The 72,089-nt window shown below is 38.0% G+C and overlaps 2 protein-coding genes and 1 long non-coding RNA gene across 3 annotated transcripts; 1 reads left to right on the forward strand and 2 right to left on the reverse strand.

Annotated features, from left to right (window-relative positions):
• Positions 1 to 17,910: 17,910 nt before the first annotated feature.
• Positions 17,911 to 20,631, reverse strand: LOC149162667 (uncharacterized). The gene has a single exon (XM_089435261.1). It carries the CDS (start codon positions 20,629 to 20,631, stop codon positions 17,911 to 17,913), a length of 2,721 nt encoding a protein of 906 aa, XP_089291387.1.
• A 25,618-nt stretch (positions 20,632 to 46,249) lies between these two features.
• On the forward strand, positions 46,250 to 47,129 carry LOC149162668 (uncharacterized). The gene is made up of 3 exons (XR_016261575.1): positions 46,250 to 46,375; positions 46,597 to 46,715; positions 46,960 to 47,129. It is a non-coding gene; the product is annotated as an uncharacterized LOC149162668 (long non-coding RNA).
• Positions 47,130 to 63,743: 16,614 nt separating this feature from the next.
• Positions 63,744 to 64,598, reverse strand: LOC149162669 (lipase-like PAD4). The gene has a single exon (XM_089435262.1). It carries the CDS (start codon positions 64,596 to 64,598, stop codon positions 63,744 to 63,746), a length of 855 nt encoding a protein of 284 aa, XP_089291388.1.
• Between the last annotated feature and the right edge of the window lie 7,491 nt (positions 64,599 to 72,089).

Raw genomic sequence — 72,089 nt, forward strand, 5'->3', positions numbered from 1 at the left:
AGCCATGAAGTGTTCACTTGAGAGGGAGCCACACTTGCATGCAGATGAGGAGCTATTAGTTCCTAAGGATGAGCTTCAGGATGTGGATCAGCCACAAGATGAAGTTCATGGAGTGGAAGAGACCACTCATGCAGCACCAACCATCAAAGGGTGAAAGCGCACTACAGAAGTTGAGCAACTGGCTCAAGATGCAGAGAAGGTTGTAGGACCACCTACAACACAACGCAGACAGAGACAATCACCTGATCGGTAAATTGGATACATGGCTCTTGTGAGCAAATGTGTTATGACTGAGCCATCCTCTTTCGAGGAAGCTGTGGAGGATCCCGCATGGGTAGATGCCATGGTGGAAGAGTATGATTCGATTGTCAGAAACAGTGCATGGGAGATTATCCCAAGACCAGAGAGGAAATCAGTGGTGGGTTCGAGATGGATCTACAAAGTGAAGCAGGCAGCTGACGGGAGTGTGGAGAACTACAAGGTAAGATTTGTTGCCTGAGGCTTCTCAAAGATAGAGGGGATCGATTATGAGGATACCTTTGCACCTGTCACAAGGTATTCTTCCATACGGACGATTCTTGCTCTCTCAGCGCAGATGGGGTGGCACATCCATTAGATGGATGTGAAGACTGCATTCCTCAACGGAGTCATTGAGGAGGAGGTGTACATAGAGCAGCCCGAAGGTTTCGAGATTTTCAGCAGCGAGTCGCATGTGTGCAGGCTGAAGAGAGCATTGTATGGGTTGAAACAAGCACCTCATGCTTGGTACACACGGATAGACAGTTATTTCACTGGACTTGGATTCTCCAAGAGTGAGGCGGATCCTAACCTATACCAGATTGTGATGGAGGGTAAGTTGCTGATCATTGTACTTTATGTATATGATTTGATTTTGACGGGAGATGAGCTTTTGATACTTTCATGCAAGGAGGATCTTGCTAGAGGGTTTGAGATGAAGGACTTGGGCCTCCTTCATTATTTCCTGGGATTGGAAATTTGGCAGCGTAGTGATGGACTATTTGTTTCTCAGGGTAAGTATGCCCGGGAGATACTGGAGAAGTTCAACATGCATGGCTGCAAGCCTGTTGATACTCCTCTTCTTGGAGGTTGGAGGAAGGGGGATGCTACTTCAGTGGAGGTAGTGGATGCCACTGTTTATCGACAGTTGGTGGGGTCGCTTATGTATATCGTCAATACACGACCCGATATTTGCTATGCTGTTAACCAACTTTCACAAGCTATGGTTAAGCCAACCAAGCTCTTCTGGAAGGCAGGCAAGCATGTAGTGCGTTATCTCAGAGGCACATCGGGATATGGATTGTGGTACAGACAGGAGGATGAGGTGAAGCTATGTGGCTTCACGGATGCAGATTGGGTAGGGAGCCCAACGGATAAAAAGAGAACATCTGGAGGGATCTTCAGTATCAGGTCGACAACAATTTCTTGGTACAGCATGAAGCAGAGATCCATGGCACTCAGTTCAGCAAAGGCTGAGTATATGGCAGCAAGTTTGGCTGCATGCGAGGCTATATGGATGAGGAAGATCCTGGTCGGGTTGTTCAGGTCACACTTGGAGCCTACTGTGATTTATTATGATAACCAGAGTTGCATTAAACTCTTGGCTAATCCAGTATTTCATGATATATCCAAGCACATCGACATCAGGTACCATCATATCAGAGATTGTATGCAGCGGAGAATCATGTTACTTTCATACATTCCCACGGAGGATCAGGATGCTGATATCTTGATAAAGGCGCTCACCAGGAGAAAATTTGAATACCATAGAGGCAGGATAGGGGTTGCAGATAATCCATATCTTGTTGAGAGGGAGTTTTGAAAATGCAACAAGATAATGGAGCTTAGTGAAAAGAAGTCGCCTTCACTAAGTGGGCCCGCAGGCTATTTTTGGCGCAAATTCTATTTTTAGACATATGGATCATGGTCTATGAGTTGCAGGATTCTATTTATGGATGATTGGTCATGTTGGTAAAAATAGATGGACCTCTATTTTTAGACATATGGGCGGAGTCTATTTTTAGACTGCCATTCAAAAAATAGAACAGTCGAATATTATTAGCTCTTAATAATATTTGGACTATAAACATTATCTTATCCTCTTGCAGCACTTCAGTTCGAGCTACGGATGTGGCACATGCAACTGCCAGAAGGAAATATGCTTTTCCTATGGGTTAGTTGAGCTATTGCATGATGGACTTCAGTTAGAACTCAAGTGATTGAGTTTGGTGGAGTTGATTGAGGAGTTGATGGAGTTGTGTTCAGTTTGACTTAGTTGAACTAGTTGTATTTAGTCTAACTACCAAATACACTAGTGATGAGTGATGTGAATTAATTATTAATTAATTCACTAATTATTAACTCATAAATCAACTAAAGAATACATCAGTTAACTCAGTGCATGGACAGTTCAGTGGAGACAAGTGTTAGAGGTGGGTGAAAGGGTGAGACTACTATCAGTTGTGACTATAGCTGTGCATGAGATTTGCACAATCATTGATTGAGATTTCCAATGAGGATTACGCAGTACAAGCCAAGGGAATTCAAACTTGGATCTGATCTATTCTCAACTTGGATTGCGCAGTAGAGGCAGGAAAACAGTGGAGGATATTTGAACCCATGACTTGTTCAGATCTGAGCTAGTTTGTGTGTAGCATGTGGAGATAGTACTGAGTACTTGTGAGGAGTATTGTACTATGTATTGTTACATGTTCTCTATCATTATAATATACAGATAGTTGGCGGTTTTCAACTGTATGCTTTCCCCATTACATACTATGTTGATATCTGTGATTGATGTTTCAATCTGTGCATGCGATTGTTTTTTAATTCCGCAAATTGATGGTCAATGGTAGAGGAGGTTATGTATTATGCATGCATTCCACATATAGTGTATAATCAGGATAATCTCTGTGAATAAGTGTTATACTATTCAAATTTCTACACTGGATGCTACCATACTATGATAACTGATTGATAATCCTTCCTTATTTGTTTGTAATAATGATTTTCGCACATTTTGTCGAAAGGTTGATAAGCTTTCCTTTACAGTAATGATAGGTTATATGCACAGGGATGCGTTCTAGAGTTTATGTCAGTATTCTGACGTTAACATTACTCTAGACTTTATCTTCCTTTCTTTCATGTTATAATTTATATAACTTGACTATAGGTGTATCCATCTTTTATTGAGTATCGAATAACTCCCTGGTTATTAGTGCAACATATAGTCTCCTAACTTATTTATTTAACTGTAATTCAAATATTAATAGCTACTAGTAATAAATATGTTAACCGGTAATATAAATATTAATAATTGTTGTACATTAAATTCTTGTATTCTTTCTATGCATTTATATTTATAGTTCCGCAATAAATCTTTAAAAATCTTGCTACCTCAGTTATCTGTTAACCTATAATGTAAATATATTTGAAAGGTCTCTCCTCCCATCCATGAATTTGAAATCACGTCTAGACTACCCCCCGAGAACCTTCTATCTTTTACAATGGATTTAGTCCAGTTACAGTCAGTACTATGGGCCTCAGGACTCCTGTCCAGCGTACTCTCTTATCCACTGTGCTGAGCAAATTTTCCCACTAGTTTGTTCCACGCATCTCTCAGAGTTTTTTCTGCTCTTCTTCCCTCTCTATATTTCCCTTCTTAGGTAGAGCATAACTGTTTCTTGGCAATGGTTTTGATGGGACCAGCCCAACGCTTTACCCAAACTATCGCAGGAAAATGATGTTATAATGTTTAATTGTCACGCGGGAATGACTTTGCAATGTTTGTATGATTGATTAAATTATTTGATAGTGATGACACATATATGCAATGCAATCAGATATTTTGGGCTTTGGTAGATATGGCATTCAATTCAGAAATAATGCAATGTACTTGCCTTGTTGTCTACGCTTCTCACTCAACTCTTTGCCTGTTCCTTTCGTTCGTTGGTATTCTCGGTCGTTTGTTGTTGTCCGTCGAGGGTTTGCTCCTCAATGTTCTACAAGGTCTTCGTGGCTGCCTGGGTAAGACTCTTGTGCGTTCTGGTTTCTTTTTGCCGTGGTTCTACAGGTCACAGTTTGTTAGCTCATGCGCTGAGGTTTTCTATTCTGGTTGGCAACTCGTTGTCGGCTTGTCTCCAGGTTTGGCTCGATGGCTTCCTTCGGTTTCAGGCTTGATGTAAAGGTAATCTATCTGTCTCTGTTTCAACAGTTAAGTTTTCTCTTATAGGCTCTGACCTGAATGCACCTTGTTCTCCAGTTTAGCGACGTTGTTGGTGGAACGCCTGTCTTCGTCCTCACAACATATCTCAGGTAACATTGGCAGTCTCAACATTTCAGTTCTGTTGCTTACTGGTTCTAGTCTTCCACTTCGTTTGCCTTGCATCCACTAACACCTGTAAATTCTTGGTTATGCAGATATCAAGGGTTTGTTGTTGGAGGATTTCGGGTTTTTTGTCACGTCTTTTCTCGATAGGCTCTTCCTCCTCTAACTTATGTCAGCCCTTCGTTTTGGTCTTCCGAACTCTGCCTCTTTTCGAGTCAAATGGGTTTGTCAACGTTCTCTGTGAGCGATGCTCTGTTGTATTTGGACCCCGGTCTTACAATGTATGTCGACTGTCATTTCCAATCGTAATAATGGCTCCTTTTCAAACCCTCACTTAGGGTTTAACGTCCAGGGTTTAGACACTTATACTGGATTCGAATGCTTTGTTTAAAAACCCTCACTTAGGGTTCATGGCTCAGGGTTTGAGCGTGCATGGCTTCGGCCTTACAGTTCTATTGTGTAATATTATTTCACTGAACTTTGCAATATTTTGAAAGTAATGTTTTTGGCATAAATGTGATAAGACTGGATTGGAATTACCTGGTTATATACGTTGTTTGTCTTCTCAGAATTTTGTGGTTTGAACTTCTATTGAGCACCTCTGTTTGCTTTAAGTAATTCGTGAGATTTTTTATATGACCCTTGTAATTCTGTTGGTACGTGATATGGCTGTCACTTGAATTGTAATTGGAAACTATTGCTTGGTCTGTCGATGGTTGGCCCGTATGAAATCCTGGCTTCTCCCGTGATCTAATTTAATGAATTTTCAAACCCTTGAATTTAAATCTGTTCTTTGGTATTCGCTGCATGCATTCGTTCTCTACCTTCAGGAATGTGAGGAATTATTTGTTTACAAGAATTTATGAATGGTTAGCGGTGTATTCAATTTGGTCATAAATCGAAAAACATAATGAAACACAATAGGTATATAGATTGGACAGAACTTAAATTTTCTCTGTTGTTATTTCTTAACTGAGTGCGAGAGGTATTGGACTGAACCCCTTCTTTGGTTTGTCCTGTTACATTTATAGGTTCCCTGTTCCAGTTAATGAAACTGTACAGTTGCTTTTTTTTTTTTTTTTTTTTTTTTTTTTTTCAGTTACCGACTCTTACAGTTACTTGTTATTAGACATTCGTTTATATTATGACAAGATTTCCTCTTCAACTACATTTGTCTTTTCCCTTTAAAATAAAAGGATAATCACAGTTTGTTAACAACAGATCAACACATGACTATAACTGTTCAACTACCCTTAACTAACATAAAATAAAATAATAAAAGTCCTATCTACTTTCCTGTCAACCAACAGAAAGACTAAATAAAAGTAAATTCAACTTTCTTTGACCTGGTAGAGACTTCACCCGGTCATGGTGAGCTAGATGCTCTTGCATTAGGCTCCCAAGGCAAAAAGAAATCATGGCTCCGGTCCATGAGCTTCTCGACTGAAGAACCTGTCTGTTCAATCTGCCTGGCATCAAGCCATGAACTGTCCTCAATAGGACGGTTCTTCCACTTGACCAGGTATTGTAGATATTCCTTCCACCGAGTTCGTTTAGCCACCTGAGTGTCGAGGATGCTCTCGATCTCGGGAGGTTGAACGTAAGGCATCTGTCTCTTCCAAGCTTCTCCTTCATTCTGGGTGTTCCGTGTGGGTCACGTGATTCCTTCTTCTTCCTTCTCCTCTGGGTCAACCATGTAGGGAAACAGGTCTGCTACATTAAAGATAGGCGAAATGCCTATCCCGGGTGGCAATTGGATCTCATAGGCATTTGCTGAAAATTTTCGAAGGACTTTGCAGGGTCCTATCTTCTTGTACTTCAATTTATTATACATACCTTTAGGGAAACGTTCCTTGCGCAAATGCGCGAGGACTTCATCTCCTACATTAAACTGTACTTCCCTTCTCTTCAAATCTGCTTGCTGTTTGTACTTAAGGCTGCTGTCCTGTAATTTGAGTTTTACCTGTTCATGCAAATCCCTCATCGCGTTAGCGAAATCTTCTCCATCTGCGCTTCGCCTTTCTTGCAGTCCAAGATCCCGCAGTTCATGCACTCCGCGAGGATGCATGCCATACAGGATTTGAAAAGGGCTGAAGCCTGTGCTACAGTTAGGTGAATCGTTGTAAGCGAATTCTGCCTGCACCAGCACTCGATCCCACATCCGCGAATTCTCTCCCACTAGACTTCATAGCAGATTCCCTAAACTCCTATTTACAACTTTTGTTTGTCCGTCCGTTTGCAGATGATAAGCAGAACTGTAACTCAGTTGTGTATCCATTTTCTTCCACAGGGTATGCCAAAAGTGTCCCGTGAACTTCACATCCCTGTCTGACAGAATGGACTTAGGCAACCCATGTAACCTGACAATCTCATCGAAAAACAAGTGGGCCACATGGGTGGCATCACTGGTTTTCCTGCAAGGGATGAAATGCGCCATTTTGCGAGAACCTGTCCACTACTACCATTACCGAGTCGTACCCTCGTTGTGTCTTAGGTAGACCTAAGACGAAGTCCAAGCTGACTGAGTCCCATGGTCTGCCTGGAACAGGTAACGGTGTATACAGTCCCGTGTTCTGACTGTGACCCTTTGCTAACTAGCACACTCTGCATCTGGCTACGAATCGCCGCACATCCCTCTGCATCTTTGGCCAAAAGTAGAAATGTCTGAGCTGCTCGAGTGTCTTGTCCATGCTGAAATGTCTGGCCAAACCTCCGCTATGCTTCTCTCAAATAATATTCTCCCTCATCGAGCAGTCAGGTATGCACAACTGTCCTCCCTTAAACAACAACTTCTCCTGTAGATTGTAATCCAACCAAGGGCTGTTATTTCTCACTAAGGGATTCTAGCATGCCTCATAGGCCTCCTTAAAGTCTGTATCAGTCTGGTATAAATCTCGTAAGTGCTCAAAACCCAACACTTGCACAGTGCTTTCCTGCAGAAGTAGAGCTTTCCTACTTAGCGCATCCGCTACTTTATTTGCTTGCCCACTAATATGCTTCAATACAAAATTGAAACTCTGTAAATACTCCACCCATTTGGTGTGTTTGTGGTTCAGCTTGTGCTATTGCATTACATATTGTAGTGCAGAATTATCTGAAAACAACACAAATTCATTTCCCAACAAATAATGCCTCCAGTGTTTTAATGCCTGTATAATAGCATAGAACTCCTTATCATACGATGAATATTTCTGTCAACTTTCATTCATCTTTTCACTAAAAAACGCTACAGGCTTGTCCTCCTGACTGAGTACAGCTCCAATTGCTATCCCATTGGCATCACAACAAACCTGAAATAACTTCTTGAAATCTGGTAATCTCAGGATCGGCCTCTCAGTAATCTTCTTCTTTAACAACTGGAAACTTCTCTCCGCTGCATCTGTCCATTGAAAAGGCTGGCTGGCCTTTTTAATGGTGTCCAACATTGGTGCACAAATTTCGCTGAAATTCTTTATAAATTTTCTGTAAAAACTCGCTAATCCGTGAAAGCTACATACCTCAAATAAATTTTTCGGAGATGGCCAATTCACTATCGTTGCCACCTTCACCGGATCCATCTTTAGTTCATTCTCTGCTATTACAAACCCCAAATAAATCAATTCCTTCTACAGAAAAGTAATTTTCTTCAAGTTTAGTAGTAGTTTGTTCTACTGTAATTTCTCTAGCACCTTACGCACATGTTGAAGGTGTTCTTCCCTTGTCCTACTGAAAATAAGTATGTCATCCAAATATACTATCACAAAATTCCCAATGTACTCCTTCAGCATCTCATTCATTAACCTCATGAATGTACTGGGCACATTGCTCAGCCCAAATGGCATGACCAGCCATTCGTACAGCCCCTCATTCGTCTTAAAGGCTGTCTTCCATTCGTCCCCCTCTTGTATCCGAATCTGATGGTAACCGCTCTTCAAATCTATTTTAGAGAAATACGCTGCCCCACTTAAACAATCCATCATGTCATCCATCCGCGGTAGCGGAAACCTGTACCGGATGGTGATTTTATTGATGGCCCTTGAGTCAGTGCACATTCGCCACTCTCCTCCCTTCTTGGGGGCAAGAACCGTTGGAACAACACAAGGGCTTAAGCTTTCCCTTATCAATCCCTTGTCCAACAGCTCTTGCACCTACTTCCTGATTTCTTCATTGTCTTTGGGGCTCATTCGGTATGCCGCTTTGTTCGGAAAACTGGCTTCGGGTATGAAGTCAATATGATGGCTTATGCTCCGTTTGGGGGTAATTTGTCTGGCAAGTCATCTACCACTATATCTGTAAACTCTTGCAACATCTCCTGGATTTCCAAAGGTAAATCTGATACCTCCATATGCAACAATATTGTCCTTGCTTTCTTTACAACTGCGTAACCTATCTCACTATCCTCCACCTATTTTAAAAATTGTTTTCCACTAATCAACAATGCTCTTGGTTCACTTGTCTCTGCTGCCCCTTCTTCCTTGAGGGGTACAAGCGTATGCTTGATTCCATCCTTAACAAATTTATAACAGTTCGTCAATCCATCGTGTACCACTTTCCGGTCGTACTGCCAAGGCCTGCCCAGCAGTATGTGACATACATCCATTGGCATGATGTCACAAACAACTTTATCCTTGTATTTGCCTATTTGAAACTCCACCTCGCACTATTCATCTACCAGCAACTGATGGCCTTTTTGCAGCCATGAAACTCTGTAAGGGTTTGGATGTTTCAAACGCTTCAACTCCAGCTTTTCTACCATCTTTGTGGACACTAAATTGTCAGTACTACCGCTGTCAATAATCACTTTACAGCACTTACCTCGTGACTTACAAACTGTTCTAAATAAAGCCTTCCGTTGTGTTTGGTCGGTGATCTCCTTGACTGGTTTTAACAACACCTTGTGCAGCACTAAAGCTTCCCCTGTCTCTGGAGCATTTTCTGCTTCTTGGGGAGGTGTTGTTGCTTCTTCAGGCTATGCCACATATGCACCCCGCTGTCCAGCTTGTTCTGCTTCCAGACATTCAAACGATCTATGTCCCCATTTATGACACCGATAACATTGGTAACCAGCCCCTCTTCCTCGGTCGTTACCTCTGCCCCGCTGGGATGACCTACCGCCTCTTGCATTATCTCCTCTGTCCGCTGATCCAGAAGCTCTGGAACTGCTACCTTCCTCATTATTACTTGCAGTCCGCCCTCTGCCATATGACTGGCCTTTCCCCCTACTGGCTCCTCGTCCTCTCCGGGCATTCTGCCTTCTGGTAATTTTCTCTTCAGCCTTCATCGCACTCTGATATGCTTCCTCAGTGTTGTTCGGAGACAAAATATTGATTTCATCCAAAATATCTAACCTTAATCCATTAACATACCTGGTTGTTCTTTTCGCAGTATCCTCTGTATATCCGGCTCGCAAATTCACTCGATAGAACTCCTCCGTGTATTCCCTTACCGTCAGTCCTTTCTGTCTTAGATTCTGCACCTGTCTGTGCAATGCAATCTGGTAGTCCTTTGGCAGAAATCTACCCTTTAACTTGGCCACCATCCTTGACCAGGTTTTGATCGGCAGCTTATTCAACCTTTTCCTCTCGTTCTGGACACTATCCCACCACAGGGCTGCGTGTCCCTTCAATTTAGTCGCAACGAACCTAACTCTGCGGTCTTCGCTGATTTCCTCGCACTCAAAATACTTATCCATCTCACTGATCCAATCCAATAAGACCTCAATAGACAGACTATCGTCATAGGTTGGGAGTTCTGGTTTTGGTTTACTGCTTGCTACTAGAACAGATCTCAACAATCTCACTTCTGGACTCTCACCTTCTGGTCCATCTGCTGCTGCTTCAGGTTCCTCCTCGCTTTCATCACCCATCTCCGGGTCTCGTCTTCTCCCTGCCTCCACTGCCTCCAAACGGGCAGCAAGAATTCGAATCTCCTCTCTCAATCCTTCCTCTGCCAACCTTCGAGCGCCTCTACCATGACCCCGCCTTCCTACTTCCATATCTTCAATCAATTTTTCCTGCTCTGATACCACTTTGATGGGACCAGCCCAACGCTTTACCCAAACTACCATAGGAAAATGATGTTATAATGTTTAATTGTCACGTGGGAATGACTTTGCAATGTTTGTATGATTGATTAAATTATTTGATAGTGATGACACGTATATGCAATGCAATCGGATATTTTGGGCTTTGGTAGATATGGCATTCAAAAAAGAAATAACGCAATGTACTTGCCCTGTTGTCTGTGCTTCCCTCTCAACTCTTTGCCTGTTCCTTTCGTTCGTTGGTATTCTCGGTCGTTTGTTGTTGTCTGTTGAGGGTTTGCTCCTCAATGTTCTGCAAGGTCTTTGTGGCTGCCTGGGTAAGACTCTTGTGCATTCTGGTTTCTTTTTTCTGTGGTTCTACAGGTCACAGTTTGTTAGCTCATGCGCTGAGGTTTTCTATTCTGGTTGGCAACTCGTTGTCTGCTTGTCTCCAGGTTTGGCTCGATGGCTTCCTCCAGTCTCAGGCTTGATGCAAAGGTAATCTATCTGTCTCTGTTTCAACAGTTAAGTTTTCTCTTACAGGCTCTGACCTGAATGCACCTTGTTCTCCAGTCTAGCGACGTTGTTGGTGGAATGCCTGTCTTTGTCCTCATAGCATCTCTCAGGTAACATTGGCAGTCTCAACGTTTCAGTTCTGTTGCTTCCTGGTTCTAGTCTTCCACTTTGTTTGCCTTGTGTTGAGTCTTGAAAATGTCATTAATTTCCATTACACTTTCACTATTATGTCCATTATATCACCTCCATTTCACTACTATGTCACCACATTCATCCCAATTTCATTATCATTGGGCTACATTTATGTTTTTCCAATCTTTATTAATTCTAAGCCTTTTAAGTGAATTTGTGGTTACAAATTAGAAAATAATGTGCATATGCTTATACCTAACAAGTGGATTGAGATTGTTGACATGTGTAGGTTGAAAGGAGGCTTCTAGAAGACCCTTATGTGGCACTCTAAGGCCAAATTCGAATTTGAGTGGAAAGAATCATGGGATCATGAGGATATGTGTCACATCTCCTAATTGTATTGTAACTCTAAGAAGACATGTGTCTTATCAGTTCCTATTTTGATTAGGACTCTAGAGGTAGAGGGAGAGATTCATGGAATCTCATTAATGAGATGGCTTATCATTTTTTTGTATAAATAGGAGATCTCTCTCCTTCATTTGTTAGCTTGGCTTGGCTTTTAGTTCTTTAGCTGGGAGTTTGTAGTTCTTCCTTGATGGCTTTTGAAACCTTTGAAGAGCTTTGTTGTACTTTGTAATTTTGAAGAACTTGAATAAAGATTTGATGTTCTCAACATGGAAGGAGATTTGAAGTAGATGTCATAGAGCATATTAGAATGTAAGGTAGAGTAGATTTCATTAATTTTGCTTTGATTTCATTATGTCATTTGATTGCTTTCAAGTTTGATAGATTATATTTTCCATTCATGCAATTTTAATTCATGTAAGTGTGTTCAACCGGTTGATTGTAGATTAGTTTTTATTTACATGTTTTTGCATCAAATAGTGACATGAGATTTACCTCTCTGCTGACTTTGTTTTTTTTTTTTAGCTTTTTAATTCAGTTCTGTTCATTGGCTTTATTAGTTAGCTTAGATATTAAATTACTCATGTCATTATCAGTTACCTCTGAAAGCCATAGCGAGACTAATGGTGAGGGATTGAAATATGAGTGTGTAGTTTGATATTAGTTTATTTTTCTGCAAATTAGATATTAAATTTCTCATGTCATTATCAGTTACCTCCGAAAGCCATAGCGAGACTAATGGTGAGGGATTGAAGTATGAGTGTGTAATTTGATATTAGTTTATTTTTCTGCAAATTAGATATTAAATTTCTCATGTCATTATTGGTTACCTCCGAAAGCCACTGCGAGACTAATGGTGAGGGATTGAAGTATGAGTGTGTAATTTGATATTAGTTTATTTTTCTGCAAATTAGATATTAAATTACTCATGTCATTATCAGTTACCTCCGAAAGCCATAGCGAGACTAATGGTGAGGGATTGAAGTATGAGTGTGTAATTTGATATTAGTTTACTTTTCTGCAAATTAGATATCAGATTGCTCAAGTTGTTTATGATTACCTCCGAAAGCCATAGCGAGACTAACTGGCGAGGGGTCAGACTATGAATTGATGTGATCTGATTTTAGTTTTACTTTCCTTGCAATTTTTTTATTTCTTTGAGTGCAATAGCTTAACTTTTATTTCCATATTTAGACAAGCAGCAGAGACAGTGATTTCATGATCAGTATTTCATCTTTTGCTTGATTGAAGTAGTTGCATACTTACACTTTTGTTTAAGTACTAATTCCATCAATAACATGTTTTAAGATCTTTTGAAGTGCTAAGTTTTGGAAGTTACCATTAGGGACATAGACTTTGTCTTGAAATCTACATCCATACTTGACCTTTAAAAGTATTCTTAAGACCCTAGAATAGGATTTCCATTTGCATTAGACATTTTAGGAGATCAACAAGAACAAAACCCCAAAACAAAACAAAAAAACTATAAAACAACGAAGTAAGAAAAAGGTTAACTAAGCACATATGGTGCACCACACTTCATCAGTTTACGATACTCGGATTGATAATTTATGTAGAGCAATTTAAGACATTAAATTGACTAGACACCTTGCATCCACTAACACTTGTAATTCTTGGTTATGCAGATATCGAGGGTTTGTTGTTGGCGGATTTCGGGTTTTCCATCACGGCTTTGCACGGTAGGCTTTGCCTCCTCTAACTTATGTCAGCCCTTCATTCTGGTCTTCTAAACTCTGTCTCTTTTCGAGTCAAATGGGTTTGACAACGTTCTCTGTGAGCGATGCTCTGTTGTATTTGGACCCCGATCTTACAATGTATGTCAACTGTCATTTCCGGTTGTAATGGCAGTTCCTTTTCAAACCCTCACTTAGGGTTTAACGTCCAGGGTTTAGGCACTTATACTGGATTCGAATGCTTTGTTTGAAAACCCTCACTTAGGGTTCATGGCTCAGGGTTTGAGCATGCACAGCTTCGGCCTTACAGTTCTGTTGTGTAATATTATTTCACTGAACTTTGCAATATTTTGAAAGTAATGTTTCCGACATAAATGTGATAAGACTGGATTGGAATTACCTGGTTATATACGTTGTTTGTCTTCTCAGAATTTTGTGGTTTGAACTACTATTGAGCGCCTCTGTTTGCTTTAAGTAATTCATGAGATTTCTTTATATGAACCTTGTAATTCTGTTGGTACGTGATATGGATGTCACTTGAATTGTAATTGGAAACTATTTCTCGGTCTGTCGATGGTTGGCCCGTATGAAATCCTGGATTCTCCCGTGATCTGCTTTAATGAATTTTCATACCCTTGAATTTAAATCTGTTCTTTGGTCTTCACTGCATGCACTGGTTCTCTACCTTCAGGAACGTGAGGAATTATTTGTTTACAAGAATTTATGAATGGTTAGCAGTGTATTCAATTTGGTTATAAATCGAAAAAAATAATGAAACACAATAGGTATACAGATTGGACAGAACTTCAATTTTCTCCGTTGTTATTTCTTAACTGAGTGCGAGAGGTATTGGACTGAAACCCTTCTTTGGTTTGTCCTGTTACATTTATAGGTTCCCTGTTCCAGTTAATGAAACTGTACAGTTGCTTTTTTTCAGTTACCAACTCTTACAGTTAATTGTTATTAAACATTCGTTTATATTATGACAAGATTTCCTCTTCAACTACATTTGTCTTTTCCTTATCAAATAAAAGGATAATCACAGTTTGTTAACAACAGATCAACACATGACTATAACTGTTCAACTACCATTAACTAACATAAAATAAAATAATAAAAGTCCTATCTACTTTCCTGTCAACCAACAGAAATACTAAATAAAAGTAAATTCAACTTTCTTTGACCTGGCAGAGACTTCACCCGGTCATGGTGAGCTAGATGCTCCTGCATCAGGTTTCTTCAAAAAAAAAAAAACAACAACAATTTATTTTTGTTAAAGTATTACTACCTATAATTTAGGTAGTTACAACATATGTTCCTTGGCTTTCTAGCCTAAGTCAGTTAATATTTCTCATCAAAATATAAAATATAAAATATCTTTTAGTAAAAACTCACTTAATGATCTCACCAATCTTTATGCAACTTGGGGTGTTACAAATGATTAAAGTTATGTTGTTTGATTTTAGTAAAGCTTTACTGGAATACATGAAGATATAGATTAAAATTATAAGATAATTTATTTATATATTTTTTTAAATGCTTTTTAATCTAATAACTGAAATATAATAATATTTAAAGATGTGTTGTTTGGTTGGCTGGGGTAGTTCAATTGGTAATGGTCCTCGAAATCTTCAGTTCAAATTTTGTACTATTTCCCGATAGCAATGATCCAACATGAAGTCTTCAATTCAAAATTTGTGCTATCCCCCTATCACAGTGAGAAGTTGGACACGATAAAGATGTAGTCCTACCAAACTTACAAAAAAAAGAAAAAGAAAAAGTTGTGTTGTCTGATTTATGAAATTTTATGGACTCAAATTTTATATACATATATAGATAGTTTACAATGTTTTTTAAAATAATAACTGAAATATAATAATAATTAAAATTATGTTGACTAGTTTTATGAAGTTTTAGTAGAATACATGAAGATATGGGTTAAAATTATAAGAAAGTATAGTTTAATTTTTTTTTAATTGATTTTTTCATTTTTGGGAAATGTTCAATTTATGTGAGGATCTAAGTGAGGGAGCACCTTGAGGTGATGGTTGAATCATGTAGTTTTGCCATAAATAGTTCAAAGTCTTTCTTTTTAAAGGAAATTCAAAGTCTTTCTTTTCAAGAGAAGCCAATTGCATTTATCTTAAATAAATGATTGTTGTCATCCCACCCATATTTAGATTTTGTAAGTCACATGAACTCTATAAGAATGACTTTAAACCCTTTATCATTAAATATGAACAATCCCTAAAATTCCGAATTCAAACCTAGTGAGCCAGCCAACCAACAAGAAAAAGAAAAAGAAAAAATTAAAATTAAAAAAATTAACTTGAAATATGATAATTAAAAGTGAAAAGATTTATTTACCAATAATTTAGGGATATCATCCACGTTTTAAATCATTAATTATCCCACCTTCCCTCCTCCACTATACTGAATGTAATTTCCATTTTAATAATGAAAATTATGACGTTTTCTTGAGAATATATATATATATATATATATAATTTTGAATCACAAGATAAACTTGTATAAATCTCTTCACAATTCAAGGGAATATATATATATATATATAATTAATTTTGAATCACAAGATAAACTTGTATAAATCCCTTCACAATTCAAAACATTTGCTGGGAATTGAAACAACATAATATTTTAGATGAAAAAATTAAAACAACAATGTCACGAAAAGAAACTTTTAATATGTCAAAATTGATCTTATACCATCTCTCACAACTAAATAATTTCAACTGTGCTAGGGAACACTCCATTCTTGTTGTGTGTAAGTAAATCACCCTAAAGGAAAAAATCCATTCATCTCATGACATAAATATTTTATCTTCCTACATATTCATTAAAATAAAAATAAAGAAACAAAGCAAGCAATATATATCATATCGAAAACAATGTCTTATAACAAGAATATTTACATATGAACATGAATGATCAATAAACTATTATATAATTATGTAATGATTGTATTTTTTTAATGTTTATATAAAATGAATGAACACAAATTAAAATAAGATAAATATATGTGTAGAACTTGTTGTTAAAGAAAAGTTATATATAAATAATTAAGTGCTATTATAAAACAAAGTTACCCATTTAAACTGACATATTTAGTGAATTTTTTTATGACAGTTTTGAAAAGTAATATTACTAATAACATTTTTTTGAAATTTTGAAATATTGATTTTTAAAGCATTTTTAGAAAACCACAATTTTATTAAAAAACACATTTTTTAAATAAATGATTTTTTTATTATTAAAAATGAAAACTAAAATTAATTAATTAAAAATAAAATCCTAAAAAATTATATTTTATTTTAAAAATTAAAGAGAAAAATCTAATTTCCTCCCTCTAAAAAATAAAATTAGAAAATTAAAAAAAAAATTAAAATAAGATTAAAAAAAATATTAAAAAAACAAAATATATATATATATATATATAACAAATTATTAATGAAATTAAGAGAAAAATATAAAATAATTAAACAAAATTAAAAATGAAAATAAAAAATAAAAATAATTAAACAACGTTATTAACTAAATTAAAAAATAACACAACAATAAAAATATTTTCAAAATAAAAAATAAAACAATTCTTTAAAAAAATTGGTTGAATTATGAAAGGTCTTTTAATAGTTTCCATTATGATTACAATTTTTTTTAATAATTATTTTAATTATTTGGTGGATTATGTTGATAGAATTTAATAGTGTTTTATTTTAATTATACAAGAATACAAATATTTTCAAAATAAAAAATAAAACAATTCTAAAAATTATTAATGAGAAACCAGATTGGTAGAAAAGTTTAATAATTTTTTTTAAAATAAAAATGCGCTGAATTATGAAAGGTCTTTTAATAGTTTCCATTATGATTACAATTTTTTTTAATAATTATTTGCTTGATTATGTAGAATTTTAATAGTGTTTTTTTACTAAATTATACAAGAAAAAAAATATTTTCAAAATAAAAATAAAACAATTCCAAAAATTATTAATGAAAAACAAAATTGATAGAAAATATTTAATAATTTTTTTTAAATAAAAATGGTTGAATTATGAAAGGTCTTTTAATAATTTCCATTATGATTACAATTTTTTTAATAGTTATTATGTTGATAGAATTTTAATAGTGTGTATTTTTTTTAATTATAAAGAAATAAAAATATTTTCAAAATAAAAAAATAAAACAATTTTGAAAATTATTAATAAAACACGAGATTGATAGAAAAATTTTAATAATTTTTTTTTAAATAAAAATTGGTTGAATTATGAAAATACTTTTAATAATTTCCATTATGATTACAATTTTTTTAATAGTTATTTGGTTGATTATGTTAATCGAACTTTAATAATATTTCTTTTAATTAATTATTATTAAAGTTAATACATTATTTTACGACGCACCTTTCGGGACAAAAGTCCACGTTAACTAAATTTCTTTATATTATCGGCTTTGCGTGAATGACAGGGATTTTTTTTCAGCATGAAAAAAAGCGATATGTTGATTGTATTAATCAATAATATACAAAAAAAAAACATGTACAACATTTTGATATATCAACAGTTCAGTACATACTGACGGGCATATGAAGCTATACCAAAAAACTGAAACATAGAGAGTGCAGACAAAAAAAATAGACCTATCTGTGGGAACCGTTGGTCCAAAATATAGCATAGTTAACAGCATATGCGAGAGTCATAAGTAGGAGAATAGAGAACTTATCTTTGGACATCACAAAATTTGGAGATGTGTACCCGTTATGGTGAAATTTTGGATCTGGCAGGCGCAGTTGTCCACATTTATCTGCAGTCTCCATATGCCCGACGGAGATGTGAGTCCTTGCTTGGACAAAAAGTCTGCTCTTCGATTTTTCCCTCTGGGAATATGGGAGATGTTGTATCTATCCTGGTGCGCCACCAATCCATAATCCTGTTTAACCAGCATGAAAGATGTATATTTCTAATTCGGCTTTTGGATAGAACATGCTCGATGGTGACTTTGGAATCTCCATATATGTGGAGGTTTTTGATGCCCAGGAAATCAGAGAAAGCAATGAGACCAGCGAGGGCCATAATCTCCACTTTATTATTTGTACCGGGACCTCCGTTCCAATAGATGTCATATGATTGTCCTTCTTCCGAAATAATGTGAATCCCACAGGCACACTTGTTCCTCTGGGCTGCGCCATCAAAAAAGGCAATTGGATAATCATAGAGATCATTATGAATTAGCATCCTCCGTTGTTTGACTGTGGGCTGTTGTGGACGAGCGATAGCTTCAAATAATGAAAGGATGGATTCATAGATAGAATAAATCGGGTCCTTTATGGCTTCAAAAATGATACGGTTCCGCCATTTCCAAATGGTCCAAATAGTAACCAAAGGAAGCGGCCTCCACATGCAGCGCATGTTGCTCCATGAATAAAAAGCATCGCAGATGGAAGGGGTGTTGACCATATCGAAACCAAAATGTGTAGCCAAGAGCTGCCAGATTTTTTTGGATTGTGGACATTGGAGGAAAATGTGCAAGTTATTTTCAGAATTTATACCACAGAGTGAACAGATAGCAGGCCCATGCCACTGACGCTTCTGAAGATTTTCCCAGGTAAGGTTTCTGTCATAAAATACCAGCCAAGCGAATATAATAATTTTTGTTGGGCAGCCGGTTTTCCAAAATGCCTGTGGAAATGTCTTTTCGCTCGAGTCCCAGTCCGAGAGTAGTATCTGATGGTATATGTGCTTGGCGCTTACCACAGAAGAACCGCCAAGTCCTCTCCAACTGATATTGTCATTTTCCATCGTTCGATATATGCCTGAGAAATTTAAGGACCGGGTGACGTCGTTCCATTGTGAAGCCAGATCTCCGGGGAGATTTAAATCTACAGCAGATTTCCATATCGGGGAACCGCCGTCCCATCTTTTTATAACACTAGCCCAGAAAAAATATCCTTTGTTGTGCAGATGTCTCAGAAGTGAAGGAGAGATGTGGATCGGCCCACTCATACCAGCAAAATCGTCAATGCCGATGATGATCTTGGAACCCGAATGGAAATTCCAAATCAAGTTTTTTCGGACAAACGGAAACATTCTCTTGAAACCCCTCCAGATGATAGAACCACTGTTGGCACCGAAAGTGGATTGTCTGTACCAGTAAATAATGTCGTGACCATACAAATATTTGGCCCTGACAGTTTTGCTCCATAGAGATTCCCCCGACAGCGCATTCCACATGGTTTTACACAGCAGCGCCCTTCGGAAAGACTGTAAATTCATTAAGCCCCAACCTCCCATGGATTTTGGGCGGGACAGCTTTTCAAGTCTACAAAGATGGAATTTGGTCTTTTCCTTCTGGCCGCCCCAAATGTAATTTGATATCATGTTGTTTAGACAGTTGATGACAGAAGACGGAATATAGAAAAGAAGTGCCCAGAAGACCATGATTTGGACCAACACGGCCTGGGCAAGAGTGGCACGTCCTCCGATAGACAAACATCTGGATTCCCATGATGTTATCTTCCTGTAGAAACGGTCTGCAATCCACGACCAGTCAGCAGCTTTGTAATTTACAGGTTTCAAGTGAAATCCCAGATATTTGAGACCCTCCCCGATAGGCATCGCCTTGATATGGAATAATTCAACGAGGTAAGTGATCACCTCTCCATTCGTATCAGCTACGTGGAAAGATGACTTTGTGTCGTTTATGAATAGACCGGTGGCACTCTGGAATCTTTCTAGTGTATAGAAAATACATTCCCAAGTAGATCTGCACAGCATGGCCGACAGGAGGATATCGTCCACAAATAGGGAGTGAGACATGGAAATCTCCTTGCAGATTGGAAGAGGCAGAAATCTCCTTTGTTGGATAGCAATTTTAATGTGTATGCTCAAAGTTTCCATGACCAGGATGAAGATAAGTGGAGATAGGGAGCAGCCCTGGCGAAGTCCCCTGGCCGATTTGAAAAACGGAGTTGGCTCACCGTTAATGAGTACTGCAAAATTTACATCCACAATACAGGCCATGACCCATCGAATGCATCTGACATCAAGCCCTATCTTTGCTAGAAGACATCTTATAAAAACCCAGCTCACACAGTCGTATGCCTTCTTTAAGTCGATCTTTAATAGGGCCGCTTCAAGTTTCCTGCAATGCATAGAGTGCAAGCATTCCTGGGTGAGAGCCACCGCGTCAAGTATGTTTCTGTTTTTTAGGAAACCGTGTTGTTCTGAGGACAGGTGCTGAGAAAGAGTATCCCTGATGCGCATTGCAATAATCTTTGAAATGATCTTGTACAATACGTTGCACAATGATATGGGCCGAAAGTCAGCAAAGGTGGATGTGCATTTTTTCTTAGGGATAAGGGCGATAAAAGTAGAGGAAATCTTCTGACTGATGGTGCCCTGCTTCCTCGAATCTTCGACCATCTTGAGGATATCATCCTTAAATAGATCAAAGAAATGGATGAAGAAATCGATGGTCCACCCATCTGGCCCGGGGCACTTATCCTTCTGGAAAGATTTCATGGTTGCCAATAATGCATATAATAAACGTGGATGTTAGGCCTAAACCTATGAGGAGACTCTTAAAGGAATCCGTCCAATTCTAATTATCATATTTTAATCAATTATATTTCTAATTATCATATTTCAATATTTTATTATCATATTTGTAATAGTTTTTAAATTTTACATTTTGTTTTTTGGTAAAAAAAAATTATTGCATTTAGAAGTTTATTTTAGAATCCATTAAGAGATGTGTAATTTTTTCATATTTAGTTTAAATTAATACATATATTTTTTAAACAATATGTAATTGAAAATAAAAAAAATTCAAGAAAATCTTAAAAATCCATTAAATTATATCTATATATATATATATATATAGATATGATGATGGTGGTGGTGGTTAACGTCCACTGAGACCAAATTGGTTTATCGGACCTATAATTTTCTTTCTTAGTTTCTAATTGTCTAGCTCCTCGTCTTTCTTGGCGAGATTGGTGTTGTAATTTTCTTTTATTTCTCTACGGTCTTCCAACTTTCTTTATCTTGCATCTGCTTCATCTCTTCTGGTTCGTCGGACAGTGGTGTCTTAGCTTCAGGATCTATTGTGTTCATCCTTTTGAAGATAGTCGGAGAAGAAGTTTGGTCTAGGAGATCTGCTTTGCTGTTAAATGAAAATTTATTTTGTGCGGTATCCGAACCCTCATAACTGTTAATGCTTGAGGGGTTGTCGAGTTTATATATATATATATAGATAAACAAGATTCTTAACCATGGAGTTTTACTTCCACTTTGTCTCTACAAATAGGATTTGTTACAATAGTATGGACCAATATCATGGGTTATTAATACCACATGCCTAAAAAAATCATAACTCATTTCAGAGGACACTTCATTTAATTAATCAATTTAATTAAAAGTGCATAACTACTTGCAAGATAAATCTCAATTTGATTTGTGCATACTATTAAGAATATTCTAGAGCTCTATTCCAAAATAGACAAATCTATCACTGTATAAGTTAATCTTTGACATTTTTTTTTTTTTTTTTTAAATGAGCATTCTATAGCTTACTTGTAATTCTTTTTATGCTCAATCTTGAGTTGACATGAGTAACTTTAAAAAATATTCTCTCAATAAAAAGAAAAGTTATAATATAATAATTATTATAGTGCAAAAATTAGAGGTCTCACTATATGTTATATATCTATATATCTATATATATCTATATATATATATATATGAACTTCAATTACTTTATATCTTTATTAAAATAAAGTTGATATAAAATTGTGTCATTTAATATGTAAACTAAATTATGGCTTACACTAAATTGTTTTTTTGGTTTCAATAGTTTTTTTTCAAATGCATTATATCAATTTTTTTGTTGACTATGGAAGGAATTACACATCTTATTAATATTAAGCAAGTAATATTTCATGCAAAATTATGTTATTTAACATGAATATTGAAATATTTTATTTATGTTTGGCATTCAAAGCTATATTTTATTATTGATATTTTTAAATTTTTAATATATATATATTAAGGTAACTTTACATGACAACATTTCTCTCATACCAAACTGTAGAGTACGAAGAGTATTCCAACAACAACAAAATATAGATTGAAATTTGAAACATGTTTACCTATTTACCTCTCAAATAAATTTATAGACATTTATACCAACCTCATATATATATATAATCACATAACATTATATTATATAATATTTTACAACGTCCCTATTATTTTGAATTGTAAAACACCTATCAATACAATAATGAAATAAATTGTCAATACAATAATAAAATAAATTAGAAAGAAAAATAATAATTCTGAATTGAATTCTTGACTATGTTGTAACTGATGTGATGTTACAGGATAAACTAAAATTTCATTATTTGTTTATTTTATATTCTAAAACCCAATAAAAAATCCATGTGGTTTTCTTGCAAACAAGAAATTGCGTTTGTGATTTGAATTCATGCTCATCTTAAGATGGAAATGATTCAGATTCTAATTAAGCAAGAAATTCCCCCATAGATTTCACTTACTAGACTATTCAATTAGTTTCCATAGATATTGAAAAACTATTAAAAAAAACTTGAGAATTCAGAGAAATAATTTAACTAATTTTTTTTATATAATGTGTTGCATTGCTTGAATGAAAAAAAAGTGTATCCAACAAGGTCCAAGGACTTTGAATGATCTTAAAGTAAACCAATCTAAAATTGTAAATAATCTTACAAGGCTCAACACCACCCTTTTATGGAATAAATTCTATCAATCATTTGAATCATCTTAAAATAACCCAACCAAAGATTGTAAAATAATCTTACAATGCTCAACACCACCCTTTTAAAGAGAAAATTTTATTAACCATGTCAAAAAAAGATTGTATAAATTAAGTTCCTCTATTTTTGACTTATGGAAACGTGCTCTACGTGGGACATCATATATAATTGGATACCTGGAGATGGTTTTCAACGACCTCATAGTATCATGGAAAAGTCAACTAATGGCATTCTCATATTTTTCAATTTATAAGTCACTATCCCACCATTGGTGCTGAGTGTTATATGTTTCCCTCTCATAGATCAAATAGAGTGATTCCAATCAATTTTGATGCAAATCTTCTTCCTGCCATGCCAATAAGAATTTTTTTTTCTTTTAATGAGAAAATAACAGATGAAAGAAAATTGTTGATATTCATGTCATGAGTTTTTACTTTGACCTGTTTTACTTGCATAAAAAGGGTGCTTTGACTGTTTTAGATTATGATTATAAAAAGAATTTTAATAATTACTTGTAAATATTTTAATAATTCATTATGGTGGTTTGCTGAGTGTTCATTGGATTGTTTTCTGGTAGATGTGGGAAAAGCATAGTTGAGCTCTAGAGGGAGGCGATCATGGCATTATTGTGGCACTGCTGCCTGGCGTCTGAAGGTCTGGGTTAACCCTCACAGCTCACCAGACTCCGTTCGTCCAACCTTATCTCCTACCTGTGGTTTCCCTGGTGTCTTATGTTCTCGTGGTCCTCCTGAATTTCTCGCCAAATGTTACCACCATCGACCGTTTATTGTCGATTGCAATGGACTTGGACGAAGTGGACTATTCGAAGGACCCTAATCTCCATGTGGTCATTTGGTCTCGCCATCATGCCGTATCGGGTTCTGGTCCTTTTGCCACATATCTGCGACCTCTGTCAGCTCCTAAATTTGCACTGGACCGACCTAGGCCATCTGTGCCCCATCCTTCGCCCTCAGTTAACATCGAAGACGCCTCTGGCTTGGACTACCCACTAGTTTCCCGTGCGACCTTAAATCTGCTTGGTACCTATATGCAACCTTCGCCCACTTTCGACGCGCAGCTACCCCATCTTCCCCCCATCTCCACCCCGCCCTGCGACCCGTCCTCCTCTGGCATCCCCCCTCCTAGGTCTAATACCTTCCCAAACCTTGCACATTTCGGCTGTACCCTAAATCTTGTCGGTCCAAACCCCAACACTCCTATCTGCTCTAGATGCTTCATCTCCCCGATCCGTAACCCTAAATCAACCCCATCCACCCCTCAGACGATAAATCAGGGCATTCGTGGTCTACTTCGGGACTATTTGATGGCTCACCGATCTGACAAGCTTAAGAAAGGCAGGTGCCTCAAAGCTGTCAATAAGGACATCAACCTAGCCTTGGGAGAAGACCTATTGATGGGGGAAGTTGCTAATACAGCCAAGAAGGTCCTGGTGGGCCAAGTTCGTGGGCGGAACTATACTGTGGAGAGACTTCGTCTTTGGACCTCAGAGATTTGGGGCTCTTTACTTAAAGAATTGCCCATCATACGGGTGCTTGCGTGAGGATGGTTTGCCCTTTGCTTCCACAGGGAGGAGTACATAGACTGGATACTATCTTGTTTCTAGCATATCGAATTAGCACCTGTTTTGCTGAAAAGATGGGATCCCTTGTTCGATCCTGAGAGGGAACAGTTGGGAGTTGAGTCTATTTGGGTTCGTTTACCAGGCCTTCCGATGCAATACTGGACTCCTGTTGTTTTCAAGCACATTGGAGACGTGTTGGGTACTTATTTGGAACATGATCAATCCTATGAAACGATGGGGATCATGACTATGGCTCACATCCTGGTACATTTGGATACCAGAGAAGGCCTGGAGGAAAAGATAACCCTACATTGGCAACATTTCTCTCGTCGAAAAAACCTTGATTACGAAGGCATTCCATTCAGGTGTGTAGATGATGCCATAAGGTCGAACATCTCTTCAAAGACTGCCCACTACTCTTGCCTGCTACTCCGACTACTACTAAGGGAATGAAACACCGACAGACGAAAGATTTGATTGTGGACAAGCATCCCATAGGTCCGGATCATCCAAAGGATGTGGTTGGGGTCACTGTACAACCATCCAATGCCTCCCAGATGCCGCCTATCTCCCCACCTAAGACTAGATCCTGTTCTGCTATGGAGGTTGCTCCTACATCAGGTACTATTTCTACTTCCTTATCCTCTACTCTAAATTTTAATCATTTTATCGTCTCTCTGGCATCATCTGCATCTTCTTCTTGTTTGGTTACATCTCCCATTACTTGTGCACTTGAACTCCTGTCTCCTATCTTTTCCACCACCCCGTCGGCTGTCCTTGGCCAGGGACATCTACTCCATCCTATTTCACCTACTGCTTCAGGCTCTCACTGCTACAACCTCCGTTCTTGCCACCAAACAAATCCTGATGTGCTTGGTCTCGGTATCATACCCTCTACTATTGAGCATAAACCCTCCGGGGGAGGCCTTCCAAGATGTCCAAAGCCATTAAAATTGTTGGGGATGATGTTTCCCAGGGCCGTCAAAACACCATTGAAAGGGTACTTAGAGCACCGGACACCATTGGCTTTGTTCCCCGATGAAGTGGCTCTCCTTTAATTATAGGGGTTTAACTAGTCCCTAAAAAAAATTAGCCCTTAAGAGACGCTTGAGCTGTGAGCCCTATAATATTATATTTCTTTAGGAAACCCTAGGTTACTCCAAACATATTGTTAAGACCCTTCTAGCTATCATGCCAGGGTGGCACTTTCAATCCCTAGATGCTGTTGGGCGATCTGGGGGTCTGACTCTTGGGATCAACCCTCGAACCATAAAGGTTTCATCAACTTGGGGAGGTCAGGGTTTCCTTGGCATGGATATATTCTCTGCTGAATTGGGCAAACATCTCTGTATTATGAACATTTATGCTCCCAATCAAAATAGATTGGCCTTTTGGCAACAGTTCCTTGAAAATCCCCTGATCAACCAATCCTCTATCTCAAGGGGAGATCTTAATTTTTCCATCGGACATGAAGAGTCCTGGGGACACCACTCACAGCTGGATCCACTCTCGGATTAGCTAGGCATCCTCTTGGAGAAAAATGGTCTTATTGATGTTCCTATGAACAAGAAGATGCCAACTTGGCACAATAGATGGACCAAAGATGCAGCTCTAGGGAGGAGACTAGACATGTATCTCATCCATGAAGACATGCTTACCTCCCTCACAAATTACAGATAATGGGTGGGCACTAGGGTATTATTGGATCAATCCCCTATATATCTGGAAGTGGTTGGCTCATTCAGGAAACCTTGGGCTCCTTTTAAGTTTAACTCAACCTGATTAAAGGATCCCGATTATCTCAGGATGGTCTCAGAATTTTGGAAGGCTCATCCTCTACCAAATGTCCAGGGGAAGGCCGAAGGATTTTGTAGTAACCTGAATAATCTTAAGCAATTATCCATAGAGTGGCCAAAAGGAAAAAATACAGGGAGGAACATACCCTAGCTGACATTGAAAATCAGCTGGCCTCTTTAATGGATGAACAAGGAAGAGGTTTAATCTCTATAGAAGCAAAACTACATCTTGTGGAATTGGAATCCCAGAGAACAAAGATTCTGTTTGATCGAGAAGAAACATGGAGACTCAGAAGTAAGGCTATTTGGTTACAAGCAGGGGATGGAAACACTAAATTCTTTCATAAATTTGCAAATGGAAGGAAAGCCAACAACACCATATGGAAGATTCCCATGGAACAGGGTCTGATTGCAAATACACATTCTTAGCTGGCTCAGCTGGGTAATTCTCACTTCAAGCAGCTGTTCATAGCCCCACCAGACACTCCTCTTGTTTATATCATTCACATTGCTAGATATTTCCCCAGATTTGTGGAACCTGACCAGATGGAGGATCTCATAAAACCTGTTACTATGGGGGAACTGGAGGGCACCCTGAAGTGGTTCAAGAAAGACAAAAGTCCGAGGTTGGATGGTTGGTCCGTGGAATTCTACCTTACATTTTTTGACATTATTGGACTGGGCCTACTTGATGTGATCGAAGAATGCCATTTATCGGGGAGAATGTATGAACCTATCAATTCCATCTATATAACCCTCATTCCCAAGACCGACTCCCCGCTATCTTTTAATGACTTCAGGCCTATATCCCTATGTAACTTCCTATACAAAATTATTGTGAAGATTATTGCAAATCGCATCAAACCGATCCTGTCGGACCACATCTCCTCGGAACAATTTTCCTTCCTACAAAACTGACAAATCCATGAGGCCATCGGCACAGCACAAGAGGCCCTTCACTCCATCAAACTGAAGAAGATTAAAGGGGCGATGCTTAAGATTGACCTCTCAAAGGCCTTTGACAGGGTCAGTTAGTTATTCCTTAGGATGATACTTACTCATCTGGAGTTCCCACTGGTTTTTATCAGATGGATTATGTGCTGCATCACATCTGTATTGTTCGGAATCTTAATCAATGGATCAACTTCCCACTCTTTCTAGGCGGAGCGAGGAATCAGGTAGAGGTGCCCACTCTCCCCACTGCTATTTCTTTTGGAAATGGAAGGCCTAAGTAGGTTGATTGCGTCGGAGAAGTGTGCAGGGCGGATCAGGGGCCTCAAGATCACAGATCAATGCACACTATCACACCTGCTCTTTGTTGATGACATTATCATTTTTATAGACGGGGGAATTCAGGACATCATCACACTCTCTGAAGTACTGAAACTATTTAGCACCGCAACTGGGATGGAAATAAATGGGGCCAAATCCACTGTATCCTTCTCAGTCTATACTCAACAGGAGACCTATCTCGCACTCCAAAATTTCCCCTTCCAAAACCTGACATTGGAGGATGGTTTGAAGTACTTGGGCTTTAGGATAAAAGCAGATGAATACAAAATTGTAGATTGGACATGTTTGATTGCCAAGATGGAAATAAGATTAAAGATTTGGAGCCATCGTCTACTCTTCAGAGCTGGTAGACTGGTGCTCATTAAATTGTTTCTGGAAGCTACACCGGTCTTTTGGATGTCCTTGGCCTAGATCCCCCAAGGCATACTACAAAGCATTCAACAAGTTTGCTGTCATTTCTTATGGAAGGGTCATAAGGAAGGAAAACCCTATGCATGGGTAAAATGGAGTAGAATTGCCACTCCCAAAAAATGGGGAGGTTGGGGCCTAAAAACATCTCTTCTTTTGCTCAAGCACTTGTGACAAAATTACGTTGGTTGCTCCTGAAGCACAAGAGCCTTTGGTCGGAGGTGGTTACCTTCAAATACATCTAGCCACGCACAATCTTGGATTGGTTAAGGTTACCTGCTTGGAATAGGAAGGACATATCAGTGATTTGGAGGGCTGTTATAAATACCCTTCCCACCATAAGAAGGGGTATTACTTGGAGGATCAGTAATGGTGTGTCTGTCTGCATTGGGATTGATCCATGGATTGGTTGTGGAAACTCCTACCATCTCCCTCTTGACCCGATTTCCTTCCTAAATCATAACAGAGTGGCAAACATAGCTCAACTCAGGTTCCCACACAATACAACTATATATCAGCAAGCATGGCTATCTGGGGAGGCCTTGGCTATAACAGCTCAATGGCACATGGAGTGGAGGACTTACTTGGCGGCATTAATCGAATTCCATGTGAGATTAATGGATAAGGATGACGAATTGATCTGGGGATTTTCATAGAAAAGGAACTATACCCCAAAGGATGGATATCCTATCATCCATGCCAGCCATAAGCCCAAATCCCTAGAAAGCTGGTGGAGTAGTATCTAGAAGCTAAAATTCCCTCTGCCCTCTTGTTTACTGATGTGGAACATCATTATGGATAAAACCCTAATCAGAACAAATCTCAGAAAATGATCGAGCGGAGGAGGAACCAAATCAACATCTCTTCCTCTCATGCCCTACTACACAATAGGTCTGGGCGTAGGTCTTACATACACTAAATTTATCACTCATATGGACTGGCGATGGTATACTTAATGCCTGGAACAGGTGGTGGGCTGAAGCAACAAACCCGAGATCCCGAAATCTTCCTCTAACGGTATGCTAGTACATTTGGATGTCCCAGAACAACAACATCTTTCAGGGGAAGAATATTGTCTGGTCACTGATTATTCCCAAGATCTGTAATAGCTATTTGGAAATCTCGGTAGATGAACAAGTTGTCCGGACTCGAAATATTATTCCAAAAGTCATTGACAAAGAGCAACCTTGGGCCTACTTCGACGGATCAACACAAGAACAAGGCTATGGTGGTGGCATTATCCTCCATATATATGAAACACATTATTTTCATATCTATTTGGGGTTGGGAGATGGCACAAATAACTTTGCAGAGCTCCTTACACTTCATCATCTGTTATATTTTTCTATTAACAAAAATTACAGACAGTTACAAGTTTATGGGGATTCCAAGATTGTTATTAATTGGTTCAACTACATTTCTACATGCCATGCATATACACTTAGAACCATATTGGATGATGTTTTATTTTTAAAAACAGATTTTGATCATGTTTCATGTGCTCATATCTACAGGGAGCACAATGAATCCGCGGACCGGCTTTCAAAAGCAGCAACGCATCATTCTAGAGGGGAATGGTTGATCAGGGAGCATACACCTGAGAAGATCTATCAGTATTACCACAAACCATACATGGACCAGGAACTATCGAGGGCTAACAGGCCCTAACTTATCTATATTTTTGTGTTTAATATTTTGGCCTATAGAGCAGTAATCACCATGGGTGAAATTTTGAATATGTAAATAATATTGTATATGATCAGATACTATTAGTATACCCTTCTCAAGGTTTTTTGTATAGGTTCCTTACTGTTACAAAACAGTTCACAGATGACCACGATCATTTTTATGCATATGCCTACGGCATTTACAACATATAGTTTTCTTTGATAATGGAAAGTAAGATACTTTTTCCATGAAAAAAAAATAATAATTAATTATAATTATGTTGATAAGATTACAAATTGGTTGAAGATTGGGCTTTTCAATTTTAGCATAATTGCTGGCTTATGTCAATAACATCACATAATAAAAACATTAAACTTTTTTTATTACTCTCTACTCCTAAATTAAGTACTATAATCTATATAACAATAGATTTGATCAAATAAAACCTCCATAAATATGCGCATTATTATTTTATACCATAAAATTTCATAAAGTCAATGGCATAGACTTTCGTAGGCCATGCCATGTGTTTATTTTTCAAATTCCATCCTTGCCAGTGAGATTGATTGATGCTCAACGTTACAATAATCTTTTTTATTGTAGAAATAAAGCTCTATTTCTGATTCGAATTAGATGATAGATACCCATCTTGTATAATTAAGCAATAAAAATATCTCAACGTCACAATATTTTATTGCAGAGATGAAGCTCTGATTCTGATTCGAATTACACGATGGATACTCATATTTTGTAAGCAAGGAATACAAATATCTTCACAATGTTCACACTAACATTTGCTACAATATTTAGCCTCAATGGATCTTAAATCTAATGTTATCAGCCGCGAACTTAGGAATTTAATGGATCTTAAATCTAATGTTATCAGCCGCGAACTTAGGAATTTAGTGAAATAATTGAAATAAATTGGTTATATAATCAGCGTAGCGTTGCGTGAATGACAGGGATTGCATCTATGGAGTACTCACCGAGTGAAACATCTGTGGTCTTCCAATGCGATTGTGGTTTCAGTGTTCAACCCATCTTATCTTCGTTTGTTCAAACGATGTTATCTTCGTTTGGTTTCATAAATCAAGTGGGCTGACCTCTTGGTAACGCCCTCCAAATGGCATATAATAAACGTGGATGCTATGCCTAAACTTAGAGGAATCCGTCTCATTCTAGTTATCATATTTCAAATAAAATATATCTCCAGTTATTATTTTTAGATATAATATAATTTAATTATTATATTTTGGATAAATATAAGTGATGGTTTAATTTTTTTTTTTTTATAGTCAATATGTCTATTGTGTCTAGATGTTCATTTTACAACCTAGTATCGCAGTAATATGTAATTTATTTTACATTCAATTTAAGTTGGCACATGTACTTTTTAAATACAAATAAAATATTTTACTCTAACTCTTCTATATATATATATGAGTTAAATATATGTACATTTAAAAATAATTAACAATATTCTTAATGATGGTGATTCATTCCCATTTTTACATATCAACAAACACACTTTGTTACAATATTATGGGGTAATACCATTGCTTATTAATACCACAAGTCCAAAAAAAGCATAACTCATTTCATATATGTTATAGACATTTTTGTGCCTTACATCACTGAGCATGAAATGTCAATAATTAAGGGATCCAAAGTCCCTAAACATGTTGTTCCTACCCCTAGAGGAACAAGGCCAGCAAACCACAGCAATTCACAAAAGTTCTCCACCTAAAAACACTCAAAAACAGGCCATTTCTGGATCATGTCAACTGCTCCACTGAGCATCTGCGCTGAATGTCAACTGCTCAACTGTCTACATGCACTGAATGTCAACTGCAAAGAAGGCTACCTGCGCTGAGCGTAACTGGACAAGTGGCAGACTCATTTCTCAAGGTGTCAATGCCCAGGAAGCTTCCAAAATGACACTTGGATCAGAGAATTCGACTGGTGATGAGTAAGAGGTTCCAAATCTCCAAGTGGAAGCAAGAACCTCCAAGTGGACTCAAGAACTGAAGTGGGAGAGGACACTAGTCAGCTCCATGCCAGCCTCAAGCTGACTCATCCTTTCTCCAAAACTCCTATATATAGATCTCTCTCAGGAGGTCATGGGAGGCGGGAATATTGTAATTGCAAAGAATTGTTGTTGGATTGTGGTTAGATCATTGGGTGCTTATGCTTTGAAAGGGGTTGAAGAAGGAATTCCATTCTGCTGGGAAGGAGATGCTGGGTTGGAACCTTATGGGTTGTATCTCTTCCTGAACCTTGTTTATCAATCAATAAAGCTTCTTGGTTCTTTCCTATATGCTGGTGTTTATTGTATGATTTGCATTAGTGTATTTGATTTACTTTTAATCCTGAATCATTTATGAATATGTATATTTGCCTTTGTATTGTGTCCTTCTCTTGTTGCATGTAGCTGTTCTCTTGTCACAGGTAGCTATTCTCTTGTGATCTCGTGGGAGCAAAAGCAAGGAGGCAAGTAGCTGTGGACACACAAAGAGGAGAGGATCTAGATCGAGGGACAACCGAAAGATAACGGTAAGTCTACCAATCTCCTCTCTTTCATATTTCATAAAGGAAGAAACCGAAGTAGCTGTGTTCATTTGTTGCTAAGGTACTGTCACACCTTAGGTGGATAGGATCGTCCTGCATAGGCATTTTTCCCCACAACAAATTGGCGACTCCACTGGGGAGGAACTTTGTTTTAGTCATTTTGTTTGTTTGCATCATTGTTTACCTCATAGACTTAACAGCAACAATCGAACTGCTTTGCAAAGTAGAATGTTGCTGCTTTGATCCTTCACTGGGTTTTTGTCTATGATCTCAACAATGGACTCACAAATGACTTGATGATCCTTTGTGATAGTCTTTAGTACCCTCTCAAAGCATCCCTCTGTTTATACCTTGCTTGTGTTTCTGATTTGGCCTGAAACAGTTGATTTTTGAGCATTTTATGACCCGGAAACCAAGAGAAACGAGAGTTTCTCCTTTCAGCGCAGACACTGTGAAGGCAGTCTGCATTTCAACGCAGGTCCCGTGAAGGATACCTGCGCTGAATGTCAAACTGACAGTGTTACACTTGCGCTGAACCAGTGTGGCCTTGTGCAGCCGGGGTTCCTTGCTGTCTTTTGCCATGTTTTGATCTCTGTTTTTGCTGCCTTTAACCAGCATAGGTACCACATCTGAAACCCCTTTTCTTTGCTTGAATTCCGCCTCATTTTTGTACAAAAAGACTGTAAGTGTTTTATGTGTTTGTGGCATCATTTACAGTTTTCCTTTGCATGAGCGAAATAGTCATCCTGTAGCCTTGATTCAGATCTGATTGATTGATTGATTGTGATCTTAGGAGAGAGTTCATTGGTTGTTTGCAGTTTGATTATCATTTGCTTTTGCTTATTGGTTTGAATTTGTCACTTTTAAGTGTCGAAACAAGTATTTCTTTCGAAAAATCGCAAAGTGCTTGTAATCTCTTCTACCCTTGCTGATTTTGGAAAAAGTAAACTTGTTTATTTTACAGTCATTTAAAAGCAAATTCAAAGTTGTACAAAAAGCTTTCTTTGTAGGCATTTATACTAAGAAAGTGAAAACAAACACCTGCATTGTGCATTTTGCATTTTGATAAGATTGCATGTGTGATTTAGGAAGAGTGCATTAGAGTGTGTTGATTGCTCTTTGAGAAAAGATAGTCGCTCTCTTTTCCCTTAGTAGCTAGGATTTTCAAAGTTGAAAGATTATAAAGCTTGCTTATCATCTTAGACTGCATTTAGGAATTTGTACCAATACATCTCGTGGTGATCCTGAAAGACAAACTTTAAAAAGATCAACTTAAAATATATTGAATGAACCTAACAACGCTTTGCAACATAACGCACAACATAGAGGTCTAGATAGAGACGTGTTCTGGCGTCGTTAAACGTAGTGACTGTCGATCTCTAAGAAGGTGGGTGATTCCTCCTGAGGGACGATAGCACTAATACGGACTTGTGCTCCCACGTACCGTCGCGTATATATTGGGAGACCCCTATAGGCATATATCATTTATCCTTAGGAGTGTCGGCCGCCCTACTGATCGCAATGTAGTGAACACAGCATTCACGAAGATCGACCACCCGTACTGTAAAAAGTATTCTGTGGTTTTGCGAAAAGTTTGGCACACCCTCTGCCTAGATCTCCAGAGCAGTTTCTTTTGGCCTTTTTCAGACTCTATAACAGAAAAAGTCCATCCGAGCATTTGTCACTTCGGGCTCGTTAAAACATCGAAGGAGACTAGAGTCATCTTTAGCTTTTTCTCGACTCTTTAAAAGTGAAAAATCAAGTTGTGTCTAAAGCGTCGTTAACAATTTATTTTAAACGGAACAATCACCCTTATTCCCGCGTTGATCTTTAGGTTGAAGAGATGGAGCACACCAAACAAGGAGTTCCCCTTGATGGGAATCCTAGTCCTTTCTCCTCTTGGGGAGATGTTGGTGCGCCCCACATGGCCACATTGTCGCTTCCAGGACTGACAATTGGCCTACCAGTATGGCTCTTTTCAACCAATGTCGTTCAGAATACCACCATTCCTGAACAGTCGAGTCAATAGTTAGGTCAGACAAGAGTTGCCCACCAGCCTTCCACTTCATCTTCCTCTCCTCCTTCCTCTTCGCTTGATGGAACTGGTTGTTCAAAGAACCGGATTCCTAAGGAGAAGAAGGAGAAGAAGAAGAAAGAAAAGAAGCAGAAGGAGCCTAAGGTGACTGGGGGCAAACAAGCGTCATCTAACAGAAATCCACACACCGCACTCGTAAGGCCTAAATCGCCATGCGTCATATGCAGGGGAGACCACTTCCATAGAGATTGTCCATGTATCCCCCGGATACTAAGAGACTGGTCCCCCCGTTTGCACAATTCGGTAGCATCGACCTCTGATAGCCATGTCGATTGTTCACCGTCAACTAGTGGGAGTGAAGCTCCAGGACAGAACGGGAAAGCTAAATTTCCCTGCAGACTGTGTGAAGGTGATCACGCCATCCACTGTTGTCCCTTCTTAGACGAGGCGAAAAGAGTTCTGGGAGATCGCCCGATATTACGAGCGAATCTTCCTCCTGGATATCAAAAACTCTTTCCAAGTCCCTCGCTAGTTGAGAATCCGGTTGACCCGCCCAGGTGGTCAGCCGAAGCACCTGTCATTGAAGATGAACCATCTAAATCCATACCTGAAAAAAGTCTAAAGGTTGAAACGGCAGTTGACCCGGTTTTGCCTTCAGAGGCTCTATCTTCGAATGACACTATCACAGAGGAGAATAAAGACGACACCGTCCAAATTCTCTTCATCAGCATTGACTCTGATGATCAAGGGGGCAATGCCACCATTCCTTTATCGCAGGAAGGAAGTTCATCAGAGCGCTATCCGGCCGTTTACTCGGTCCCACCACCAAGCAACCTGGTTGTGTCCTTTGACTGGAACCAACTAGGCAGACCCCGCTCGCCAGCTAGCATACCGTTCAGAATTATTGTTCAAATATATAGAATGGTAATGGCTGGTACAGTTATTGATGAAGGGGCATCTGTGAGTATCCTTTCCTCTATTGCTTGGAAAGCGCTTGGTTCGCCTGTGCTTTTGCCTGAGATGAGAAATCTATCAGGCTTTGATAAGGGAACCAGTCGCCCTTTAGGGATCCTCCCCAATGTGCCAATAACATTGAAAGGGAAGACCGTTCAAATGAACGTGATGGTCGTTCAAGGACCCTTGGATTATAACCTACTCCTTGGACGAGACTATATATATTGCATGGGAGCAATAGTCTCCTCATTCTTTAGAGTAATGTGTTTTCCGCACGAAGGAAGAGTGATCAAGCTCGTGGACCAACTTTCATTTCCCGGATCACGCATCGCAAATAGTCATATACCATCCCTAAATGGTCTATTCACGCAAGAAGTGTCTCAACCCACGGTCCGTCCTCCTGATGAGCGCGAGTAATCCGGGAGGACATGACTGGAACCCAGGGGGCATGCGTCCTGGTCTGCTTCGGCAGAGAACTTCGGGTATAAGGTAGGTTTCTGCGGGAGAATATGACTAGTCCGTACCCCGTCCGTCGAGGAAAGAGGGTTGTTCTAGAATAAGATTCTTTTGTCGAAGTTATGTGAGTGGAATAATCTGCTTTTCACTCACCTTTGTCTATTTCGGTAGACATTGCTGAGGAAGTGTTTTGTTTGGATCCCGAACGAAACTATCTTTGGGTAACCCTAAAGAGGTAGGCCTTTCCCGGTAGAACAAATGTTTTATCTGCAAATTGAGGGGTAACCTTGAAATCATACTTTATACCTGGGGGCATGCAAACCTTTTGAAGTGCTTGCAAGGGGCAACTACTTATTTTTTTAAATTTTTAGGTCCTTCCCTTTAAACCTGTAGGTCTAACCCTTTAAACTCGTAGGATTAGTCGTTTCCGAGCTTGCATAACAAAAGGATGTGGAGCAAAGCGTAGTGAGATGAAACTCCATAAAAAATAGCGATCTCACAATGAGACAATCTTATCATATGACTGGTATAACGAGCAGTTTTAGCATAAAGTTCATGCTCGTTAAAAAATAAACGCAAGATCCGAGCAGTTTTAACGTGGAATTCATGCTCGTTAAAAAATAAACATAAGCTTGAGCAGTGTTTTGGCGCATTCAAGCTCGTTAAAAAATGAACCCATCACGGTAAATAACCATTAAGAATGTAACCTGATCAACCATAAAAGCCTTGGTCGTGTTTGTGTACCGTCACCTCCACTTTTCATTTGGCCGATCGTTTACCTCCATATGATTGTTTACCCATTTTGAGGAACAGCTGCGAAGAGTGATTTCACCTAGCCATCCTTGTGACACTGCCGTGATTGGAAAATTCCAACCTGTACCTGGAATCAACTGCTAACCCTGTTCATCACTCGTTCCTCAGAAGACGAGTCTTCTTTAAGCTCTTTTCAACTGACTCGCAAAATATGAAAAGATTGCCGAGTTTTGGCCTTCCAGCTCGTTAAACGACCGGAAGAGCTATCCCTCCTCTAGATTTTAATCTTTTTGGACCTGAGGGATTATTGCACAAAAAGATCGAGCGCTTGTTTTGTTCGGCTCGTTAAAACTATCGAAAACTCATCCCTTCTGTATTGTTTTATACTTTTTCGGACTTAAGGGATTAGATGACGAAAAAGGAATTTTGGAGTTAACTTTATGTACCTTTTCAGACTCTCTAAAAATGAAAAGGGCCGAGTTTTCCTTGTCGTTAGACTCGTTAAAATCACTAAATAGCGACAAACTTGTCTTTAGACAAGAACGAGTTTCCCTATCGCTAGGCTCGTTAAAACATAGCGATGGGCTTGCCCGAAGGGCAGGTTATAGAACAAGCATATGTTATCCTCCTCAAGCTTGACAAAAATAAAGAGGTACTGGTCAGCAATGACTGGGGAAAAAATTGGGAAAAATCAAGAAGTCTTTGATGGTAGCAGGTCGCTCTTGAACATGACACTTTTCCTCCGTACCACATCGGGTTGGGTTGTTTCATTCACCGGTCACATCACCATGGTCTTTGCCACACCATCCATATTTGGGGTAATGCTACCAATCCATCGCATCAGTGTCACCATATGTTCAAGAGAAGTCGTTCAGAAAAGAGTCAACCAGGTCCCATCCACTGCCATACATTATCCTTCATCCATTCATGACCGCCACCCTGAATCATATGTCACAGATTGTTTTCACCTCCATTAAAATCATTAGCTCCGTTCCGTGTCACTGATGTGGGATTCATTAAGGCCCTCCTTTGACGGATCGCTTCTTGTCGACATCATCTCATTATCCAAGAAGTTGATCTAGGAACAACCCCTTCAGTACTTGGAAGCTTGCATGCCTCAATGGCAAGTTTCTCACTTCCGTCGACAGGTATACATCAATGACCTTCGACCAGAAGATTTTGCGTGGTGTTCGACGCCAAGTCCTTTATTCACACCACGTGAATTGTACTGCAGTACCTTGAGGGTCATTATCATTATCGGTGATTCCTCTCGCGCTTGTTAACGGTTTACATTATTGACCGGTAATCAAGCGATGTCTTTCCATGTTCGACTTCAGCGCAATTCTCACATGGATCGACTTGTACTTAGAGTGAAGATCGAACGAGATTGAAGACCCCAGATCTAGTTTCATCCATCCGGGCTGCGATATATATTCAGGAAATATAAAGACATTTGACATGTACATCATTGCAGCAGATGATCATCCTACTCAAAGGATGATAGTTTCGCCAGAATTATCAGTCTACCATCAGACGATCGTCTGTTCTATGTACCAAAATGTATTTATAAAGCTGAGCATGGGAATGCCCGCCTCAGCTAGATCATGAAAGCTGTATGAATCATAATGTATTGTATTGTATCTTATTACAGGTCTCCTCCCAGCAAATGGATGAACTTCGGACTCCCCTGGATAAAGCATTTCACCCAATAAACGGCCTCATACTTTAGGGGGCAACTGTTATAGAAATTTTTGTTCCTTACATCACTGAGCATGAAATGTCAATAATTAAGGGATCCAAAGTCCCTAAACATGTTGTTCCTACCCCTAGAGGAACAAGACCAGCAAACCACAGCAATTCACAAAAGTTCTCCACCTGAAAACACTCAAAAATAGGCCATTTCTGGATCATGTCAACTGCTCCACTGAGCATCTGCGCTGAATGTCAACTGCTCCACTGTCTACCTGTGCTGAATGTCAACTGCAAAGAAGGCTACCTGCGTTGAGCGTAACTGGACAAGTGGCAGACTCATTTCTCAAGGTGTCAATGCCCAGGAAGCTTCCAAAATGACACTTGGATCAGAGAATTCGACTGGTGATGAGTAAGAGGTTCCAAATCTCCAAGTGGAAGCAAGAACCTCCAAGTGGACTCAAGAACTGAAGTGGGAGAGGACACTAGTCAGCTCCATGCCAGCCTCAAGCTGACTCATCCTTTCTCCAAAACTCCTATATATAGATCTCTCTCAGGAGGTCATGGGAGGCAGGAATATTGTAATTGCAAAGAATTGCTGTTGGATTGTGGTTAGATCATTGGGTGCTTATGCTTTGAAAGGGGCTGAAGAAGGAATTCCATTCTGCTGGGAAGGAGATGCTGGGTTGGAACCTTATGGGTTGTATCTCTTCCTGAACCTTGTTTATCAATCAATAAAGCTTCTTGGTTCTTTCCTATATGCTGGTGTTTATTGTATGATTTGCATTAGTGTATTTGATTTACTTCTAATCCTTAATCATTTATGAATATGTATATTTGCCTTTGTATTGTGTCCTTCTCTTGTTGCATGTAGTTGTTCTCTTGTCACAGGTAGCTGTTCTCTTGTGGTCTCGTGGGAGCAAAAGCAAGGAGGCAAGTAGCTGTGGACACACAAAGAGGAGAGGATCTAGATCGAGGGACAACCGAAAGATAACGGTAAGTCTACCAATCTCCTCTCTTTCATATTTCATAAAGGAAGAAACCGAAGTAGCTGTGTTTGTTTGTTGCTAAGGTACTGTCACACCTTAGGTGGATAGGATCGTCCTGCATAGGCATTTTTCCCCACAACAATATAACACTTCCGTTAATTAATCAATTTAATTGAAAGTGCATAACTCCTTTGAAATAAATCTCGACATTTGATTTATCCATACCACTAAGAGCATTCTATAAGATTCCATGGAGTTAAATATTTACCATAGTCCTAACAATTATTGATAATTAGAAAATTTGGAAGCTCTATTCCAAAATAGACAAGTCTCTGGAGGTGAAATTTAATATTTTATATTTGAAATATTTTTCCCCAAATGAGCATTCCATAGCAAGTTGTAATTCCTTCTATATTCAACCTTGAGTCTACATGAATACCTTTTAAAAAGAAATATTCTCTCAATAAAATACAAATGTCCCTTATGATAATTAAAAAAATGATGATTAGTTTTAATTAAAAGAATTATAAAACATAAATAATCTCATTTTCATTATGCTTAGTCATTTCCTTCTTGATATTACAACTCAACATCAAAGAGATGTGGTAAAAATATTTCACTCTCATAAATAAAATATTTCCACATCAATGTTAAGTAACATAATTTTATATCAAGTCTAATAGAGAGAAAGAAATTAGAAGTGAAGAAAAAACCTTATATTTTCACTTTGGAAAATGTCCAATTATTCTTTTTTTTTTAATATTTTAATATAAAATTTAAATAAAATATTTGAATATCCTTGTTAACTTACATATTTCTATACAACTTCAATATGAAAGAGAAAAAATTATTAAAAATTTATTTTAATGTTAATATTAATGAAATATTTGAATACCTAAAAAGAATAAGTAACTAAAAATAAAAAAATTGAGTTATTTTTTTTTAGAGGAGAGATATATGTAAATATTTGGCGTTTGAATAATATAAAATACAAAAGAATTAGTATGGGTAATAAATAAATATTTCAATATATAAAATTAAGTAAAATATTTCAATATATAAAATTAAGTAATATTTAGTGTATTTAAAAATATCTTAATAACAAAAAATGATTTTAATGTGAATAATGTGATACATAAATAAAATGTTTCAATGTCAATTATGTGTAGACATTTCAATTAGTTTAATTATTCTATATTTTGGAATTTTTTTAATCATATTTTCTAGTCAATTTTATCTAAATGTAGAATATATTTTTGGAATTGCAGGTTTAAACTTTGTAGTCTACACAATAGAATCCATTTATGGATTCAAGAATGTAGAGTGAGTGAACTAGTACAGATCCATCTTAACCATGGATTTATCAAGGGTCTACATGGATCAAGATAAAATTTGATAGCAAAACTATACTACCATTGATCAATTATGATATTACATATATACAATAAGTGGTGTCTCAAGATAGGGAAACTATCTTGGACACACAATAAGTTGGTTGAGAGAATATCTCAACTGCACACCAAACTAGGGAAACCACTCCTATAGAATAGGAATGGGTTCCTTTACATAGAAAGTCACAACTAAGACAAGTAGGAATTACAATTTCCAACACTCCCCCTAAATGACTAATTGTCTCGATATCAATATGCAAGATCTACATCTGGTCCAGACTGATAATTATACCTTGTACCTTGTTCATGCAATTGTCGATGTCCATATAAAGGAAAAACCATCTACCAGAATGCATGGGTTCCCAACTGTTGCAACCGCTAGTCTACTAGGAAGTCCTTCACATACATGGTTCATCCAACCTTTCGATGAACTCCCCTAAATATAAAATTTCACCTCATGGAGTCTAAAACCAATATGGCCCACCCAAGTGTATCCATCCCACATGACACACTCTTCCACGGTGTTAAGACTCTCTAATAGAGGGAACAGATAACAAAGGGCATCCATGCATCTCTGGGTCTTACAGTAGGTACATACATTACAAAGACCACTACAAAACATTACATAGACTTGCTTACTAATACATGCATGTGACACATACTACATGTCATGAGTATATTCTACTAACCCACACAAACTTGCCACTGGTTTTCCATCATGCTTTCATATTTGATGCAACTCCTCTAATGTCATGTCTTCATCATATCCTCCGAATTTGTGTATTGTTGGAATGACTAGTTCCAACACACTCAACAATGTGAAAATGGCTAGTCAGACCAATGTCACTTCAATAAAAACCAATGTTCCACCAAGACTCCAGGACAGGGAGACGTGGGTGCAGGGAGACGCACAAGGGGGACGTGTGGGAGTACCCTCAAATTTTAGGGAAATTTAGGGGAGACAGGGGGATGTTGGGGTATATATATATATATATATATATATATATAGATATATATATATCAAATTCATATTCAATAATGAAAGCATAAATACAATGATACATGCATATTTGAATTAAATAATGAAATACAATGATCCATACTCATCATCCTTACTAATACATACTTGATTCATCCATAGATCACAAGATTCAATAATGAAATACTCCAATCCATATTCATTATTCATTATTCACCATTCTATAATCTAGATTGATTTAAAAACTAAATTCATCATTCATCATTCTAGATTCTAAATTGATTTAAAATTAGAATTCATCATTCATCATTCTAGAATCTAATTAGTACTAAGAAAAATAGAGTATAATAGATACTAAAATCTGAATACTGGAATAGTAAATTGATATAACTAAAACTCAAAAACAGTGGAATGATGAGTCTAAAAGTCACTCTAAATTACAAAGAGGGCTTAGTGCTCTTGATTAAATACTAATTCCATACCCTTGTACATTACAAAATGCAATGGAAACATTGCAATCCATCAAATCCTAAATTCCTGAAAAACTGTTATGTCTGCTGGATTTTGAGTGAGATCTAAAATTCTACTTTCTCCATATGAAATTCAGTGAGGTTGGAACCACTCTCAAACATCCTGAGTCATTTCTTGGTAATGTTAAAAATTTAAGTAAAAGGATGAAAATGAAAGATAAAGGAAAATGTCACTTTTACTTTAAGAATTTAACATTACCATGAATTGCATAGCATTAGTAGGGAAATTTGGTCAAATACTAGGTTTCCCCTGTCATAAATCATTATTTAAAAGCAAATTTAATAGGGGACGCATAGCCCATATTGAGGGGAGATGCCCAGGAGTCCCCCTTTTGGGGAGTCGTGTACCCCACACTGGGGAAACGTCCCCCCCCTGCGTCTCCCCTCGTCTCCCCAAAAGGGGGACATGGGGAAACGTTTCCCCAGACGTCCCCCCGTCCCGGGTGCGTGGGGTGCGAGGGGTGCACGCACCCGACCCTGGGTGTCACGCCCCTACACCTGCGGTAGTCTTTCAACCGCTTATAGCGAAGTGTGGCACTACCAATCGTTTTCTTTTCACCAATACTTACGATTGTAGACCATGCCTAACATTCCACTTTTCCTACTTAGTTTGTGTTTCGCAACCAAGTATTATTAATGTGTTACTTTATAAAAGTGAAAGCCCATAACATTCACATAAACAACATTATACAATAGAAATGCACAACAGTATAAAGGGAGGGGCAACTCCCTGCAATATGAGTCTGCCTGAATCAATATATTATACAATCTTCACTTTTACAAAGTACAAGTTAAATCTTGGGAAACCCCAAATTTACACTTAGCCAATTTTCACAACTTCGAAAAACTTAGTTGTCCAGCTCGTCGGCGCCTCCGCATGGTTGCCGCACGACTCCCCAACCCTTTGTTCACCTCGTCGCACGATTGTGTTGTTTGCCCAACTTGGGCGTGCCTCCAAGTTGCCACACACGGGCGCCTCTGCCCGAGACACACCTTCGTTCACAATCTCAACACTTCACCAAGTCACCGTGCACACTTGCACGACGGGCGGGCGCTCACCCGAGTCACCCAAGAACCCGTGCCAAGTCATCGCCCAAACCGGGTGCTCCTCCGTTTCACCGTCGAGCGCTCCTACGCATCACTCGGGTGCCACACACCCGTGCACGCCCTCACCCAACCGTCGGGCGCTCCTACGCGTCACCCGGGCGCCACACACCCTTGCACGCCCTCACCCAACCGCCGGGCGCTCCTGCCCACGCCTTCACCCACAACCGATTCAAGCGAGTCTCCTCCATGCGGCGTTGCCCAAGAACGGGTTCATTACTCCATCTGCGCCTTTCTCCTTAGCCTTGAGCACTAAGACCTGTGCCTTTACCCCTTGACCGAAGATGTTGAGCGAATGTGTGATGTCCAAATGAGAGCCAACGCTCTTTCATATATACACATGGTAGGGCGAGTTCTAGGCTGCCCAGCCGACTCGCCCAAAGCCCTCACGCCATCGCAAAAGCTCCCAAATATCATGTCGACCTTTCCTTCAAACGCGTCCACCCTTCGTCGGCTCCACACGCTTGTTGGTCAGCCTCCACAAGGTTAACACCATGCCACCATGCATATAAGTAGCTCGCCCTCCTCATATGCACATATCTCAATATCGCACACCCAAGGAAGCTTGCACACCAACCGCAGTCACACTTCGTTCAACCTCAACTGTGTGCCCTCTGCGGTCGCTCTTTTGGCGGAGCTGCAGGTCGTTACACTCGGAGACGTGTCCCCGTGGAACACTGATAAAAACCCAAAATACCATGACATGACATATTTATACCCACGACAATGCTCTGTAATTTGCAACATTCAACAAAACCTTGACATTAATGGTTTTTGCACCAAATTACCCAGCATCTTGGGTTAGTGCTCAACACTGGTAGAAAACTTCACTGCCTGACTCAATGCTTTACAGTTCCCTTGCGTTAATTAAAAAATTGTGCAACAATCCACCTAATGTAGCTACACCACGGAAAGGGCCTTATCTCTTTGCAAGCGCAGCGGCTCTCTCCTCCAACAGCGCGCAACATGGTTTGAACATGATTGGATCAAGAAAATGTGGCCACCACTTTGTCAAACTAACTCGTGATGCTACCCTAGTGTCAGCGTGATCAACACCCTCCAATATCATGTCAATATTCCATGATCAACCAATAAGGATGACCTACTTCAATGGTCTCTCCAAATAAAATTATCTTCAAAAATGTATCACAGAGAATTGTTTCATAACTCTCAGTGCAGACAGACTGTGCAAATAACTCCTTTCATCACGAAAATTGCCTTCAACGATGGACCTCCCTTCATAAAACCCAGTTGTGGCTTCAATGAGCTCCTCAAATCAAACATGGAGATGTGAGGCAAAGTAAAGTGGTAGCAACAAGGTTGACATAAATCCCCAATCCGTAAGAGACAATGTAAAATCCCTGCACATAATAAACCCGAAAAATATATATAGTCATTACAGCAAGAGAGCCAAGCCATCTCCCAACAGGATGTGGCATTGATTTGTCCACGAAGCCTAGCCAAACCAGATTTCTTCGATTATTTCTAGTCACCATAACTTTTGTATGCCTTGGCAACACGGTGAGCTCTTCCTCCCCACTCTCTTCGCCACATGGAGAGTTAACTATAGGCGACAAACTATAGCATTTTCATCCTCGCACCAAACAGGGCATCAAGCCACAGTGGTACCCTATCTGCGCTTGAACGATTCGACAATAGGGACAGACTCCACAACATTCAACTCACAGGCAAGAGCTATTTCCACCTCTATAGCTCCATTAAGAGACTCTAAGGATAGTCTTGGGAGACGGGTTCTGACATCAGCTTTGGTTGTCAACCCGTGTGCATCATTTCTCCGGCTAACAGATTCTGATTAACCATGGCTTATGTCAATGCCACATGATCCACCATGCACATGATTATGTCGATGCCACATGATCCACCATGCGCATGATAGATCCCAGAAATTGCGTTGACAGTACGACATGTGTTTGGAGGTTATGGCATGGAGCATACATGAGGTTGTGCGCGGGCGAATAAAATTCAAATTTGAAATGGCGTTGCCAGTGATGGAAGACGAATGGTTGAATGCTCGGATCGAGTTCGAAGGGAGACTCCATCAGATAAACTCACAGAGGTAAGCAAAATTTATTATGGTAGTTTGCTTGGAAAGCTAAGTGGTACGAGATCGATGAAGTAGAGCACAATTTCTTCCGTTAATCCTTTGTTAAGACTAAATCCCCCCTCCCCAAAAGGGTGGTCTGATATGAAAAGGGATTGCGGAAATAAGGCTGCAGGTGATGAAAATGGATTGGAGAGACAAGGGATTAGGCCAAGAAATTGAACAAGCCCTCTGCTGCCGATTAAATAGAATGGTGATATGAGGTTTTGTGGAAAATGGATCATAGAGATAAGGGCTTCATCCAAGAAATTGAATAATCCCTCTGCTGCCGATTGAGCAGTGAGTGCTGATATGAGTGGGTTTTTTTTTGGGTTAGAAATGTAATTTTCTTTATAAATTAGTATTGCTCTGTTTTTGTCGGGATGAAAACGGGACCAATATTTGGTTAAATACACCAATCGCTTTTGCTGAGTTTTCGAGCAAAATTCTTTAACTACCTTACTCATCCAATGGGGTTGCAACATCTCTGAAATTTGGGGATAAATTCATTCAAGGAACTTGACAGCCAGTATTTCGTATCGTTGATTTTCTACTGATAGCTAGACCCTCGTCGCTGATTTTGTGCCCTTATTTTCTTGTCAATTAAAGCTTTGGGCAAAGGATTTCGATATCGGTTGCGAGGCAAAACAAATCACGCTCCTGCTGAGAAATTCAATGATCAAGACTTCAGTGACACCATGTTTTGTTTTCCCTCTACAATTGATACTCACAAGTCCTGCCGAGGAGCACCAACAAGGATTCATTGGCACGACACTGAGGCATAGCAGAGCACCACATCGTGTTTTCTCCATTTTCATTCAATACATTTTATATTTTCCCCGTTTCCATTTTTTTCCTATTTGTTGAGCGATATAGATAGGGTTTTACCTTGTATAGCTGCACAGAGTATGAAAGCCGCACCAGGGTAGGTATTATGGGAGATCGTGAAGCAGAACAACTCTTTCCTTGTGAAGCCGAACAGCTACAGGAGCACCACGATCTTTTCTTGTGCAGCCGAACAGCTACAGAAGCACCAAGATCTAGTTCAGCGAAGACACCTATAATCTCTGCAACTTGCATTCATTCAAGTTTTCAGGTATGGCTTCTCTTTTCCCTTTCTGTTGAAGTTTGTTGGTATATTTTGAACTGCTTATTTGCATATTATGATCAGTGTTTTTTGAAGTCCCAATAGAGACAAGAAGAAAGCATGTAGATGCATTGAAATGTAGATTACAGAATCTAAGGGAAGAACTGTGTGACTTGGACCTTGATTCTCCATAAGCTTATAAGTTTATTTTTCGTGCATGAATTTATATTTAGCTACAAATTTTCAATAAAATGCAAAATTGTGCAAATTTATATTTTGAACTGCTTCTTTGCATATTACGGTCAGTTTTTTTTGAAGTCCCAACAGAGACAAGAAGAAAGCATGTAAATGCATTGAAATGGAGATTACAGACTCCAAGGGAAGAACTGCGTGACTTGGACCTTGATTCTCCATAAGCTTATAAGGTTATTTTCCGTGAAGGAATTTATATTTAGCTACAAATTTTCAATAAAATGCAAAATTCTTGCAATTTTTGTTCATAAAGGTGCTTGTTATGACCTATAAAGCTGAATACAGGTATAGATAACTCTGGCAATGTTGCGGTTTTCCTCTGCTATATGCGTTTTAGGGATCAATTCCATTAACTCACGATTTGATCTTTGGCTGGCTAACTATATAACTCTCTTCTTCCTCCTTGTTCTTTGGCAGGCTAGCCATTTTTCTGTTTCTTCCTCCTGTCTGAAAGAAGTACTAGTTCCTAACATACTATAGGACAAGTAATGGGAAAGTTCCGAAGATGAAAAGCAAGGAACCTTTGAGGTAAATTACCTTTCCTTTAATCCACCTTACATACAAACCAAATGCTCCGTTTGGGGACACTGGAAGTCGAGAGAAGTTGATTGCTTCATTGGGTTTCTCTGTAACTGGGAACAACTATGACACGTGTTTGTTGAAAACAATGTGCAAGAGTATGTAGGAAATTATTTCCCAGAGATTTGTGGGAATTACCCTGGTGATTCCTTTGTCTCAAATTTCAAAATTACTTGAAAAAACATTTACATGGTCTCAAAGTTTGAAATAAACTTCTCTCATTATAACATTTAAAAAAAAAGCATTTGCTCTGCATCATTCAATGCCATACATATGATATTCAAAGGTTTTATATTCTGGTTTTGATTTTCACAAATAATGATTCATGCCAATGCAGACTCCATAACACACGTAAACATTGCAGACTCCATATACTTTGACTGGTACACACAATTTTGCAAAAGCTATATATTATTTGTGGTCATTGCCAATCATAGGCACTGACCAGATTCTAAAAATGATTGGAATTATGGCATTCCATTAATTTTATTATAATATGAATCATAAAACCATATTGGTGTTATGGCATTCCATTATTTTTCTTATTTTTAATATGAATCATAAAACCATATTGGTGTTATGGCATTCCATTATTTTTCTTATTTGTAATATGATCATAAAAACATGTATGCAATCATCTGTACTTGTTCAAATGGTAAGTGGAGCATTAAGCTTCGTTCAGGTTTTTTCAATTAAATTTCAAATGGAAGTTGTGTAACACATTCGTGTTGGAAGGGAGAGTCAGCCAGTGGTAATTTTATTTATCGTGGATTTATAATGAAATGAACTTGTTAATAAATTAAACAGATTTATCGTTGATTTATAATGAAATGAACTTGTTAATAAATTAAACAAAGTTTGAATGTGATTTAAGATTTGGAAACTTTGGATGATCACCTATAAAGGATGATTGACACTTTATTATTGTTTATCTAGATTAGGATTTATTATTACTTTATGAAATATATTTTATAAAAGAAATATAAGTTTATGGTTGTACGAGGAAATGAATATGATTTTAAACTTCATCAAAAATATTTTAGGAAGAAAATTTCACTTTGTAATTTTATTTTTTAAGAAAATAGATCAAATTAATATGGAAATTCATATCATTGGGTTTGTTTTAAATGTTTTTTATTATGGAAATATTTTTACGCTGTTAGTTGAAGAAATTCACATAAATAATATATATGAAAATATATGCAGACTCTTTTTTTTATGGAATAAATAAAAATACCTTACTGATGTGAAATTAATTATATTATGTATACATAATATATTTGAAAAGATTCAGCTTACTAATTGTGAAATAAATTATATTATGTATAAAGATTTAGTTTACTAATTGTGAAATAATTAGTAATAAATTATATTATGTATAAAGATTTAACTTACTAATTGTGAAATAAATTATATTATGTATAGATATTATATGTGAGAAGACTTAATACTAATCAATTAGATTTAGTCTTTAAATTATTGTTCAGGGGATTTAGTATTTAAATGATTTTTTAGGAGATTGTAAATTCTCAATTTTATGTTTTTGGTTTGACATGTTTTTTAAATGGAAAAATAACATATATTTTTGAAATATTAAATCAATTGAAAATAATAATTTTGAAATATATTTTTGAAATATTAAATTAATTGAAAATAGTAATTTTGAAACTTGTATATTTTTATGTTAGTTTACGATAAATTGATTACTGATTTTGTAAAGTTTTAAGAAATAAGAATTGAAATTCTAGAATATATAAAAATAATGTAGTTTTTTCTAAATAAAATAATAAAGGTTTAATTTTGTATATACTAAATTAAAAATATGAAATGAAATATTTTATATATATATATATATATTGAGATAAGTCAATATATGTCTCATCTTGTCTATACATTATACATTAGGCATATGAAATTAAAAATAGTATCCTTTTTTGAGATAGAATAATATATCTATATATATATATATATATATATATATATATATATATCACCTTATCATACAAAATTGGATATATGAAATTAAGTGTTTCAAATGATAATCATGCAGCACATAAAATTTTGATTTTTACTATTTCAAATTCTATAATTTTAAACTAAGGAATCTCGCATGTTAATATGTACAAAGAAGATGACATTGTTTGGTCTTCTTGATAGAGATGCCATAAGGGACTTGCAGATATTTGATGATTGTTTCTTAATTAACCTTTGTAGTGGTTTGGAAATTGAACATGAATTTGTAGGATTTTCCTTCATAGCGATCTATAAGAGAAAAGCGAGATGGGAAAATGTGAAAATATGGTGTACATGAATGCTTTCTCAATAGCCCTGGAAACAAAAGCTTACTATTATGCTTCAACTTAACATTATTGATATATCGACATTCTACAAACATTTAGATAAAAACCTATATCATAAAAATACAATGGTTGAAGATATTTTTGAACTAAAATATTGTGATATTTATATCTCATAAAAGAGTTTTGAGATAAGAGTAATTTAAGTCTCATTTTTCTATACAAAATTGGATTTAAAAATGTGTGTGGATGCAACAAATACATCAAAAGATGGGTAAATTCCATTTGTTGATTTATATCCCCTATCTACCTTTGGAATGCCCACTATGCCAAATGTTTTGAGTTCTTTTATGTCCAAGCTACTATTCCTATATGCATGTACATACCAAAAAAAACGTACGGAATTTGACAACATGAGTAGACTAACATGTTAGGTATCTCAAAGAGGAATGTCATCACCCAACCTTGATTCCCCCTTTTGGGGGGAACATTGTTACATCGAGATAAGGTAAATTTTGTGTAGCTATACTAATGTCATCACTAGAGGAAGATGGATTTGAGGTTCACATCTCAATAAGAAACTGAATGCCTTCAATTTGTTAGCGAAGACAAGAGAGCTCATCATCATTTATGTGTATTAAGGTTCTATGTTCAACTAATAGGTCCACTGATCCAAACTTAATGAAGAACGCAACAAATTACAATGTAATCATAAATACAGAGACGCAGCAGAAAAACACTTCATCTCATTATTAGAAAAATATTGAACTATGCTTACAAACAGAATGGAAATAAACTAGCTCGGGCAATGGTCGCTTATCTCTAAGAAGAGATGCGGTAGCTACATGCCTCTGAACTGTGTTATAATGAGGGTCAAAGGCCTATTTATTATTGAGCAACAAGATAAAACCTTAAACAACCAAAACCCTAACCCTAGGGATGTAACGCCAAGAGTTTGTGGGCCTCGTTGGGGTTAGTTGGGTAGCCAACTTCTCACGGTCATAACTTGGTCATATTATATCTGTTTGGCACGTATGATACCTTGTTGGAAAGGTCTCTCTGATTGCTACAAGATTTGTGGTAGACATTACTTTGCAACGGACCTTAAAAAAAAAACACCATTTAGGGGGTCAAAATTGCTCCAGAAGTTCAAGACCCGAAAAATTGCTAAAAATAGTAAATGTTGAAATAAACAAGAAAACAGATGAAACTGACTGGAGGTCTAGGTGGAATAGGCAGGTGGCCACCAATATCCACCTAGATCATCCACAACAATGGTAAGATTAGACACCAATTGATTATGGTGCAACGAGACAATTTCTTCCTAAAGCTGAATAATTTTCTCCATTAACTGTTTAAATTACACATTGGAGGGTCATGGCATAATGTTGACAACTTTGCACCCATTGGTTTTGAAGAAAGGTATATAACTGATCTTTGCCGATAGGAAAATCCCAACAAAATGTTGAGCACTGATGTGAGTTAACTTTCATTGTTGAGTGCTTGAACTGCCAATTATATTGGAGGCCTTGTCACTCTTGAGGAGATTAAAGAGTTTTTAAAACAATTCGGCAAAGATAAAAGTCATGGCCCTGATGGCTAGACAATTGAACTATTCTTTTCTTTCTTTAATGTTATGGGTCCAATCTTCTCTTAATGGTGGAGGAATCTAGAGAAACAGGGAAAGTCTCAACAGCCATAAATGCTACTATTATTTTTCTGATTCCAAAATGTTCAAAGCCAAAAACCCTCCTTGGCTAATCTGGTGTATAAATTAATTACAAAGATCATTGCTAACTGATCAAGCATCCACTAGTTGAGAAGATATCTCCAAATCAAATTGGGTTTCTTGCAGATACCCAAATCCATGATGCCATAGGCATTGCAGATGAAGCCATTAATTCTATTAAAACAAAAAATCAAAATGCCCTTGTGCTAAACATGGACCTCAATAAAGCATTTGACATAATTAATTGGTCCTTTCTTATACTCGTTCTTCTCCAAATTGGGTTGGGCTTGGATGTTAGAAACTAGATCATGGATTGTGTGACTTCAGCCAATTTCTCCATTTTAATTAATGCCCCCCCTCCAAAAATTTCACTAGCACTAGAGGTCTTAGACATGGATGTCCACTGTCACCTCTATTATTTTTGCTAGTGATGGAAGGATTAAGTCTATTATTATTGATAGAGAAATAAACTGGTAGTTTAAAAGGAGTAAAAATAACACAAGCTTTTCATCACGCACCTTCTATTTGTGGATGACGTTTTGCTTCTAGGAATGGGAACTGTAAAGGAATGACATGCATTTCATAGAGCCATAAATCCTTTCTGCAGTACAAATGGAATGGAAATCAACCTGAACAAGTCTTCTTTCCACCAATTCTCTGTCATCCTGGACATCCTCTCGGATATACATTATTCCCCCCCCCCTACATACTTCCTCATTGGAAAATCGTATCAAATATCTTGACTATTTTCTAAAGTCGAATGACTACCATAAAGAGGATTGGAAGTGGATGATAAGAAGAGTGGAGCAACAAATAAACTTATGGTGCCACAATTGGTTTTCCTTGGGAGACAAAAAAATTATGGTCAAATATGTGTTGGAAAATATTCCACTTTATTGGTTATCGTTAGCAAAGATTCCCATCACCATCCTTACATCCATTAGATAGTTAATGTTTAGATTTCTGTGGACCGGGAAAAATAGCAAAGAAAGTTTTCATTTGGCAAGTTGGACCTCTTTATCAATCTCAAAAAGTCCTTGAGGTTGGGGGTTCAAAAATTTGAATTGGTTTGCAAAAGTCTTAGCACTGAAAAATATGTGGAGAGGCCTATTTGGTGAAGTTCTTTGAAGTTTGGTTTTAAAAGAAAAATATTTAAATAGGCAGTGAATGGTTGATTGGCTCAGAAAACAGGCAGGGAAATCTATTAAAAGAGGCTTTATTGTTGGGAAAGCTCTCATGGATTCCTTTCCCACTCTCTTCAACTCGTTAGCATGGAATTTAAGGGATGGAAAACAAATTGTTCTTAGAAAATATCCCTTCATAGGGGGAGCTGGTGTCTACAAACTATCCCCTAATTTGATTCAAATCTTACACTCCAAAGGGCTTTTCTACCTGTCAAATATTAAAAGAGTGCATCCTCACCAGACCTCCTCAAGTTATTGGATGACCTAAATAGAGCTTGGATTGGTGGGTCCTTTAGCTTTGGAATGGAGCTCTTTCATAAATGTGATGATCTTAATGGAGTGAGACTTAGTAATACAAAAGAAAAAGTTGGTCTAGAGATTGGATGCCAAATTCAGCAAGGTAAACTGTTGGCTTGCTTATGAAGAAATATCACACACAAAGGTCATTCCAATCTTTAGATGGTGGAACAATCTCATATGGAAGTGGCACATTCCCAACAATTTAAGGTGTTTCACTTGGTTGATCCTCCATAATAAAATTTTAACTTGGGATAGCTTTAAAAAAAGAGGTTTCATGGGGCAAAATGGTTGATGCCTCTGCAAATATAACGAATAATCTATAAATAATATTTTTGTGAAATGTATTTTTGGTTAGGAAATATGGAATATTGTTCTTTGAGTCATGAACATTAGAGAAAATATGATTGAGAACACCTTTGCATATATGCTCCATTTATGAGTGAAGAAATATCAATATATCTGAGCACTCCCTATCTTTGTGGCATGGGGCATCTAGCTGCTTAGAAACAGAGTTATCTTCAGAAATAGAAGTGTTACCCATCATTCCACAAGCCTAAAAGATCATATCTCTTTACAAGGATTATTTTCCTCTCCAAAATCCAAATCCCAGAGACTTGCTCCTCTCCCAAATATCCCTCATGCTCATCCTGTATGCTTCTTTGATGAAGCTACTCAATATAATTCATGTGGGGGTGGAGGACTGATGAAGCTGTTAGAAACAAAATCTATTTGCTTCAAAATTGGAATCGGATCTAGGAAAAATACCAAAGGCGAACTGATTGTAGTTTGGGCCTTGCTATCCTCTAAACTCAAAAACATTAAAAGCATTAATTTTTTTGGCGATTCTAAATTTGCCATTCACTGGCTAACAAGTTAGGGACAACTGTATGTCCTAAATTTAATGTCTTGGAAAAGCAAAATTGTGGAAATGAAAGAATACTTTCACGACATTAGTTTTGGGCACATCTACATAGAATTTAACAAAGAAACAGACAGATTATCAAAGAGTGCCTTAATTATGGAGCCACGATATATATCATATTAAGAATGGGAGGGTAAATTTACCCTAAGAACTCACTCCCTCCATTTAGCACATATGTTTTAATCTTCTATCTCCTTACATGCTTACATTTTAGATCCAAAGAGTATTAAGAAGATATATTTTCAACACTTTAAGACAATTTTGCTTTGACAATCATGTACCCTCAATCTTTCTCCTTTTTATGAGTTATAGGTCATATCTTCTATGATTAGATTTTTTTGGCAATTTTGTTGTTTCTATCTCAAAGCTTATAGTTTTATGACAATTATTAGATATATGTCTTATTTGACAATCAATAATGTAGAAACATAACAAAAAGACCTGTCGGTAGATGTTCTATGTCAATCAATGTTTTTCTTTGAAGATAAAAAGTTGTTTACAATGTAAAAATTTTGAAAATTAGTCTCAATGTTGCTACAACATACATCTTCTTTTTTTGATTCTATAGAATAAAAAAAAAGTATATTTTTGAATTAAAAAATAAAATAAAATAAAAAAAATTGACCTATTGAACCAAGACCTCTACTCCATGATTCACTACTTTGATTACAATGGTCTCCTAGAGGCCAAAATCCTCTCCTAGCAATTTTACAATCACTAATCACTTTCCTAGAAATTTTACAATCATGATCACACTAAGGGTTGAAAGTTCCATTATTCTTTTTATACTCACAGAGGATTAAACACATTCATCTTAGCAACTATAAGAGACCTCACTCATAACAAGTACACTAACTCCCTTCTTGGTGGGATTGTTGCTCCCCTATCCAATGGGCCAGTATGGTTTGATTGTTATCCAAATTTATCAGTCTATGTCTTTGATGAATGTATTAAAGTCACTCTACAACTACAGATCAAAACTTCTGGATTTGATATGAAGAAAAATATCATGATCTATGAATTCCTTGAGGCCATTGTCTTCCAACATTGCCCCCATCCTATCCTTCCAAGCTATGTAATTTGAGCTGCCCTCCAGGGCATACTCAAGTCACAACCCGTAGAATAAAATATCACTGACTCTGAAGTATGAACTTGCAAATTCGATTTCACCTGCACAACAAACTCGAATTTGTTGACTGCTTCAATTTGACCATTAGTTTGGGGATGATAGGAAGTAGTATTAAGTTGTAGTTTGGTACCTTGTAGGCCGAAGAGTTCCTGCCAGAAGTTACTAGTGAAGATTGGGTCACGATCAGAGATAATCGAAGTTGGCATGCCATGCAATTTGAAGATCTGGTCCATGAAAGGTTGAGCCACCAAAGCTAGTGTAAAAGGGTGGGGTAGGGCGCAAAAATGAGCATACATAGAAAGTCTATCTACAACCACCATGATGACTGACTTGTTGCCTGACTTCGAAAGACCCGTAATGAAATCCATAGAAACCTCCGTCCAGATTGAGGCAGGGATGGGCAACGGTTGTAATGTGCCTGGGGATTTGACTGTTTCTCCTTTGTGGTGTTGACATACATCACACTTAGCTACAAAAGTAAGAATGTCATTTTTAATGTCTGTCCAAAAGAATGAACGTCAAGTGCGAGCATAAGTCTTTTGAAAGCCTGAATGGCCTGCAGTGGGAGATGAGTGCAACTTTGGAAAAATGCGACTTTTAAGGGTGGATGTTGGTGATATCGCTACTTTGTCCTTGTAGCGAAGAATCTCATCCTGCCAAGAGTAGGCCACTGTGGAATTTGGATCCGCCTGCAATTTATTAATGAGTTGGGAGAGCAAAGGATGTGAAAACCATTCCTTGCGAGCCTCTTCAATCCACTCTGGAATGGGAAGAGAGATTGCTAGCAAGGTGCTTTCCTCCTCAAATTGGTGTGATAAAGCATCCGCTACGACATTTTCTCGCCATTTCTTGTAAATTATCTCATAATCATATCCCAACATTTTGGCTAGCCATTTATTTTGTTGTGGCGAGGATAGGAATTGCTCCAAAAAATATTTAAGGCTTTGATTGTCTGTGCGGATTTGGAAACGCCACCCCAATAAGTATGGTCACCAGGTATCCACTGCATGTAAGATGGCCATCATCTCCTTCTCATAGGTAGATTGTCCCAGATTTGTCCCACTTATTTGTTGGTTAGTGAAGGCCAAGGGTCGACCTTCCTGCATTAAGACAACCCCAATACCTGTACCTGAAGCATCACATTCAATCACAAAAGATTTGGTGAAGTCGGGTAGTGCCAATACGGGAGTGGAACACATGGCCTGTTTGAGAGCTATTTTCAATTATTGTTTGATTTCATGAACTCTTACTTACATCTAACATTTTTGTTGTATTTCCTTTCATTTTTCATAGACCATTATGATCATATTACCTTGCCTCTTTTTACTAATGGTTTTATGGTGAGATATAGCATGATTAGTTTATTGATATAGAATGCAAGTTTTGGAGTTCCATAGATTGTAGGTGTTCTCATGCACTTTACCATGAGCATGTGTCCCCATTTTGGAGCTATATGTTATCCCTTGACATCTAGTGGTAACTAGACGATATTTTTCTCAAGTGACTCTTATCTCAAATAATAGTTCCACGGATGAGATTTATGATTCTCCACTAATTGTTAACCAAGGATTCCTCCCACATTTTCTTAGTTCACTCACATTTGATGGATATGGTGCATAACATACATGAATTACATTATTTTCTCACCTCATATTGAGTTTTAATGCCTTATGTACTTGTCATTAAGTGTTGATGATTCTTTGAGTTAGATAATGGATCGTGATGCTCTAAATTTGTGCCTTTTGCCTTGTTTTACCTTGGTGATGATCAACATCTTCTAGATAAGTGTTGTCACTATTTGTTTGAGTTATACTATTAAGGGGATTTCAAAGGGGTAGCATGCCCATATCACAATCCATACTTAACACTTTCCATATTTCCCATTTCCATTATCACTTTCATGGTTGTTATCACTTGTCACAAAGAGGTTCAGGCATCATAATCCCATGAGAAGGAATTATAAGGTGAAGGTCAATTTAACTAAATATGGGGGGAAGGGGGAGGGGGGTAAGAGAAAGATGCAAATTAAAACGAAAATAAAATAAAATAAAAAATAAAAAGCCAAAGCAAAGCTTGAGTAATTGCCCCCTCATAATGAGGTCATTACCCTAAGTCCTATGCGAGGAAATGCATCACTTATAAAAGGACTAAATGAAATTATTTGAAGTTTTATCTAATGAAACTCATATGGATAAAAAAGGACTCAATGAAATGAAGTTTGAAAAAAAGCCAAATAAAGTGGTCGTAAGAAATAGTGCAAAGGAAAGGGTATATCAAAGCATATGTGCTCCTCCATTTTCAAACGTGCTCATGTTAATGAATATCTTAAATAACCTCACTTGATTGTGTGATGCAACTTATGAAGTCACATGCCAAACCATACTATATATCACTACACCTACTCCTTAATGGACTTTCTTAGTAACCACTTCTCTTCTTGGACATTGACATATGTAATATGTACTAATAATGACCCTCCCATACCTAAAGGTGGCAAATAGCATGAATTATATGAGTTATTTTGAAGTTTGAAGATGATGTAAGTAGTGGCTTCTACATATGACATGACCCATTTTTTTTATGTTGCATTGGACTTGTGTGCATGCTTCCAAATAAATGACTATGTTGGGTCACTTCACCTCACATTAGAGAAATTTTGAGGTTTAAAATGAGCCTCTTAATGAATATTATAATATAATAGTGGAAATAATAAAATAAAATTAGATTACATCATCAAATTTTAGAGGGAAAAAAGAAAAACTATTTTTTCAACTCATATTTTCAACTTATTTCCATATGTTTTTGCTCAAATTTCAAGTGGGGGCACTCTTTGTATGCAAAATTTAATTCTTCATCCAAGGAGTACCCTTGTTGCGTACTTTCAATACACTCTGCTACATGAACAATGAGAAGTACATGAAAAAATGTTATTGCAGTCACATTTTTCCATGTATTTCTCGTTTTTTGTGTAACAGAGTCCCTAACTTTCTTATATGTGCATATCTTCTATGCGCATATATGGAAATTGTGCATATATGGAAGATATGCGCATATACAGAAATTGTGCATATACGTAAGATATGCGTGTATCTACCGTATATCCCTAATTTTCTTATATGTGCATATCTTCCGTATATGCACGTCATTTATGTATCTGCATCGTATATGCGCAAATTCCATATACAGAAATTGTGCATATATGGAAATTGTGCATATACAGAAGATATGCACATATACGGAAGATATGTGCATATACAGAAGATATGCGCAGTTTCCGTATATGCGCATATCTTCCGTATATCCACAATTTCCGTACATGCGCAATTTTTGTATATGGAATTTGCGCATATACGATGTAGATACATGAACGAAGATATGCCCAACTTCCATATACAGAAATTGCACATATACGGATATTATGCATACACAGAAGATATGCGCATATCTTCCGTATATGTGCAATTTCCGTATATACGCAAATCTTCCGTATATGCGCAATTTATGTATATGGAATTTGCGCATATATGATGTAAATACATAAACGAAAATATGTACAAATTTCATATACAGAAATTGCACATATACGGAAATTGTGCATATACGGAAGATATGCGCATATACGAAAATTGCGCATATACGGAAGATATGTGCATATCTTCCGTATATCCCTAACTTTCCTATATGTGCATATCTTCCGTATATGCACGTCGTTCATGTATTTGCATCGTATATGCGCAAATTCCGTATACAGAAATTGCACATATACGGAAATTGTACATATACGGAAGATATTATATGCACAATTTCCGTATATGCGCAATTTCTGTATATAGAATTTGCGCATATCTTTCGTATATGCACAATTTTCATATATGAACAATTTATGTATATGGAATTTGCACATATATGATACAGATACATGAACAACGTGGATATACGGAAGATATGCACATATAGGAAAGCTAGAGATATACGGAAGATATGCGCATATCTTCCATATATGCGCAATTTCCGTATATGTGCAAATCTTCCGTATATGCACAAATTCCGTATATGCGCAATTTCTGTATATGGAATTTACGCATATACGATGTACATACATGAACGAAGATATGTACAAATTCCATATACAGAAATTACGCATATACGGAAATTGTGTATATACAGAAGATATGCGCATATACGAAAATTGCATATATACGGAAGATATGCGCATATCTTCCGTATATCCCTAACTTTCCTATATGTGCATATTTTCCGTATATGCATGTCATTCATGTATCTGCATTGTATATGCGCAAATTCCATATACAGAAATTGCGCATATACAGAAATTGTGCATATACGGAAGATATGCGCTTGCGCATATACAGAAATTGTGCATATACGGAAGATATGCGCATATCTTCCGTATATGCACAATTTCCATATATGCGCAATTTCTGTATATGGAATTTGCGCATATCTTCCGCATATCTTCCATATATGCACAATTTCCGTATATGCGCAATTTCTGTATATGGAATTTGCGCATATACGATGCAAATACATGAACGACGTGCATATACGGAAGATATGCACATATATGAAAATTAGGAATATACGAAAGATATACGTATATCTTTTGTATTTGCGCAATTTCCATATATGCACATATCTTCCATATATGCACAATTTCTGTGTATGCGCAATTTTTGTATATGAAATTTGTACATATCTTCGTTCATGTATCTGCATTGTATATGTGCATATACGATGCAGATACATGAATGAAGATGTTTGCATATACGATGCAGATACATGAACAAAGATACGTACAAACTCCATATACAAAAATTGCGCATATACGAAAGATATGTGCATATACGGAAATTGCGCATATACAGAAGATATCCGCATATATTCCTAACTTTCCTATATGTGTGTATCTTCCGTATATACATGTTGTTCATGTATCTGCATCGTATATGCGCAAATTCCATATACAGAAATTGCGCATATACAGAAATTGTGCATATACGGAAGATAGAAATTGCGCATATACGGAAATTGTGGATATATTCCATATATGCACAATTTCCGGAAATTGTGGATATATTCCATATATGCACAATTTCCGTATATGCACAATTTATGTATATGGAATTTGCGCATATACGATGCAGATACATGAACGATGTGCATATACAGAAGATATGCACATATAAGAAAATATCCCTAACTTTCCTATATGTGCATATCTTTCGTATATGCACAATTTCGGTATATGCGCAATTTCTGTATATGGAATTGGCGCATATACGATGTAGATACATAAACGAAGATATGTACAAATTCCATATACAAAAATTGCGCATATAAGGAAGATATGCGCATATACGGAAATTGCGCATATACAGAAAATATGCGCATATCTTCTGTATATCCCTAACTTTCCTATATGTGTATATCTTCCGTATATGCACATCATTCATGTATCTGTATCGTATGTGTACAAATTCATATATTCTGTATATGCACAATTTCTGTATATGCGCCATATCTTCCGTATATGCGCAATTTCTGTATATGCGCAATTTCTGTATATGGAATTTGCACATATACGATGTATATACATGAACGACATGCATATCAGGAAGATATGCACATATAAGAAAGTTAGGGATATATATACAGGATATGCGCATATCTTCCGTATATGCGCAATTTCCGTATATGCGCATATCTTCCGTATATGCGCAATTTCTGTATATGGAATTTGCGCATATACGATGTAGATATATGAACGAAGATATGTACAAATTCCATATACAAAAATTGGGTATATACGAAAATTGTGCATATACGGAAGATATGCGCATATCTTCCGTATATCCTTAACTTTCTTATATGTGCATATCTTTCGTATATGCACATTGTTCATGTATCTGCATCGTATATGCGCAAATTTCATATACAAAAATTGCACATATATGGAAATTGTGCATATACAGAAGATATGTGCATATCTTCCGTAAATGTGCAATTTTTGTATATGGAATTTGTGCATGTATGATGCAGATACATGAACGACGTGCATATACGGAAGATATGCACATATAGGAAAGTTAGGGATATACGGAAGATATGCGCATATCTTCTGTATATGCGCAATTTCCGTATATGTGCATATCTTCTGTATATGCACAATTTTCATATATGCGAAATTTTTGTATATGGAATTTGCGCATATACGATGTAGATACATGAACGAAGATATGTACAAATTCCATATACGGAAATTGTGCATATATGGAAGATATGCACATATATAGAAATTCTGCATATACGGAAGATATGTGCATATCTTATGTATATCTCTAACCTTCCTATATGTGCATATCTTCCGTATATGCACATCGTTCATGTCTTTGCATAGTATATATGCAAATTCCATATACATAAATTGCGCATATACGAAAATTGTGCATATACGGAAGATATGCGCAATTTCTGTAAATTGTGCATATCTTCCGTATATATGCAATTTCTGTATATGGAATTTGCGCATATACGATGTCGATACATGAACGAAGATATGTACAAATTCCATATACAGAAATTGCGCATATACGGAAGATATGCGGATATACGGAAGATATGCGTGGTGGGCTCCAGTATTGTAGCAATAATGCTACAACTCCTGGAACTCTCTTCTTTAATTTTATCAACCCGGTAGTTCGTAACAAACTTGGAAGCGACGGTGCTGTATACACAAGTACTAGCTCTTGCCGTAGCTGTCACTTGGTCAGCTGGCACAAGTCCGCTAGGGGCTCAAGCCAACTTCTATGAGCTCTTAGAAGAAGCTTTTTAACTAATGGACGAAAGCTAGCTCAAAGGAAGCTAATCTATTTGCGAAGAAATTGAAAGCCAAAAAGAAACACAAACCCTAGCAAACCCTAACAAACCCTAATTCTACCAACTAGTCCTACTGATGCAAAAATGAGAATGCAAACTACGCGAAGAGATGCCATTACTTCTAGGAAGGTAAAATGCATGTGTCTAAGTTATCACTATCTGAAGAAAACATCTTTTTGTATTTTTGATTAAGTTATTAGAATTATCATGCATGTGATTTTAACTGGCTTTTCACTGTGAAGGGGTGGATCAAGGAGGAGAAATGCTTGGAAAAGGTTGAGATGGTACAGAGAGGGTCTAAGGGACACCTGACATTCTCTCTGAGAGTTTCACAAAGTCTGGATGACATGCAACTGTGTTTATGAACTTCTACAGGAAGTCTGCAGGGGTTTCTACAGGAAGTTCTGTAATTCTTCTACAGGATGTTTCGAAATGGGATTTTTGAGGATGAGTGATTGATGGAAGATGCATGGATGGTTATGGAGGTAGGATGGGGATCTGAAGTGACCCAGGAACTGATGGATGGAGTGGTGAGATGATATGTGGAAGGCTGATTTGGCTTTAAGGTAGTTGAGACAACAATGGAGAAGAAGGTAGGGTTACGTGGGCAAGAGGATGGGTGTGAAGTGAGAAGCCTAGATATGGGATGAATCAGATGGCTCTGATGAAGCTTGACCATGTGAGTGAGTGATAGAGATGCCCTGCACAATGCACATTCAACCGAATCAATGAATTCTTGCAAACAAACTAAGTCCTAGCTAACTTAATCTAACTGTCAATGAAATGAATAAACAACAGCCTCGTTTGGAAAGAGAACCATGTACATCACGTGAGCAAGAACATTCTGAAAGATCTAAATGCATGAAAAACTCCTACCAATCGATTCCCAAACATAAAAAGCTACTTTAACCAACAAAAACAACCAAAATAACAAAGCAAGATCTAAAGAGCAGATTTTATTTTAAGAACGCAGCAAACAAACATAAAGATAAACAAGGGAGGTACTGGGCGCTTGAGATGGGCCCAACCCCAAGAGCTACAGCCTCCCAAGAGAGATTTAGAGCTGGTGCAAAGCTGAATTCATCTTTATTAATCAAGAATGAAGAATTACATCAAAACTGTCCACAAGGAGAGCTTGAGAATGAGCTGAAAGCAAAGCTAATCTATTGCATACAAATCGAATTACAAAATGACTACAACAAGGCTACGAAATGACTAACTACTAGCTACTATCCACTGGCTAACTAGCTAACATCCACTGGCTACACTGGCTAACCAAAATGAGGCCCTAAGCCTTCTTATTTATACAATTTTAGGACCCAACAGTCCTCCTAAAATTTAGGGAATCGGCTGCCCAAAACTTGGAGTTAACAGCAGTCCTACTTGACTTGCTTGGCTGCCCTTGTGTTGATTGATTCGGTGGCCCTTGAACTCCGAGCTGATGGTGGAGAATTCAAGGTAAGGGCCCATAAATGAAGGGGACACCTTCCTACAAATCCTCTCCCTTGTTCTCCCACGAATTTGGCTGCCAAGTGCTCATTAAGACCTTCAATTTTGTCTCCAAGTTGACCAAAAAGGCTACACAAAGCACCCATTAGACTTGTTGGCATAATGACTAACCAAATTCACTCTACTAACATAAATATAATCAAAAACATGCAATAAACTAATGAGAATGGTGGATTAAGTCAAATTAGGAGGTTGAATGAGCCCAAATAATTGTCCATTTTTGGGGCTCATCATCACCCCCCTACTGAAAGTGTTGCCCATCCTCTGAGCAACCAATCTCTCTCCTCATCTTTGATGGCCCTGGTGGCTTCTTTGGCTAACATCTCGGCTGTTTTCTCCTTTGGCTTCCCTCTTTTCAAACTTCTTGTAGAAACAGTTCGCTGGCTTTCTGTAGAAACAGTCCTCTGTCTTCCTGTAGAAACAGTCCTCTGTCTTCCTGTAGAAACAGACAGCACCACTGTATCCTTCTTGGTTGTGGGCGATTCTCCTTTCAGCTTGGCTGCTTGCAACTCTGAGCTAGTGCAATTTGATTAAGTAATATTTGAATGAGTGAGCATTTAATGAGGAGGATCTATCTCCTATGATCTCTCCTCCTTATCTCATTCAAGTTCCTGCTCTTAATTAGCCAAAACTGCCATGATTTTCTCCCAAAAACTCAATGACGAGGCTCATCAATATGCTGATAGGCCTGATGGATATGCTGAGAAACAAATTGGTGGCGGTGTAGAGGCTGGTACTTGAGGCCTTGGACTATGATATGTTCGCCATGCAACTGAACCTTCTTCCATCTCTCTTTATACCATTCAAGCTCTGCCATGCTACTTTGTTTTACGCTTAATTCAATAGTTAGCTTGTCAACATTTGTGTTATACCCTTTTTCAGTTTCTCCAGCTTTTCGTAGGGCTAGCTGTGCATGATCATTCTGAGCTCCAACGTCAATAGCTTCAAGCTGCAATAAAATACCCCTCTCGTAAGGGGATTCTGAATTGGAATTCTCTATTGATCGTATCCCTCTTATGGAGTTTTGCAAAACCTCCTCCAAAACAGAATCATACCTTATGTGCTCTGAAAGACAGGCCTGTACAATCTCATCAAAAGAAGTTTGTTGGCTTCGCATAGTCAAACTAAGCATTTCCAAAACCGTCTGAGCGTTTTGAATACAAGCTACACCATTGCCTGAGCAAAGCATGTAAGTGCCAAAAGGTCTGTATGGGCTGGTTGGATAAACAAAGATCTGTTTCAGAAGAGTCCTACAAGCATCTTGAATTAAAGAATCAGGCACATTTGTGCCCTGCCAATAAGGAAAAATGGTAGTCAAGGAGTTAGCAATGGACTCAATCAGTGCAAGGAGCATCCGAGGAACAATATCATGCTTGGAAACCACGTGACAAAAGTTTCCTCCCCAGTTCTCACGGCTAACTACTTCAACAAGCCTTTCATGTCCGACCAGAGGGCAACCAAACGTGATACAAAAGGGAGAGCTTTGCCTTAGCCGTTTCCCAGAACCCATAATGTGGCCAAGGTTGCAACTGCCCCTCCTATGGAGTGACCCACAAATATGATGGGCTTGAGTTTCTTTTGTTTGAAGTCCGTGTAAATCTGCAACTTTGCTTGGAAATTTGTTTTCTCGATTATATACAGAAACAACATAAGAGCTTCTGGATGAATGAAGGCTGGTTCACCATCATCACCCTTGAGGCATTCAGAGGAGACCTTTTGAACAGTTTTTATATTGTCCTCTCCACGTTTACTCTAGTTGACAACGAAATCTTCTACTCTTTGAAGCGAAAGCGACACATACAAAGTCTTCATGCTCATTCACAGTAAAGCCCTCTGAATTGCTTGCATGAAGAGACTCTTCCCAAACCTTGGGCAGTAGTCCATATGAGACAAGAAAAGTTGCAATCTCCTGACCATCAGTGAACTATGGAGTTTTCGTTTCTGACTCCATGGCCTACTATTGCTACTGGATTCAATGGTGTCGGATCTCAGAGCTTTCTTCAAGCTCCAAACTGGATGAAGAACCTTAGGCTTCTCTGCTCTGGAAGACTCTGCTGCACTTTCCTGTAGAAGACCCCACCCGTTTCCTGTAGAATGTGATTCTGCCTTTGAGTGAGCCCGATGCACGAGTGAAATTTGAGAACAGGTAGGAAACTCAGCGGAGGACGATAGGTTAAGCCGATTGTGGAAGCAGAGGATGTATACTTCGAGTTGAACATGATGCAAGTGCAAGTTAACAGCAGTCTATGAGTTTCAGCTGAGCGCTCAGATTTCTGCGTGATTTTTGGAGTGAGGTGGCAGAGACGGGTGCTGGCCCATGCAACTGCTGTGCTATCATGAACTGTAGTGGTTAACTATGTGTTCTCTGCCTGTAATCTCATCCATCAGTTGCACTGGAGTTAGGCTGCCCACACTGTCCGTTTTTTTAATTTTCACGTGCATGACTGACCCATGCATGCTGCGTGACTTTCTCGTGAGTGCTAGAGAAGACAATCAGCTTAACCTTGATAATTCGTGGCTTAATCCCACCATCCCATTAATTCATGCAGTTTTTAAATTAAATTTATGCAATAGAGGAATGAGTTTCAGTCACATACCTCAAAGTTGAATGGCTGTCGTGAGCTGCTGTGGCCTGTCATTGCTGCATGCATTGGTTTTTCTGATTGCATGTGGCTTGGCTGCTAATCTTTGATTGCTTTTCCTTGTGCAGGTGTCCTCTGGCCGGATCTGAGCTGCATGCAATTGTTTCCACGTTCAGATCTGCACCTTCAAGCTGCTGCTGCTGCATGGTCACAAAACCAGAACTTGTTTTCGCCATTGCTCTCAAACGGTAAACCGGATTGATCTGAAACTCGGTGAGCATGTTCCTATCATCATTATGCATCTCCCATAGAAAAATCGTGATCAATGGATGCACGGATTTCGAGAAAAATGGAAAATGGCTGAAGATTTCAGAGCTCGATTTCTCGGAAACCGTGCATCGGAATCGGCTGAAACTGCTTGTGTAGGTTACTATCACTCACATGCATATCCCCATGAAACAGGTTTTGAAATGGATGCACGGATATGGCGAAAATGCAAAAATGGCTGATGGTGATGGAGGCTGATTTCTTGGAAACCGTGCACCGGAATTGCATGGAACTGCTCAAGCATGTTGCCATCAACCTTGTACAATTCCCCATAAAACGGTTTGTCAAATGGATGCATGGTTCTCAAGTTATGGCAAAAACAAATTTTGTTCTATGTCTTTTTGCTTCAAGGCTTTTTGCAAGTGGTTGCATGGAAGGAAAACTGAGCTTGGGCTGTGATGCAGGTATGGAGATGATGGAGGAGGAGTTGGAAGATTGCATGAGGACTTCTGAACCCTCGAGGAAGCTACCATGTTCGCCAAACCACTTTTTGAAATCCATGTCTAGTTTCCCACAATTTCTACAGGAAGTTCCTGTAGAAGCACAATGAGAAGCACAATGAGGTGGAAAAAATGATGGAGAAAGGCAAGGGATGGACACACAAGTGCTTGTAGGCCTAATCAATAGATTCCCACCATCAGATTCCATTTTAAACTTGAATTTGGTTCGTCCAAAGGTTCTACAGGATGTTTCCTGTAGAAATACAGAGCTTCCTGTAGAAGGCACAAGAAAATTCCTTTGACCTTGATTTGAGTGCTCCTCCTGTCATGAAACGTCCTTCTTGCAACCTGCAATTAGCCAATGGAGATTAGTTTTATTTTTCTTTTCTTTTTCTCTTTTTTTTTTTTTTGAAAAACAACTAGGGCGCCTCATGGAGGTTTTCACCCTAATTGCCTGCCCTAGGCGCCTCCAAGGAAGGTTTTCACCTAGGGATCTTATTCCATTTTTATTTTCTCTTTTTTCCAACCCATTGACCGCCTCATGGAGGTTTTCAATCAATGAGCCAATCTAAGGCGCCTCCAAGGAGGTTTTCACCTTAGATTTTTATTTTTCTCTTATTTTCATTTTTTTTCTCTTTTTTCTTTTTTTTTCTACCCTACCCTACTTGAAAAACAAAATCATTTTCAAGTATAAGAATACTTCCAATGGAGCCATGTGCACATCGAGATTAGAGAAAAAATGATGTGAAGGCTCGAAATGCATGCTTGGACAAGTATCCAGATCTCAGAGACCAAATGATCTGGCGTTGAAGGGATCAAACAAAGCTGAGAAAGAAAGTACTGCTGCAACTTAGTGACCTTCTGAAACCATATCTCAATATAGCTTTGATATCCTTGGTTCTTTTGCTGATCTGGATCATTCTTCATGTCACCTTCTATCATGACCTTCTGATCTTCCTCTTTTTGTTGATCTTTTTCTTGAATACATGGAAGATTTGATGGTAACCATGAGGGAACTCTCTCGATCTCTGATTCTGATCTCTTCTCTTCATCAAGTGCAGCCCATGGTTCTTTGATATCCTCTTTGGAACCTTCCTTTTCCTTTGGTCCTTCAATGTTGTCAATAGATTCTCTCTTTTGCAACACTCTTCCTGAGCTTTGGTGAACATCATTGAGCTCAAAAGGAGTCATTTGCACATGTTGTGCCTCAGCTTTGCAATTGGGTTGAGCTACTCCATTGTATGGCTTTGGAAATGGTACGAGTAGTTGAGTGGAGGTGTGAAATTGAGATGGAGATGGATGGCATTGTGGTTGGGTAGGCATTTGGGATTGCCTTGGTGGAGGAGGAGGCGATGGTTGTGGATGAGCAGGTGGTGGAGGAAAATGAGCGGGATGAGAGTTGTATTGGGGCCTCCACCCCTGATAAGGTGCATTCCACTGAGGTTGTGGCTGAGCATAAGAGTGAAATGAATGAGCAACTGGTTGGGCATAATATGGATCTGGGAAGGAACAAGGAGGAGGTGTGAACCAGGAAGGATGAGCAGGGGGACCCCAAGAAGGCATGAAAGTGGCTTGATAGGGGTCATAATAGGTCTCGGGTGTCCCTTGCAGTTCCTGCTGGTAAGATCTAGGTCCATGCGGCCTCCTTTGGTTCATATAATAGAGTGATTCAGTGGCTCCTTTAACTCTTTGATATGCAACTTTAAGTCCAGGCAAGGAAGGGCACTGATTTGTAGGATGGTATTCTTCACAGACAAAACACACTTCTATGGAGTACAATGGACATTCGTTCCTAGGATGCTTTCTAGTGCACCTAGGACAAAAAATGGCCAAAGCCCTCTTGGCTTCTTCTTGCTTCTTTTGGATCCGCAAGGTATCCAGTTGCATGGCAAGAAACTGCCTCATATCACTCTTGAAATCTTCCAGCTGATTTGCAAATTCGTGTTGGGACAAGGTACTACTCCCAACATTCTTGCTTGTAGCCATTTTCTCCAGAGGAATGTTTTCTTCTTCTTCTCCCCTAAAGGTTCTTTAAATATGCCTTGATGTCCATCCAAGGGTTCTTCTTAGTCACAGCCATCGAAGAAGAGAGATGGTTGGCCGTGTGAAGCAATGGGGGGTGTTGTGAAAATATTTTTCTAACTTATCTCTACTCCTACCAGGCATAAAGGAAATCTTTTTGGTTGATTTTTGCTTTTTTCTACTTCTACTTGTAAAACTGAAATAGATTGAACTGCAACTAACTATCTTGCTAAAATGAAAATGCGGAATTGAAACGAAAGCAGGAAAGGACTAATCTATTTTGCTCAAATGAAATTGCAGGAATGAAATGCTAGTCTACGCTTGCGGAATTGAAATGCTAATCTACGCTTGCAGAAATGAAATTTCGGAATTGAAATGCTAATCTATGAAAGCGGGAAATGCTAATCTACTTTTGCATAAACGAAATTGCATAATGGAAATGAAATAAACTACTTAGCAGAAGATTGTAGTGGAAAATAGAAGAAAAGCGACAATCACCAATACTCTGATGCTTCCCCGGCAACGGCGCAAAAAAGATGGTGGGCTCCAGTGTTGTAGCAATAATGCTACAACTCCTGGAACTCCCTTCTTTAATTTTATCAACCCAGTAGTTCGTAACAAACTTGGAAGCGACGGTGCTGTATGCACAAGTACTAGCTCTTGCCGCAGCTGTCACTTGGTCAGCTGGCACAAGTCCGCTAGGGGCTCAAGCCAACTTCTATGAGCTCTTAGAAGAAGCTTTTTAACTGATGGATGAAAGCTAACTCAAAGGAAGCTAATCTACTTGTGAAAAGAAACTGAAAGCCAAAAAGAAACACAAACCCTAGCAAACCCTAATTCTACCAACTAGTCCTACTGATGCAAAAATGAGAATGCAAACTATGCGAAGAGATGCCATTACTTCTAGGAAGGTAAAATGCATGTGTCTAAGTTATCACTATCTGAAGAAAACATCTTTTTGTATTTTTTATTAAGTTATTAGAATTATCATGCATGTGCTTTTAACTGGCTTTTCACTGTGCAGGGGTGGATCAAGGAGGAGAAATGCTTGGAAAAGGTTGGGATGGTACAGAGAGGGTCTAAGGGATACCTGACATTCTCTCTGAGAGTTTCACAAAGTCTGGATGACATGCAACCGTGTTTATGAACTTCTACAGGAAGTCTGCAGGGGTTTCTACAGGAAGTTCTGTAATTCTTCTACAGGATGTTTCGAAATGGGATTTTTGAGGATGGGTGATTGATGGAAGATGCATGGATGGTTATGGAGGTAGGATGGGGGTCTGAAGTGACCCAGGAACTGATGGATGGAGTGGTGAGATGATATGTGGAAGGCTGATTTGGCTTTAAGGTAGTTGAGACAACAATGGAGAAGAAGGTAGGGTTACGTGGGCAAGAGGATGGGTGTGAAGCGAGAAGCCTAGATATGGGATGAATCAGATGGCTCTGATGAAGCTTGACCATGTGAGTGAGTGATAGAGATGCCCTGCATAATGCACATTCAACCGAATCAATGAATTCTTGCAAACAAACTAAGTCCTAGCTAACTTAATCTAACTGTCAATGAAATGAATAAACAACAGCCTCGTTTGGAAAGAGAACCATGTACATCACATGAGCAAGAACATTCCGAAAGATCTAAATGCATGAAAAACTCCTACCAATCGATTCCCAAACATAAAAAGCTACTTTAACCAACAAAAACAACCAAAATAACAAAGCAAGATCTAAAGAGAAAATTTTATTTTAAGAACGCAGCAAACACACATAAAGATAAACAAGGGAGGTACTGGGCGCTTGAGATGGGCCCAACCCCAAGAGCTACAACCTCCCAAGAGAGATTTAGAGCTGGTGCAAAGCTGAATTCGTCTTTATTAATCAAGAATGAAGAATTACATCAAAACTGTCCACAAGGAGAGCTTGAGAATGAGCTGAAAGCAAAGCTAATCTATTGCATACAAATCGAATTACAAAATGACTACAACAAGGCTACGAAATGACTAACTACTAGCTACTATCTACTGGCTAACTAGCTAACATCCACTGGCTACACTGGCTAACCAAAATGAGGCCCTAAGCCTTCTTATTTATACAATTTTAGGACCCAACAGTCCTCCTAAAATTTAGGGACTCGGCTGCCCAAAACTTGGAGTTAACAGCAGTCCTACTTGACTTGCTTGGCTGCCCTTGTGTTGATTGATTCGGTGGCCCTTGAACTCCGAGCTGATGGTGGAGAATTCGAGGTAAGGGCCCATAAATGAAGGGGACACCTTCCTACAAATCCTCTCCCTTGTTCTCCCACGAATTTGGCTGCCAAGTGCTCATTAAGACCTTCAATTTTGTCTCCAAGTTGACCAAAAAGGATACACAAAGCACCCATTAGACTTGTTGGCATAATGACTAATCAAATTCACTCTACTAACATAAATATAATAAAAAACATGCAATAAACTAATGATAATGGTGGATTAAGTCAAATTAGGAGGTTGAATGAGCCCAAATAATTGTCCATTTTTTGGGCTCATCAATGCGCATATACGGAAATTGCATATATACGGAAGATATGCGCATATCTTCCGTATATCCATAACCTTCCTAAAATTGTGCATATACGGAAGATATGCGCATATCTTCCGTATATCCCTAACCTTCCTATATGGGCATATCTTCCGTAAATGCACAATTTTTGTATATGCGCAATTTCTGTATATGGAATTTGCGCATATACGATGCAGATACATGAACGACATGCATATACGGAAGATATGCACCTATAGGAAGGTTAGGGATATACGGAAGATATGCGCATATCTTCCGTATATGCGCAATTTTTGTATATGCACAATTCCGTATATGTGCAATTTCTGTATATAGAATTCGCGCATACACGATGTAGATACATGAACGAAGATATGTACAAATTCCATATACAGAAATTGCACATATATGGAAATTGTGCATATACGGAAGATATGTGCATATATGGAAATTGCGCATATATTTATACGAAATATATGCGCATATCTTCCGTATATCTCTAACTTTCCTATATGTGCATATCTTCCGTATATGCACGTCATTCATGTATCTGCATCGTATACGCACAAATTCCATATACAAAAATTGCGTATATACGGAAATTGTGCATATACGAAAGATATGCACACCGTATATGCACAATTTCTGTATATGGAATTTGCGCATATACGATGCAGATACATGAACGACATGCATATACGGAAGATATGCACATATAGGAAAGTTAGGGATATATGAAAGATATGCACATATTTTCCGTATATGTGCAGTTTCTGTATATGCGCAATTTCTGTATATGGAATTTGCGCATATACGATACAGATACATAAACGACGTGCATATACGGAAGATATGCACATATAGGAAAGTTAGGGATATATGGAAGATATGCGCATATCTTCTGTATATACGCAATTTACGTATATGCGCATATCTTCCGTGTATGCACAATTTCCGTATATGCGCAATTTCTGTATATGGATGTACATATATTCGTTCATTTGTCTACATCGTATATGCGCAAATTCCATATACAGAAATTCCGCATATACGGAAATTGTGCATATACGGAAGATATGCGCATATATGGAAATT

This window comes from Pinus tabuliformis, chromosome 5_2 (genome assembly GCF_031772625.1).
Source record: "Pinus tabuliformis cultivar Carrire ecotype Pingquan chromosome 5_2, CPIR1, whole genome shotgun sequence".
NCBI classification, from domain to species: domain Eukaryota; kingdom Viridiplantae; phylum Streptophyta; class Pinopsida; order Pinales; family Pinaceae; genus Pinus; species Pinus tabuliformis.

What these genes read in the sequence shown, in the direction of transcription:
- LOC149162667 (XM_089435261.1), bottom strand. Translation starts at nt 20,631, where the DNA reads ATGAAATCTTTCCAGAAGGATAAGTGCCCCGGGCCAGATGGGTGGACC.
- LOC149162669 (XM_089435262.1), bottom strand. Translation starts at nt 64,598, where the DNA reads ATGGGTTCTGGGAAACGGCTAAGGCAAAGCTCTCCCTTTTGTATCACG.